General features: G+C 47.5%; 4 protein-coding genes across 10 annotated transcripts in view; 2 read left to right on the forward strand and 2 right to left on the reverse strand.

The window, feature by feature from the left end:
• Positions 1–1428: 1428 nt before the first annotated feature.
• On the forward strand, positions 1429–18641 carry PIGR (polymeric immunoglobulin receptor). Its single transcript, XM_067729158.1, has 11 exons — positions 1429–1502; positions 8792–8887; positions 9617–9961; positions 10702–11352; positions 12548–12880; positions 13445–13768; positions 14675–14849; positions 15242–15360; positions 15997–16128; positions 16252–16310; positions 17344–18641. The coding sequence occupies exons 2-11, from the start codon at positions 8845–8847 to the stop codon at positions 17437–17439; spliced, it is 2277 nt and encodes a 758-aa protein (XP_067585259.1). The 5' UTR covers positions 1429–1502; positions 8792–8844; the 3' UTR covers positions 17440–18641.
• A 5435-nt stretch (positions 18642–24076) lies between these two features.
• FCMR (Fc mu receptor) lies at positions 24077–38587 on the forward strand. Of its 4 annotated transcripts, XM_067729159.1 has the most exons (8): positions 24077–24177; positions 31151–31486; positions 32235–32366; positions 33326–33548; positions 33699–33835; positions 34159–34335; positions 34595–34653; positions 36962–38587. In XM_067729159.1, exons 1-8 carry the CDS (start codon positions 24141–24143, stop codon positions 37136–37138), a joined length of 1278 nt encoding a protein of 425 aa, XP_067585260.1. In that variant the 5' UTR covers positions 24077–24140; the 3' UTR covers positions 37139–38587. The 4 variants fall into 4 exon arrangements, 3 of the variants coding, with proteins under 3 accessions (XP_067585260.1, XP_067585261.1, XP_067585262.1); XM_067729160.1 differs by lacking the exon at positions 33699–33835 and having other exon boundaries at positions 34169–34335; XM_067729161.1 differs by lacking the exons at positions 32235–32366; positions 33326–33548; positions 33699–33835.
• Positions 38588–38720: 133 nt separating this feature from the next.
• IL24 (interleukin 24) lies at positions 38721–44502 on the reverse strand. 4 transcript variants are annotated; one of them, XM_067729163.1, is made up of 6 exons: positions 44310–44502; positions 42776–42977; positions 41662–41724; positions 40625–40783; positions 40092–40166; positions 38721–39191 (listed from the first exon to the last, which is right to left on the reverse strand). In XM_067729163.1, exons 2-6 carry the CDS (start codon positions 42944–42946, stop codon positions 39108–39110), a joined length of 552 nt encoding a protein of 183 aa, XP_067585264.1. In that variant the 5' UTR covers positions 42947–42977; positions 44310–44502; the 3' UTR covers positions 38721–39107. The 4 variants fall into 4 exon arrangements, with proteins under 4 accessions (XP_067585264.1, XP_067585265.1, XP_067585263.1 ...); XM_067729164.1 differs by having other exon boundaries at positions 40092–40163; positions 42776–42974; positions 44310–44501; XM_067729162.1 differs by having other exon boundaries at positions 42776–42974; positions 44310–44500.
• Positions 44503–68771: 24269 nt separating this feature from the next.
• Positions 68772–69939, reverse strand: part of IL20 (interleukin 20) — a 2631-nt gene continuing 1463 nt past the window's right edge. Inside the window, 2 exon segments of the mRNA XM_067714877.1 lie at positions 68772–68849; positions 69889–69939. The exon segment at positions 69889–69939 is cut by the window's right edge and continues 24 nt beyond it. Coding sequence (XP_067570978.1) covers positions 68772–68849; positions 69889–69939 — 129 coding nt within the window.

Genomic DNA, 69939 nt, shown 5'->3' on the forward strand with positions numbered 1-69939 from the left:
TAGAACCATGACAGAGCAAGGCCAGTGTGATGGGGCCCTCCTTCCCACTGCCTCGACAGTTACACTGGCACAAGCCATCCCCTCACCCAGGCCCACTTCCCCAGGGTTCACATCATCACCAGAGGAGAGAGGGGAGACAAAAAGGAAAGAAAATCCAGAATGAGACTGAGTTTTCAATCGGGAGTCAAGTGACTGAGATATCGTTGAATTGGACCGACTTTGCCCAGAAGTGACTAGGTAACTTTTTTCTTACATCAGTCAGATTGTGGGTTTAGGGTCTAAAATTAAGCTCCACAGTAGAGAACCTGGTTTCTTTTCTTGCCATCCAAACCTGTGATCGCGAGTTGATAGCCTGCTGTGACTGAGTGGTTAGCTAAAATAAGACCTGGGCTCTGACTGCCTTGTGTTTTTCCGGGACTCTATTTCCCCTTTCCTCCTTCCCCTTTTTGGGATTCAGTCCGTAGGATGCTGTAGGGAGAGCCTGGGCCAGACCTGCGCAGGTATGATGGGGCAGGATTCTGTTGGGGGAGCATGGTGAGGGGTGGAGGACGCACATGTGTGTTGGGGAGTGGGGTTCACTTGTGTGACTCAGGTCGTTTGGGGAACTCCTGGGAGTCCTAACTGGGTCAGGTCAGGGAGAGCACCAAGGACTAACTGAGTCAGGGAAGGAGGTTTCTACCCCAGCTCTGCCTGTCAGCGCCCTCTTTGCCGAGGCGCCAAGCCCAGGTTCCAACAGGACTCCGAGGTCTGCCATCCGCGGGGGAGCTCAGAGGCAGCCAGAATCTCCAATTCCTCTAGTGAGTGAGGAGGGAAGAGCACGGTCCCCAGGGTCCTGGGAGCTCTGGAGCTGGCAAAAGCGGCTCTGCAGGAGATGCGTAACAAGTGGACTTAATCCAGGCTGAATAGCCCAGGGAGTGGGGGACATGTTGCCAGGTGAGTGGAGATATGAGTCCAAGGATGTGAGGCTATTCCTGCCACCTATACCCCTTCCGATGCATATCGATTCCACGCCGTGCCCTGGGCTAGGTGTTTCACATCTAATATCTGGTTATATCCTCAACCTGTAGGTTTGGTATTACTCTCCCTATTTTCCAGCTGAAAAGAAATATGAAGGTGACTTGCCTAGAATCTTGCAGCTAGAAAGCAACAGAACGGGCTCTTCATGCTTGATACCCTATCTCACATCCTGCAGCTGTAAAGATGTAGGATATTCCCAAGGAACAGAGTCTCCCAAGGTCAAGGAGAAGCAAGTGGTGCCAGCCAGGAACGCCAAAAGGAAAGGAAAGCAAGGGATCTGGGGGAGTCACGTGCCACTGGCCAGCCGCCATGCCCATGGGAGAGTGTCCCTTTAAGAGCCCAGGTGTGGGTCAAGCGCCACACACGGTTTCAGTTTTGGCAGCAGCATCCAGTGTCCTGCCAGAGGCTTCTAGAAAGGCAAGGGTTGCGGACTGGTCAGCAGGCTGTGCCCAAGAAGCTGACAGGATAGAAGGAAGTGGTTAACAGTAAGTGTGGCTGCCCTGGGATCCCCGAAGGGATGCCATCTGGGAAGGGCCCGGGATGGTGTCTCAGGCAGTGCTCTCTGCGTGCATGACTCCCAGCTTACAGAGAGTGGGGTGAGGAGAGCGTGGTCGCTGCTTGTGTGCTCGAGCCTGTTGCGGGGGAGTAGGCAGGCGCATCTCGGAAAGCTGAGTAAGGACGCATGGGTGGAAGCTCAGCAGGTGGGAAGAAGGGATGTCTTGGGTCAGCACATGTGGTTCTGCTCTAAGTTTGGTCTCCGAGTTCCCTACTAACTCCTTTATAACTTAACTGTGACCTTAGGTAAGTCACCTAATCGCTCTCTCAGTCTCGGTTTCCTAATGTGTAAAATGGGGATACAAATAAGGCCAATCACTTAGGGTGGATGTGAGATTCAAATGAGAAAACGTGTGGAATTGCTTTGAAAACTCTAGAGCGAAATAACAGTTGTTTGGTGTTTTTCAGTTCGGTTCAGTTATTCCAGGACTATTGAGCAGCAGAAAGACCTGGATAGAATAAGGCATATGCAGTGCTTGGCGCGAGGCAGGTACTCTTCTAGTCCTTGAAGCTTTCCACCTCCACCTTTCTGGTGAGGGCACAGGCAGCCCCTTATTCCCGGCTTCGAAGAGCCTCTGAGATCCTTTCCAATTTCAATCCAGCTTTGCTCTCGCAGATTCCTGCCACTTTGAGGTGTAGTGTGTATCACTGTAACATCCTGCACCTGCTAAAGTGGGAAAAATGAGGTCCTTCCTAGGAAAGTGAGTGAGGCGGGCAGATACCCCTCCCAGGCATAGGCAGCATTCCCCAGTCCTGATGACCTGGCTCTGCAGCCCGGAGGCCTCAGACATAGGCTTTCCCCTGGCCCAGCCCGACAGCATCCCCAGGCCAGCCAGGGGACCCTCCGGCACAAGCACAGATGCTGCGCAAGCTCCGTCTCTCACCACCCCCACTTCCCTTTTTGCAACTGCCCCAGGCCACCTAAGCTGCTGGCGCTGTTTTGCACCACAGCCTTCGCCATCACTCTCCCCCTTCACTAGGGGAATTACAGGTCCCTGAACACCTGGAGACGAGATATGCCAATTCATGGGTTAGGGAAGAAGGCAAGTCTCTGGTCTGCCCAGAGCCAGCTCTGAAACTCTCCATCCATCTCTCTCCCTGGCCTTGGGTGTGGTGATGTAGCGGAAAGAGCAATGAACCAGGAGCCAGGAGAGCAGCTAGCTGTCTCTTAGCCTGTCTCTTAGCACCTCTAGACGCTGTGGCTTTATTTTACAAATAGTGTGATAGCAGCAGCTTCCAAGTAGTAAACACACTTACCCTTGGCTTTCACAGCTTCATTCCCTTCCCACCTGAAACAAACCTGGGAGGTAGGCAGGGTAGGTATCACAATCCCATTTTACAGTTGAAGAAACTAAGACTGTGAGTTAATGTGAGTGGTGTAAGTTCACCCGGCAAGTACAAATGACAACATTTTGGGGCAGTCATTTTGATATGGTCATGGGGACATTCTGACATCACCTAAAAAACACAATACCCAGCTTTATAAACAATAACATTATTCAGGCATGTGCTCAGCAGAGATCCCCTCATCTACGTCTTGCCCCTCTTTGGGTGGGCTGAAGCTGGGAGACCAAAGTCCCTGGCATTGACACAGTGTGATGGAGTAGAAAGAAGCTTTGAAGGCAACGTGTCTGGTTTTAGGAAACGAATGTAGCATGCTGTACACGTGGTAAGTGCTAAATAAATAGCAGTCAGTATTATTTTTTCAGGAAGAAATTTCTCTGTTGGCACCTACCTCCGGGTTCAAATAGAGTCTCTTCACAGGAACTACCTTTCCTGTGAAAAGCAGAGAGGCGAGAACTGGACTAACTTCTCCTCTGAGATTGGATTTCCTGCTCCCTCCCCTCCTGACTGCTTCCTCTCAACTCTAAGACCCTCTGCAGTACAGCACAGTGACTAAAATCTTGTACTCTTGACCCAGAATGCCTGTATTTGAATCCCATCCCTGGCACTTACCTACTGTATAACTTTGGACAAATGTCTTACTTCTCTGGGCCACAACTGTCTCATCTGTGAAATGCATTTGCCCATTTTATCCTACCTTCTAGGGTGGTTGTGAAGATTAAGTGAGTTAACACATGTAAAGCACTTGAAAATGACTCAGTACGTGCTAGCTATAATTATGATCCCTCACTTCTAACCTAGTTCTCTTTCAGGCCATGCTGGTCTAATCTGAGCAGCTCCCCCCAGTCTTCAAAGGACGCTCAGCAAATAGACTTCTGTTCTCTCACTCTAAGACAGGAAAAAGAGAAGACTGTGTTGATTTTAGAGAGGATATGGGCAAGGAACTATTTTTTTTTTAAGCCCAGCGCCCTGTTTAGAACTTTACATATGTTGCTTCATTTAATCCTTACAGCGACTCACTCTACTAGGTACAATTGTCTCCAGTTTACAGATGAGGACTTGGGGCTCAATGAGTTTAAATAGCCTGCCCCCAATCACACAAGCCCCAAATAAGAGAGACGAGAGCCAGGCTGAGGAGTCCGTGTTCTGTGCTATTCTCCAAGTGCACAGCAACCGTAAAAGTTAAGTGCACAGACCCTCACCCTTCTGTGCTAAGGAGTAATTGCAACCTCTTACGGTGGAAGAGCACTTTACACTCTTCAGAGTGCTTCCATATATATTAACCTGTTATTCCACTCCATAGTCCCCCATCCCACAGTAGCCCTTCAACTAGAAGAGTCAGGGACCATGATGCCCATTTTACAGATGGGCAAGTTGAGCCAGCATATTTTGCCCAAGTGGTAGAGCTCTTCTGGTAGCCTGTGACAGAGCAGGACTCTGGACCTCTGGGTTCTCTTCCATCCTCCATGCTCCTCTTCATGCTACTTTCCCTTGAGTGCCCAGAACCAAGAAGCTATTGGGCAAAGTGAGAGAAATCAGCCCTAACTTTGCCCTTCTCAGAGAGGGAATGAGATTGTAACCATTCCCAATCTAATCAGTCTTTGCTGAGCAGCTGGTCTTCGCCAGGCACTCTCTGGAGAGCAAGGCCTTCTGGAGGTGGAGAGATTGATTTCAGTTGACTCAACTTCCAGGAGCTTGCCATCTGGTAGAGTAGTGAGGTAAACACTTACACATCAGGGTAGAATGGGATGGAGTCAATAACAGGGGTTCTCAGTCTTTGTGGAAAGGCCATCTGAAAATCCACAAGTCTTATTCCCAGAGCTTCATGGAGCTTGTATCCCAAATGCTTAATTTCTGCTGAAGTCTTGCATTCCGACTTTTGACAGGAATGGAACCAGAAAGTCTTGGGTCTTTCTAGCTCATATATCTTTTGGACCCTGTGGCTGCTCTCTCTCCATCTCCCTGCCCACTGGAGTTCCGATTCCTTTTCCCCAACACTGCCTTTCCTTGGAGACTCTCCTACAATCCAGGGCTTACATAAACTTCATAACCTCTCCTATGCTCCTGCCTGCCACTACAAGTCTGAGGCCCTTCCAGACTACACAGACTGCCCTCCCTCCCCTAGCGATGCTGTGGTTTCCAGGCTCACTCTAGTCTGTGCTCGGCCTCTGCACCCATGGGAGAGGAGAGTGATAGTCCCACATGGACCCAGTCAGTGCCTCTCCTGGCCATTCAGTCCAGGCCAAGGAAAGCTCCTTCCCCAGCCAGACCAGCCACTCGCTGCTCCTCTGAGCCCCAAGCTTCCTGTTCCCCCAAGTTCACACTCACAGGAAGTCAGAAACTGCCCACTTGGCTTCAAGTCCCCATAGTGCCTGCTTCTGTTCCCTGTAAAGCCCCGGAGGCTGTGAGAACTTCAGCTGACCCTCTGCTGTGTGCCAAACAGGTGAAGAACCCAGAGTTGCTGAGGGCCTGTGCTTGCCAGCAGCCAAGCCAGGACCTGGTCCAGGAGAGCCTCCTCCCTCTGAAAAAGGAGAAAACCCTAAGATTAGATGGACAGAGATTTGACTCCAAGCCATGAGAGCTGAAGACCAACCACTCTAACTTCAGGGGAGCTATAGCTAGATTAATTCTACGAGGAGATAGACTCTATTATTCAGCAGGGCTAACACCCTGCCCCAACCCACAATGGTGTAGACATACGTTATGAATATATCAGGGTCGGTAACTTGGTAAAATGAGAATGATTTAGAATATCCCAGCCTGACTAGTGAAAATACGGCTCCTTTTTTTTTTTTTTCTTGGCGGTACGCGGGCCTCTCACTGTTGTGGCCTCTCCCGTTGTGGAGCACAGGCTCCGGACACGCAGGCACAGCGGCCATGGCTCACGGGCCCAGCCGCTCCGCGGCATGTGGGATCTTCCCGGACCGGGGCACGAACCCGTGTCCCCTGCATCGGCAGGCAGACTCTCAACCACTGCGCCACCAGGGAAGCCCATGGCTCCTTTTTAAGAGCCAGAAAATGTGCCTTCACGCATGCGATACTAGCCCATGTAGATCCCAAAAGAACGGGTCCCTCTGAGCATCCAAGTAGTGATAATAGGGTAGCGATTCGACCCCACTCTGCTGTGGAGTCTTGGGGCCAAGAATCTCTTAACCCTTAGATTTCCCATCTGCACATGAAGATATTATTTATCCCTTGGCTGGGTGAGATGATGGATGAAGTCATATAAGAAAAGAAGGTGGCAAAGCATCTGGTGCATACTAGATGTTATGCTCTTTCTTTCCTTCCTAAAGCAAATCCTTTGACTCCAGCCCCGGCTACCATGGAACTGGGGCCTCCCTGAGACCTGAATCTCCCAGGTTTGGGAGAAAGTCTGGTTTTGAGAGGAAGGGATTTCAAATGATTCGCAAAGCCCAGGGTCCTTTCAGCTGCGAACAGAGAAATTGTGTTTCAAGTTTAGCTTTGAGCAAAGATTTCCTGCTCTTGAGAGCATGGGGACACGGGAAGAGTCCAGTACCCCTGGGGACTGGACTGTGTGTTTCCTCACCAAGGTCAACTTCTACCAGATTTGCCCTCCCCCTGCGCATGCCTGGTGATCTCATCCCTGGTGTGAGGTTATGCAAAGGGTAATGGGTACGTGTGCGCATCCTCCCCCGATGTGGACCTTCACAGCCATCCAAGCATGTCACAGATGAGAGAAGCCTGGGCTGGCAGTCGGGACCCCCGCTTTGGAAAATCTGGCATCTGACTCTATGTAACCCAAGGCAAATTGCTTTTACCAATCCAGAGGAGGGGTTGCATCCCCCAGCTCAGCCTATGGGAAGACCGACCCCAGTCTCACAGAAATATTAGGAAGCTTGCTGATGTCAGGTGAGAACAGCGACCAGAACCAGAGAGCTGCTACTGGCTTGGGCTCCTCAAAGCACGTGGCTTTGTGTCCGCCCAGTGGCCACTGCATCCAAGGCCAGCGCAAATGGCGGGTGGTAGAGTCCTTGGGACTCTGCAGCGAGTCCATCCCAAGTGCTCCAGAGGAGAGAGACTTCCCAGGCCTCTGACCCCTGCCCCCACCTGGGAGTCAATCCCATGGCCACCACGGTGCCCACTCAGGTGGTCCTGCAGCCAGCGTTGCCTGAGCACATCCAGGCTGTGAGGGACGTTGGCATTTGGCTAAGGCCCCACCCCAGAAGTTAATCATTGGCCTGGTATGAAAAGTCCAGGGCAGTTAACCAGAATCAAGAGAGCCTCAAGCTGCCATCCGACACCCATATCTGCCCCCACCCGCTCCTCCTACTCTTCTGAAGAACCGGAGAAACAGAATACCTTTATCTCCACAAGGAAATAAAAAGGTGCCTTGCTGGGAAATTCCCTCACGGAAAAGAAATAACCGAGATAAACAGCTCTATTTCCTTTGGCTCAAGCTAGCGAAGGGCGTCTCTGAAAGTAGGAACAGGGCCAAGGCAGTAAGGGAGCCTGGGAGATGCGTCTCCACGCTCGCCGCTGCTTAGAGCTTCCTTATCTTTACGGGTGCTGGTTACTGCCCAGCACTTGTGAACACAGTTTTCTCCTTTCACACTTTCTTCATCAAGTCCATTCCAAAGTTGAAATCCTGTCACAGTCCGTGGGAAAGTGGGGACTCCCCTCTTCGCCTCTCTCCTCCTTTAGGCTGCAGTCTGGGTCCAGAGGACAGCTGTGGTCAGGCTGGGCCCTGGGGCCCTCCACCCTCCCCAGCCCTGGGCTATGTCCACAGATGTTACAAGGTCCACACGTGCTGCACCCTCTGAGTGGCCTTACTTTGGATTCTCCATCTTCGTCGGACCCACCTCAGCAACCAGGATAACAGAGGCCATCACACCCACATTTTGAACCCCAACCCTATAACTGAGCATCTGGGAAATCGTGGGCAGATCACTCAGCATCTCAAGATCTTGATTTAAAGGGAACTTATAGAGCTCCAGTGAAATAGTGTAAATGGCAATGCTTTGATAAGCAAAGGGGGCTCTACAAGTAACAGGAATAAGCATGAGGGATAAGCATCCCACTCTATTTGAGGTGCAATACAGTGCAGTAAGAGAGGCTCAGGGCTTAGATCCTGGGGGTCAGACAAAGCAGGATTCAGGTCTTGCCCACCTCCTCCACTCCCACCCTACGTATCCCCACACTTAATCCTCGTGTGAACGCGAGGAAAGCACTTAACCTTTAAGCTTTCATTTCCTCCTGTGTAAAGTGTGGATAAGAGTGCCCATCTCCTCAGCAACAACAACAACAACAAAAATAGAATACCCACCTCCTTGGGGCGATATCAAGTTTAAATGAGATAATACAGGTACATTATTTAACACAGTGCCTGGAACATGGGACAAAGACCATTCATGGTGGTTATGACCATCATCATCACTTTAATCCTTGCTAGGCTGCCTCTAGGCATCTCTACTTACTCATATGACACGCCATAAAATATGCCAGCCCCCCTCCACCTCCCAGGGGTGTAGGGAGGGCGGCTGGAACAGAGGGATGGAGCCATTTCTTGGTAGTAACCAATTATCCGGTGAGCTGTTCCTGAGCTGTAACGGATCTTGCCCAGGACCGTGACCCCCGGACAGGGATAGAGAGGAAATGACCCATGTGCGTGTCCCTACCCCAAAGGAACTTTGCAGCTTAGTTGAGAAGATGAAAATCTACTTATACCTATTAAGGAACAAAGAAGCATTGTGGATAATGGGACTTTGAACTGTAATGGGAAAGGCGGAGCCATTCATTCTTCCACAGGTTTTATGTCGGTTACTGGAGATACAAAATCAAACAGGTGTTGCAGGAACTCGGTCAGCTAGTCTTGGAAGACAAAGGCACTCCATCACCTCATGCTATTGTCTTTCAGCAACCACTCAAGAAGGCGGCCTGTGTGGCACAGCCCCACGAGATCCTCCAGTGATGTCGCGCCTCTTCTTCGCCTGCCTGCTGGCTGTCTTCCCAGGTGCGTCGGCCAGGTCCCAGCCCACCCCCATCCCAGACCCAGTTCCCTGGGGGCTCTGAAATCAGGCCCGTCCCCAAGGATGTCCTTTGCAAAGCCTGGACTCCCTTGAGGAGTAACCGCACAGACGATGCAGAGAGGCCACATCTGAAAATGGATTGGTGAGCCAGCGCTGGGGATGGGGAACAGAAATGGCGCTCCCACATTTGAAGGTCAGGGGTCTGGTGAAGGATCTTCACTGGGAATAAAGAAAATAAGACCTTGACCTTGAACGAAGCATCACTATGAGTTGCTTTGTTTGGGGGTTTTGGGGAAATGACTTATCCTTGTGGCTCTTAATATTTTTATCTGGAAAAAAAAAAAGAAAGTAATCTGTAAAGCATTTTCAGAAATATAAGGAAATAACAGATAACAAAGGAAATAACGTAGCACCCCATGAGGGTGGTTTAAAAAAATATATATATATACACACACACAAGGGATATCACTAAATAAGTTTGTGATTCCGTTTTCCTTAGAATGGTTATCATTAATGAATTACGATTAAAATTTAAGAATTGTTCAATAGTTTGGTAATTTAGCAATTGCCTAGCTGTAGCACATGGTAATTAATCCACAGAAGGCACATGTCTTGGGAGGAAACGTTCATGTCCTCGGCGTGGGCTGTCTGGATCCTCTCAGCGGGCTTTACCCTCCTGCAGCCTCGGAAAGTCTCTGTCTCTGTCCCCACAGTGGTCTCCATGAAGAGTCCCATATTCGGTCCTCAGGAGGTGAGCAGTGTGGAAGGCAGCTCAGTGTCTATCAAGTGCTACTACCCGGCCACCTCCGTCAACCGGCATACCCGTAAGTACTGGTGCCGGCAGGGAGCCAGGGGCCGCTGCACTACCCTCATCTCCTCAGAGGGCTACGTCTCCAAGGACTATGAGGGCAGAGCCAACCTCACCAACTTCCCAGAGAGCGGCACATTTGTGATGAACATCGGCCATCTCACTCGGAATGACTCGGGGCTCTACAAGTGTGGTCTGGGCATTAGCAGCCGAGGCCTGTCCTTTGATGTGAGCCTGGAAGTCAGTCAAGGTAAGGATCCAGGTGCCTTAGACTTCTGGGGAAAAGTGAGAGGGAATCATCCCAAGAGCAACAGGAAGGCCTGAGGAAGGATCTCCTGAGAGGGCATGGGGAAGGCTATGGGTCCATCTGGAGGAAAGGACTTTGCATAATAGAACATGGAAACGAGACAGACGGGACCTACTTGGTGGTGGGGTGCGGGGGCACTTTTCTAGGTCTTCAGGGCCTGAAACATTTCAGGTTTTACTAAGGCTCTAACTTAGAAGAGCATGAGGAGGACAGCTTCTCTCATTAGATTTGTTGCAGGAGGGACAAGAGGCCCATGAGCAGGGAGAGATTCATAGGGTTCCTTAAATTCTTGCTATTAGAGCACCCTTCAGATCAAGACCTTGGGTCACCAGAAGGCTTCTTTTAAAATATATTTTCTAACCTGAGATCCATTAGTCCATCAAAACTCTCAGCGTAAATAAAATGATCAGTTCTTGCCCAAAGTCCACAAGACTGGATGTAATAAGTGATACAGGTGTAAGTATCAAGACAGAATAGAGGAGGGAGAGATGAGTGCCAGCTTGGGAAGCCTTCATAGAGGAGGCAGCAGTAAAGTTGGGCCTTGGTAGATATTCCGACAGTGTCCCTCTGGAAAAGAGGGCACTCTAGGTGACAGGCACACCCAGCCCTCAAGGGGAACATTGAGTAGTCCTATGTTGCAAGAAAGCAAAATCACAACTTACCCCCCACCCCTCATTCTGCAGCTCCTGGGCAGATAAATGGTGTCCACGTCTACACAGCAGAACTGGGCAGAAAAGTGACCATCAACTGCCCTTTCAGTGCTGTGAATTCTGAGAAGAAGAAATCTATGTGCAAGAAGACAGGCCAGAGCTGCGTGCTAGTCACCGACTCTACTGGGTATGTGAGCCCCAGCTACAGCAACAGAGTACATCTCAATATTCAGGGTACCAACGAATTAGCGTTCAGCGTTGACATCAACCACATCCAGCTCAACGATGCTGGGATGTACGTCTGCCAGGCTGGGGATGATGCCAACGCCGACAAGAGCAATGCTGACCTCCAAGTGCTGAAGCCCAAGCGTGAGCTGATTTATGGAGACCTGAGGGGCTCAGTGACCTTTGACTGTGCCCTGGGCCCCGAGAAGGCAAATGTGGCCCAATTTCTGTGCCAGGTAAAAAATGCGGAAGCTTGCAGTGTGATCTTCAACACGCTGGGGAAGAAGGCTCAGGACTTTGAGGGCAGGATCCTGTTCACTATCAAGGATGACGGCTTCAGAGTGCTTGTCACCAGCCTGAGGAAAGAGGATGCGGGGCTCTACCTGTGCGGAGCCAACCCTGATGGTGAGCCTCAGGAAGGCTGGCCCACCCAGGCCTGGCAACTCTTCGTCAATGAAGGTGAGACCTGAGAGTGGGGAGAGGGAAGAGGTGGGCCGTCTGGCAGGGGAGAGCCTCACTCGCTCCCTGTGAGTCTATTTAATCTCCGTCAGTCAGCTGACAATAGCTGCTCACTGACGAGCCCTGGATCAGATGTTCTGTGGGCAGCTGTACACGAGAGCTATACGACATAGCCTTTGCCTTGTGTGATCTCCTAACTCTTCTTCTCTGTTATCAAAGGCCTTTGATGGCCGTCCCTGATCAATAGGAATGAGGGGAGTGAAGCTCCTGATTTGAGACCCGACCTGTAGATTGCCTGGGTTTCAGGGAGCCATGGTGAGGACATAACACGGAGGCTACCTGACCCTCGAGCACTATGGCATCTCATCCTTCACACTCAGATGGAAGAAGTCTTGACTTACGTTGGTCGCAAAGCTTTCCCAGGAAGGCAATGCCCCAGCTTCTAAAATCTCCCCTCCAACATCTCTTAGGGTTATTTGTTATTCAGCAGGTTAAATCTCTGCTTCTTCTCACCCTGGAGCACTCCACACAGAGTTACCCTCATGAGACACAGTGAACCAGTACTTGAAGTTCATGGTCACTGCCCTTGTGACTTTCCTGTAAGGGGCTCACATTCCCTGTACATCATTTCTCCATCTAGCTCGGTCCTCACCACATCCCTCAGCATCTTCAGTCATCTGGGGTTCTCATGGAACCTCAACTTTAGCTTCTTGGAGAGAAGCCATGCTTCTTCTCTTGGACATGGCCCTCAGTCGGGGTGCTCAACAATTAAACTTATCTGTGCTACATAGTGTATATTTTAAATCATACTGTTCTAATACATTTTCTTAATTTGGAGAAAAAACATCTGGCCATTTTGTGGGACAAGCTAATAAACAGACAAAAACTTACCTAGGGGGAGATTTTGTAAGAAGCCTAAGGAGAAAGGCTAATAGTCTCTCTTTACACCCCTTCCATTCTCTGCTCAGAATAAGGTGGGGAAGGAATCAAGGTCGCCAGACCAGTGGGGAAGTCTCCTGGAGGCTGGGTGAAGGCTCCAGTGCTGGGCTCTGTGACATTAGGAAAATCTTTTTCACTTTCTCAGGAGGGTGAGGTGATTGGTCTAAATGTCACTCTCCACCCTGGCTGAGCCCACGGGGAAGAGGCTGCCCAGACTACATTTCTTCTTCCTTCCCATCCCTGTCTGTGCTTCTAGAGACCATGATTCCCCCAAGTCAGCCTGTGGTGAAAGGAGTGGTGGGAGGCTCCGTGGCCGTGTCCTGTGCCTACAACCCGAAGGACACAGACAGCCTGAAGTACTGGTGTCGCTGGGAAGACACTCAGGGTGGCCATTGCCCGCAGCTGGTACAGAGCAAGGGGCTGGTCAAGGAGCAGTACAAGGGCAGGCTCGCACTGTACGAGGAGCCAGGCAATGGCACCTACACCGTCATCCTCAACCAGCTCACCACCCAGGACGCCGGCTTCTACTGGTGTGTGACAAGCGGCGATACTCGCTGGATGTCCACGGTGGAGCTCAAGGTTGTGGAAGGTAATTGCTGCACTGGGGCAAGAGGGAAGGCAGGCAGCCCCAGGTACCCCTCCAGTCAGCAGCAGCAACACCCCTCAACCACTCTGCCTCCCACCTTCCCCCACCTCCATGCTGATGGAGAGAGCCCACCTGCTCATACCTGTATCAAGCACCCATCCCCGTCCCGTTCACACCTGTAACAAACCCTTTCCTGCCCCACACTCTTCAAACTACCACACCTCCAGCGATCAAGAGTATCGGCTTCTTTTACAGTATATACGGCGTCAGCTGAGTAGAGTATGGCTGTCTTGAGTCTAGGAGAGCAGATAACAACGAGGAAAGCAAATTGAAGTCATTAGCAAGGTCTATGGTCTGTGATAGACTAGAGTGACTCACGGTGGTCACCAATAATCTATTATAGACACATAATTACAAGTGCTTTTGTGTTCAGTATAGTGTGTTTATTTACCATGCTGTCCAAAGAGGAAATAGGCTGTGGACAAAGCACCCCCCTAGTCCCCCCGTCACTTTTCTGCAGCATCACCAGCGCCGACTTCTGTGCCTATTTCTCCCTCCCTGCTCCAGGAGAACCAAGCCTCAAGGTACCCAAGAATGTCAAGGCTTCGCTGGGAGAGACCCTCAAGATCTCCTGCCACTTCCCCTGCAAATTCTACTCCTATGAGAAGTACTGGTGTAAGTGGAGCAACAAAGGCTGCAGGACCCTGCCCAGCCAGGACGAAGGCCCCAGCCAGGCCTTTGTGAACTGCGACCAGAAGAGCCAGGTCGTGTCCCTGAGCCTGACCTCCGTCACCAGCGAGGACGAAGGCTGGTACTGGTGCGGAGTGAAGGAGGGCCACAAATACGGAGAGACAGTGGCTGTCTATGTGGCGGTGGAGAAGAGGGTGAAGGGTGAGTCTCCGAGGGCCATGCCCACGTACCCTGGGACCCCACAGAAAGCTGCCTAAGAGCATCTCCATCAGGGGTGGCCCCTAGGGTTGGCTATAAGAGGCGGGGGTGGGGAGGGGGGGAGATTATGCCCCCACCTGGTCTAATTTAGCCTTCCAGAAAGGGCATCCCAATAAATATACAAACTAATTAAAAATAGTGGATTTGCCATTTAACCTCAGTTTCAAGACAAGTCCCATAGTTGCTCCTTCAGGCCACTTTGAAGCCCTTTCTATACAGAGAGATCTTCTTCTATATGTAGAAATGTCAAAGTCACTGTTATATGCGTCATACTCTGCCAAAGTCTGCTCAAAAGAGGGCCAGGTAACCTTCATGTACAAGGTCTGATAAAGAAAATCGGGGCAATATCTTCTAATAAGTTTGCATTTCAAGCCCCTTTTTAAAATATCACATGAAATGTTTTATCCCTAATGAAGGTATTTTTAGTCCCTCCAGAAATCCGATTATGTCAGCATCCAGTTGGTCAGGCTCACTGAGGGAGCCCTACCCAAGCTATCACCAGGGGGCAGCACTATGGCGCCCAGCCCTGTAGTCAAGAGGCCCTGGGCAGGGTTTCAAAGCTGTGAAAAATCTCCCTGTCCACAAATGATGGGTCAGCCCTTATGCATACCTGGATCTAATGACACGGAACCCTGCAAATGGAAGTGAATTTGCTATGAATGAGACCGAGGTCATCTGTGACAAGCTACTGAAGACCACCAGTCCTGTTTCTAGTGTCCTTCGAGACCCTATCCTAACAGTCTTGAAATCTCACCCTGACCCTGGGGTTCCTAATGAAGTCCCACTCCTCAGACTCCCTAAACTCAAGGACAGAAAGAACCATAATCCAGCCCCCTCTGCTCTCTCCAGGGTCCCAGGATACCAGTCGAGTGAATGCTGCTCCTGGTGAGGAGGCGATAGAGCCGAGGGCCAGGGAGACTGAGAACAAAGTCATTCAGGGTCCCAGCCTTTTTGCAGAGGAAAGAGCAGTGAAGGATGTTGGAGGTCCAGCTGGTGGGAGCGGAGCACCTGCAGATCCCGGCAGGTGAGGAGGGATTTGGGGATTCCCACCCGGAGAACATTCTGGAGACCGAGGACCTGAGGTTGGTCCACCAGGCCCAAGGAGGAGAGCCTGTCCACTTCTTGACAGCGGAGGCAGCCCTCACTGCCTCGGTCTGTGCTCTCTGCCCTTCTCCCGCGACCAGTGCAGTGTTCACCATTCAGTTCAATTTCCCAGTCCGGGGATGCAGGCAAGGCCCGGTCCTCAGCTTTGTCCTGTCTAGGAGGGCTTCTTAGAAGAACAGAGCTCGGGCGGCTGTATCAGGAGGACACAGTGGATTAACCAGGAAGGAAGAACTGGCTGGAGACAACCGGCCAGCACCTCCTGGGATCCCCAGTGTCCCTTGCAGGGACTAACTAAATTAATGCTCCCTCCAGCTCTGCAGGACAAGGTGGGAGCTCCAAAGCGCTGTTAACCCTGGTGCCCCTGGCCCTGGTGCTGGCTGCAGGGGCCGTAGCGATTGCAGTGGTCAGAGCCCGACACAGGAAGAATGTCGGTGAGTCCCGGGGTGCTCCCTGCCCCCCACCTCCAACACTGAGCCTCAGTCCTGGCTCAGAGGCGCTGAGGGGAGTTGCCATGATTTGTTCCCTTTTATCAGCTCAAAGGAAGGGTCCAGGAAAGTGAGGTGGGGAATAATAAACCCATACATGCTCAAAACTTACAGTAAGTGCTGTGGTCCAAATGCCGTCATCTCTGCTGGAAGTCCATCTTCAATTGCTGCGGGTCTAAGTTCAGAGGCATAGCTGCTGGGGAGAGGAGGGCAGGGTGCTGGGAAACCTGGGCTTCCAGCCTGGTGTGAGGACCAGTCAGCTGTGTGACTCGGGGTGTCCCAGTTTCATACCTCTGGTTTCCTCACGGCTCAAGACAGGGATAAGAATAAACATCTCTGAGGACAAAACAAGGTCCTGGGCATTGCAAGTTTGCAGAGTGATGAAGAGAGGTCAGCGACTGTTGAGTCTAGATTGTCTGTGAAAAGGGACTGGGGAGGAGACTCGGGTCACTTCTAATCTGCCTTGGGTCCTAGTCAGAGACGAGCAGCAAAGAACTTGCCCCCCTTCAGCTCTCCTGTGGGGCTCCCTCGGGGACGCCCCGGTCCCCATCTCTACACCAACTCCTCTTTGCCCCCTGACAGACCGGATTTCAATCAGAAGCTACAGGACGGACATTAGCATGTCAGACTTTGAGAACTCCAGGGATTTTGGAGCCCATGACAACATGGGAGCCTCTCCAGACACTCAGGAGACAACTCTCGGAGGAAAAGACGGTACATCCCTCACTCAAGGGAATGCCCAGTCCCTGGGGAACAAGAATTAGCCCTGACTCCGCATCTGGGACGGGAATAGGAGGCCGGGGAGGGCTGACCCACCCACCCCTGCTCTTCACACAGAGTTCGCCAACACTACCGAGGATGCCGTGGAGAAGGAAGAACCCAAGAAGGCGAAAAGGGTGAGAGCAAGGAGGGAGAAGGAGGCCTCATGTGGGTGACGAGGAAATGCAGCATGAGGGACTGCAGTTAGACATCAGGAAAAACCACCTCAGAGTGGGGCTGGTGCCAGAGTAGGGAAGGGGGTGTAAACAGTATTTGGAAAGTGCATCTTTCTGGTTGTGGTGTTGACCTGGCTGAGGCCCAGGCAGGAGGTAAGCTGCGTTTATAGGCTGTAAACTGGCAGGAGGGAGGGAGACGGCAGTGGGGGGGAGGGGGCAGGGGGAGTGGTTGGCAGGGGATGAGGAAGGCAAATGCATTAAAGATTCAGCCACAGGGTGGGCAGGTCAAATGTCAAACGCTGGCCATGGGACCCATAGACTCAGGTCACCACCCTTGCTTGAGGGTTTGCGGGGACCAGCATTTTCCCTGGGCCCGGAAGACATTTGCTCGTGGGAGGTACTGTTAGTCACTAGAGGCCCCTTCCCACCCCAACCAAGTGCCATGTTACTTGAAATCCTGCCTGCCTTTGGGTCACATGTTACCCTCTCCTCGTACTTCCCTGATCCCAAGGCACTAACGCTTGTTATCATATCTACTTTCCCTGGCGGCAGCAGAGATCCCAGCACTGGGAACAATTAGGGGAATGAGTCAGTCCTGGAGACAGCCTTCCCCTCCAGCCTGGTGTTGTGTCTCTGAACTGGTAGAGAAAGAAAAATGTAAACCTTGTAGCTGACGCCAACCTAGGCCACCTTGGCCGTGACCGGGGGCAGGGCTTCCGGGGACGGGCCCAGGCAACAGAGATGGTTCCACTCCATGTGTTGGAAGGAGGTAGTGAGACAGAGGGAGATATTTTTAGAAGCTGCAACTTTCCATTTCTCAAAATTAGTCCCTCTTGGTGAGCATGGTGGCTGGAATGAGAACAGTGGGTGAACACAGTCTTGGGTTGTTTAGGCCAAGATTATGAATTTAGGATACTTAGTGCATCCCCCCCCTCCGACCCCCACTCTCTGAGCCAACACCCCAAACACTGACCCCTCTCCTGTTGCCCCCTAGTCATCCAAGGAGGAAGCCGACATGGCCTTCACCACCTACCTGCTCCAGACCAACAACATGGCCGCTGCCACCCAGAACGGCCCCAGAGAAGCCTAGACAGAGCCCTGGTTGCACCCATCCCTCTGCACGTGGCAATCACGTTCTGAATCACGTTGATCCTCAGGGCCCTCAGCTCCGGGCCTCCAATCCCTGCACTCACACCCCACCTAGGCTTTTCCTACCTGTCCTCAGAGGGTATGTTGGTCCCTTCTCGGTGGCATCCAAGCCTGGCTTACTTGTTCCTGTTGGGGGTGAGGTGACGTGAGGCATTCCCACCTACAGTTTATTCCTAATGAAAGAACTAAGGTGTGGAAGGAGAATTAAGATCTAAGGGGACCTCTCAGAAAGAAAAGGGACCACAGTGGGTGGAAAGACAATTTCAGAAAGCCATTCAGGGCTTCTCTGCACCCTTGTTTTGGGATGTCAGTGGGATTCTCCCTTCCACTCCATCCCCGAGTCTCCCAATCCCCCACTCCCTTCCATCTTCTCTTCTTCTTTCCCTCATTAAAAATACGCATTTGGATATTCACTAGATTCCATGTGCTCTGCTAGACACCGGGACACGTAGGCCACAAACCCGGCTAGCAACCTTTCTAAAAACATCACTGAATCCCTGGAAGCCACAGCATCTCTGTGTATTTACACACACTAAAATCCTCATCAGGTATTCTCACCTCTGCCTATATTGGGAGAAACCATAAAAGGTCTGGAGTCCTGAGGCCTTGGGGATTATGTAACATGGGCATACATACAAGGAATCAAAAACACATTCTTACCATTTTCCAGGTGACAAAATTGAGGTCCTAAGAGGTGAAGAATTTTGTCCAAGGGCAAAAAATGAGATACACTAGTGTCAAAGCTAGATTTTGCATCTCCTGTCTCCATACGAGAGCCTCTGCTCTCCTGATGGAGATAGAATTCTACAGGAAGGAGGAAGAGGAGGAGAAAAATGTAAATAGCGACTTTCGCAAGCCCCACCTCAGGGAAGACACCCCTTTCCCTTTCGGTCACTCACAGAGACCTAATCGTGTAAGTGAATGGTCAAACATTCATAACCCCTGTATTTGAAGAGTTCTGAGTGAAAGGGGAGAAAAGAGGGGGTTTGATGGTGCCAGGGAGGGGCTGATCTCCAAAGAGCTAAGGTTTTAAGGTCTTTTTCCCTCTAAGCTCTGCACTTCAACTAGCACCTACAAGCTGGGACTTGCTAACAAATCAAAAATGTGAATTAATTAATAATTAAAGACAGTGATTGCCACCAAGGAGGCTCAGACTGCATTTGTCCCCCATACCACTTGTTTCCCAGGCAACCCTTTCAGAGCAGTTTGCTGTAGTCCCACTTTTAGACACCCCAGGACATGTATCTAAACCAGAGTTCCCCCACCTCCAGTGCTGGGCTGAGGGAGGCTAGGGGACAGCTTGCAAGTGGGACCAAGATTCTCTTCAATAAGAGAACACTTTGGGGTCTACACCAGTGGTCAAGATGCCAAAGCTCTGTAATGAAAGACTATGATGGAATAAACTGAAAGCAGATATAACCAGTGCTCCTCTTAGGCATTAAAAAAAATCTTGGTACAGAATCCATGGAACACCTGACCTTAAATCTCATACCTCCCTGGGGTATCCTCCAAGATCAAGAGGCTAGTAATCAAAACTCAAGTAACCAAATGAATAGACTCCTTCCATAGACTAGAGGCTAATTAGATGATGAGTTCGGTTTTAGAATAGTTGACCCAAAGCCTCTTGGGGGACAGTGATTAGGTAAAGGACCCCCTCGTCTCCTAAGGCCATTCCTAGGTTCTGCTAAACGTTGCCATATCTTATAAGCTTCCGTGCCACCCCTAGACTCTTCTTCAGGGTGTCAGTGTGTAGAGAGTTCTCTCTTGGAGAGAGTTCTTCCTGGCCGTCTAGCCCACCTGATGTGGGATAGAACCTATGTTTCTATCCGGGCCTTGAACATAATGCTTTCCATGCTATGTGCTTCCCCAGTCTGGATCGCAAAGCATTGCAGGAGAACCAAAACTACAAGGTATGCTAGAACCCATCACTCTTTTACCCTCAGGAAGCTGCTCCCTGACCCACCAAAGAGTCATGCCTGGGGCAGAAGAATTAAGATACAGCTTCTGTGTTAATGCAACAACCTACAAGCCAGTCCTGAACTTAGGCAGTCTATCCCAGTCCCTAGAATCAAAGGCCAAGAAATGTCACTAAAGCTGCAATCTTGTATTATTCTTAACTGACATTGTCAATAGGTGATAGCAAGTTTAGTAATATGACCTGCCCCAAATCCACCTGCTCTGCATGCAGCATGTTGGACAGAAAAACCTTCCTATGAATAAGGAAGCTGGTCTATAGCCTAAATGGGATCTCTAATAAGTTAAAAAGTCACCAATTTGCGGGAGTATATTAATTTCCTAGGGCTACTCTAGGAAGTACCACAAACTGGGTGGTTTAAAATGACTGTAATTTATTTTTTCACCATTCAGGAGTTTAGAAGTCTGAAATCAAGGTGTCAGCAGGGTCGGTTCATGTCAGCAGGGAATATCTGTTCATGTCTCTCTCCTGGCTTCTTGTAGTTGCCAGCAATCCTTGGCTTGTAGACGCATCACATGCATCAACAAGGACGCATCACATCCTGGGCTTGCATTCATCATCGCATGGCCTTCTCCCTGTGTGTTGCCCTGTGTCTTCACATGCTTTCTTATAAGGACACCAGTCATTGGGTGGAGGATCCACTCTAATCCAGTTTGACCCCATCTTAATGAATTACATCTGCAAAGTTACTGTTTTTAAACGAGGTCATGTTCTGAGGTTCCAGGTGGACATGAATTTTGGAGGGACACTATTCAGCCCAATATAGGGGAGTAACAATCAACTGTGAGGTTGATAATGATACATCAAATAACAAGGTTTAGTGTCCAGCAACCACGCAGAGAACTATTTCAATATTTCTGATGGCAAGAAAACCTTCCTCAAGTTCTTGAATTATCTTGATTTTTTTCTTTTTAAAAATCCATTATGTAACAATGATTACACATTACTAAGACCCAGTAGTGGTTGAGAATCTGTTTATAGCAGTTGATTTTTGTTTGCAAAGCTAAATATGTATATATATATATATATATATATATATATATATATATATATATATATATATATATATATATATATATATATATATAATTTGTCCAAGACTTTCCCAAGACTCAGGACGGGTCATCTCTCCTAAAAACAGCAGACAGCAGAGAGGACCTGACTATGATATGGTCTGTGAAGCTTGTCCCCAAGGCAGACAAACAAGTAGGGCTCCCCATCCCCAAGCTTCTCTGAAGTAACTCTACGATGGAGCCTGTACAATAAAAATTATGAGATCATCTCAGAAAGACTACACATCTAGACAGGGGCACACCGAGAGAGAAGATATAAAACTAAGATCAGCGGTCCCCAGCTGGACAGGAAGCTGAAGCAGGAAGGGAAGGAAGATAGTAGAGCTGTAAAATTCAAGGAGTTCTAGAAGCTTGTAAACCTCTCCTAAGGCTGATAAAGAAATGGGTGGCCAATCCACCCTCACTAGAGCCAAAAGTCTTTGTTTAAGTGTATGAAGCTGAATATTCTAAACTCTAGGTCTTTGCGGACAAATCACATTAAAATTCATCCAAAATTTCCACATATTTGGGTTCTAACCTTAGAACACCAACAGGAACATGACCATATTCAGGAAAGAAATTTTACCCAAACTCCACCATTTCTTGTAGCAGAAAGTCACGAGTCTGTTTACCGTAAAGGTTAACCTTCCCAAAGGCCCATTCCTGGGGAGCAGCTCCCTCTGGGGCGGGCAAGCCTGTGGTCGAAGTTCTCAGAAAGAGGAAACTGCAGGATGCCTGAGCCAGGTGCCTCTACCTGGGCGGGCTCCCCAGTGAGTCCAGGGGGCAGGGGACTCTCACGGTCTGTCTTTGGGGAGAGCAGTGCTGGGTCATAGTGAGGGCCACCCAAGGATCTCAGCCCTCTGTCTGGAAAGGTCAGGAGATGGCTCTTCAGAGCCTGGCCAAGGGGAAAGTCAAAGCAGGGTGATGCGATAACCAAGCAGAGCCGTAGGACAACGTCCCCCTTGATGACAGGGGCTAGTCTCCTCGGCGCTCACACTATATTCCAGCCCTAGGTAATGCCTGCCTTCTGCAGCCCTCACAAGAACTTTATGAGAAATGTTCTCACCCCGTCTGTAACAGAGGTGGGATAATAAAACCTCAGCTGTTATGGAGAGTGGGTGAATTTACCTGAAGGACTTTACCTGAAGTTCCTGATCTATCTGGTGTTATTTATTCCCTCCACCCGCCGGTCACTGGGCTCTGAATATTTTCCATTGGGTTATCCCTTCTGGCCAAGCCTTGGCACGACATGAGGCCACGGAGTCCCCTGCCTGTCGGGGCGCTGCAGCTCCTCAGAGCTTCTCCTGTGAGTGGGGGCACCAGAGCCTTCCAGCAGCCCTGTGGGTCAGAAAGAAGAAATAGTATAGATGGGCAGAAAAAAGGGAGGGAGAAGAGAGTGAGGATGGCTAACTTTTCCCACTTGGCAATTTAGCCAGGGATCAGCCTTCCCCTGGGGCCACACACCCAAGACCCGGGGGCAACATCTGAAAGTAGAGACTAGACGGCCCAGGTCTGCGGGCTTTAGTCCCTCAGACTCCAAACATTCACTTCCTCCCTGACCATCCTCAGATCCCTAATATTCTCTCTTAAGAGCCCAATGTGATGTTGTTAAGAGTTTTATTTGGGCCACACATGATGTGAAACTCCCTCCTACACACTCTTATCCCACACATCCCTGCACTACCTGGCAGACGCAGCCACAGCTCAGCCGACCCCTCGTCTTCATAGACACATTCACACACACAGCACGTTCACACTCACAGCCACGCACCCACACGCTCACAAGCACACACCACACACACACACTCACAACCTCACATACATTCACACATCACACACACACATCATTACTCCACACACACGCTCACACGCTAACATCACACATAACACACTCCCACACCGCTCCTCCCACTGTCACACACTCACACATTCTGGTCACATACCACTCATGCTCACACATCACACACCTCACACTGTCACACCCACAGTCTCACACACACACACACACACACACACACATACATTGCATTCATTCATTTATTCTATCTCCCTCCAAGGCATCCCAGGCCTCGGGCCTGGCAATGCCAGAGCCCAGCTGTGCACCAGCTGCAGGGCTGGGAAGAGGCCTGAGAATAGGGAAGGGTGGAGGCTGACGGAAGACCCCTAGAGTCACCCACTTGAACCAGAGCCTGGAGGCTGCTCTCGACACCTCGGCGGGGGCGGGAAAGAAATCACAGCTGCAGCTGCTCTGGACTGGTGGGGACCCAGCGCCCCGCCACCCACACTTCCTCTGCACCTGCTCCGAGCCTCACGCCCCACTTCCACTGCGGATGTTGTCTTCTGTGTTTTGGAGAGCGTGTGACAGACCTGTGTTGTGGGGGCTGGTGGGGCCTCCTGGAAAGGTATGGGGACAGCCAGAGTCCCCTGTGGGCACAGGAGGCTGCAGCGCCTGGAGGTGGGGGCCCTGGGAACCAACCTGTGGACAGGGATGAATCGTCCAGGGATGAATGCTGAATCCTCCCATCAGTAGCATCTTCCACGCCTCCGCATGAGGGGCTCTAGAGACACCTGCATGACCATGGCTTCTGCGGGGCCTCAGGCACACTGTGGGAGGGAGGCAGGGCAGGCACCATCCCATTTTATCCGTGGGAGAACTGAGGCCCACGCTAGAAAGTGCCAAGCCAGCAAGAGAATCCAGGGTTCTGACTGGAGCCCAAAGCTCCTTCCATGATGACTCTCAGTGTCCCGGCCACTGGCCCTCACCCTCGACCGTCAGGGTCCTGAAGGGTAGCTCTGCCAGGCTGCTGTGACTCTAGGCAGAGTTGCCGTGTGACCTGTCACACCCTTTCCGGGCATTGCCCTTGTGGTCACTGGACCGCGCCTGAGCCGCTGTGAGAGGGCAGCACCTTAGGGAAAGAGTCGGGGAAGATGAGGGGTGGCTGATCTGAGGGGGGATGAGCTGCAGTTAAGACCCCAGGAATGATGTTCTGTGGGAGAGAAGGCCAGTGATCATCTAGTCCCACCTTCATTTCCTAGATAGAGAAATGCAGGCTCAGAGAAAGGTAGTGAATTGCTCAAAATCCACAGCTGGTATTTCCACATAGTAGGTCTCCCAAAGCATTTGTCAAATGAGTTCAAGGGCTACAACCAGCACCTTCTGACTTCAAGCCCAAGCTTCTGTCCATACAGCTGTCCTCAGATGCAGAAAATTGGTAAGGAGGCTCTTTTATCCTGAAGACAGGCACAAGGGGAATGACTGTGGCGCACATAAAGCATGGAAGGACCCCCCAAGGCAGAGAAATAGCAGAACTGGTAGTTTCTAATAGTCTTCAGAAGCTGCCTCGAGGCACTTTGAACCCTGGTGACCCATTCTCACTGAACACAACATGTTTTCTCAGTTCCTGACTTCCTCTTTGGTTTGCTGGTATATTCTTTTTCATCTAAAACTAGTAAGCAAATAAAATAGGTTGTCATTTCCTCATTTTCAAGCCATACCCCTTGTGGGCACCAGAAATCTCTTTCAAGCATCAAACAGTGAAGGGCTCCTGGGTGAGCAGTGCGTCTCTGTCCCCCTCTCCAGGGGCTCTTGGATGGGACCTTGGTCTGGAAGGAGCCATGGACCTCTGGCTTTGGTCACTTTACTTCCTGCCAGGTAAGTGTTGTGGGGAAACACACTGGACGTTGTATGAGGGCTTAATTGGCCACAGGAAGGGGAGTTGCTGTGCATCTCCAGCTCTGAAGTTTCTGGATGGCTTTAGTTGTAAACTGGTACCTAGGGCAGGACATGGATGGAGGCCCTCCCCACTCCCAGTTAGTGCGCCTCCCTCTACTCCAGACACACCTCCTGCTCGCTCAGGAGTTGACTTGTAAGGGCTGAAGATGCCACCTCTCCAGACATATCGGCCTGTTAATATGGAATCTCAAAGCAAGTACCTCCTAAGTTCTTTCTTCTTACTTCTACATTCTCTTTCTTTGGATCTCTTTAACGCCTGAATTTTCAAAGTTCCAATGTAAATGAAGTCTCCCTAACCCATTTGGTAGCCCTAATCCATTTCCTGAGCTCCATATCTCAATTTACAGCTGTCTCCTGGGCACTCCCACTTCCATATCCCATCAAGATCAGAAATGCAGCAGGCCTAACACCTAACCTCAAATTCCTCACTGGTCACCACCCAAATCAGCTACTCTCTCTGTCTTAACTATCCCTGATATCAGCTGTAAAATGCCCAAATAGCTTTTTACCACCTCTTCCTATTTATCCCCAACCAGACTTTGACCTAATCAATGGCCAATTCACGTAGTTTCTAGATTCACATTTCCAAGGATGAGAAGCCATGGCAGCCCCTACTAGAGACATAACAGAGGGAATGGAAAGGAAGACCACAGGATCACCTCTTAACTATCTCTCCCACTTCCTCCAACCTGATCAGCCTGTAGCTCCAGATCAACCTTCCTTCATCTTGACTGTGATCATAGGATCATCCTTTCCAACAACCTTCCATGGCTCCCACTGCCTACTGAATCGAACTCCTTAAATACAAACTCCTCTCTTGGCCTCCCTTTTTTTTTTTTTTTTGTGGTACGTGGGCCTCTCACTGCTGTGGTCTCTCCCGTTGCGGAGCACAGGCTCCAGATGCGCAGGCTCAGCGGCCATGGCTCACGGGCCCAGCCGCTCCGCGGCATGTGGGACCCTCCCGCACCGGGGCACGAACCCGTGTCCCCTGCATCGGCAGGCGGACTCTCAACCACTGCGCCACCAGGGAAGCCCTTGGCCTCCCCTTTTATACTCTGAGCTTATCATACTCCCCTGTACTTTCCTAACCTCCAGCCAATGGGACGCCTCTTTGAACATGTGCTAGACTTTCCTGACACCATGCCCTTGCTCATGCCATTCCTGCTGCCGGGAATAGCCTTCCACTCACCTCCACCATTTATGGGTCCTTCAAATCCCATCTCAACCTCCACTTTCTCGTACATGTTCCACAGGCCCCTCTTCTGAACCCCAATAGCTGACCCCGTTCTACCTTGTATTGTAGCTCAGGGTGTGTCCACTTTATTTTATTGATTCAATGGTAAGCTTCTTGGGGGTCAAAGTTGTTTTTTATTCATACTTGCTTTCTTTGTAATGGCTGGAGTTCGGAAGAAAGTCAAATCTTTGAATCAAATATTGGAAATCCCTAAAAACCCAAGGGAATGAAGTTTTAATGAAACAGACTCTGTGAGAGGTGGTAGGACATAGGTGATCACAGTGGATGGTTAACTAAACTTAGACCTGAGAGGGAAGAGGGATTGGGTAGACGTGGAAAATGTCTAGGAGTGAAGAGTACCTAAATTGTACCCCTGCAGTCTGTCCTGAGCAATACGACCCTTCTAGCCAGAGGTGTCCTTGCTCTGGGCCTGGTCCTTCTCCACTTGTGCCCATCTCCACAGGGTGAGGCGTTCAAGGCCCCGAAGGATGTGCCTACTTCAAGCCCACACCCACACCCCCTCTTCTAGACCTCAAATTCCCTGTCCCAATGTCTCTGGAACCACCTTCAATGACTGTGTGAGATTCTATCCTGGGTCTTCTGTCCTAGGGTGACCCCTTGGCCTATAAAAGGGTGGCTACAGGTGGCTGTTTGGGAAGGAGATGGATGGAGCTTGTACACGCAAGCTGGGTCATCCCCCATGTATATACCAGGACCATTGTGGAGTGGGCAGGAGCCAGGGATGAGAACAGAAAGGAGAGAGGCCAGAGGATAGAGGCAGGAAACTTGGAGCCATTTTTCCCTGCACAGCCATGTATTAGAGTGGACATCCAAGGAGTGTGTAAATTTGTCAAGATAGGGGGATCATTTATTCAACAGTTTTTTAGCCTGATAATTAACTTTAAAATATTTAGACGTATGATATTTGGGTCTTATTTGTATTCCTGCCCCAGGTCCTGCAAATGTGGGGGTGGTCCTGGTCCCAGAGCCCAGTGCATGAGGCACAGACTATAGGCCACATCGCCTGGGGCCCTAAGTGGAGTTCCGTAATAAAGCAAGGCAGTAGCATAGGGTATACACTTTCAAACTTTTTTCGCCTTGACCCATAATAATACATACACTTGATGCTGTGGCCCAGTACACATACGCATACCTAAAATTTATTCTTGATTCTTTAATATGGGGATGACTCTGGGGCTTCAGCACTTGGACAGATGTTGGTACTATTTTTGGAGATGGGAACAGCTTGTGACGGAACAGCCTTTGGAAGAAAAATCAAGAGGGTTTTGTTTGTTTGTTCTTGCCATTTAAGTCTGGAAAATATCTTATATGTTTGAGTGAAGTGCAAGAGCAGGTGTCAAAAAGGCAAGTCTGGAGCCCTAGAGGTAAAGACAAGACTGGAGATCCATATTATGGTGAGATCTATATAGAGCTGGTATTAAAAGCCATGGAAGTAAATGAGCTAGTGTGGGGGGAAGCAAGGAGGACAGAGAAGAGAACAGGCCCAGCGTCAGGTCCAATGCTGATAGAGAAGGGGAAGGAAGGAAGGAAGGAGGAGGAGAACTAAAGTGAACAGATAAGGAGAGATAAGTCAGGAGATTGCAAAGGAACAGTCATTGAGAGTGTAATGTCGGGGAAGCCAGGAGAGGAAAGCATTTCAAGGCAGGAAGGCTCAATTCCACCAAATGCTGCCAGGAGAGCAAGAAAAAAAAGGATAAAGAAGTGACCATCCAACATGGCAACAAGGAAAGTTTTGGTGACCTTGACCGGAGCAGTTTCAGCGGAATACTGGAGCCATAATTCTGACAGATATAGGTGGAAGAGGAATCGGGAGATGGAGGAGTGGATTCAGTGATTTTGAGAAAGTGAACAGAAAAGGGGTGGCAGCTGAAGGGGAGGGGAGAAGTCGACCAAGGGTTTTTCCAGTATGGGCCATATCAGGGCATGTGTGTAAGCCATGCAATGCTGGAGGAGAAGAACCAGTGAGACAGACAGAGAAAGGGGGTGATTGCAGAAGACATGCTCTAAAGAAGGTGATGGCATGGATTCAGGATAAAGGTGAAAGGACTGGCTTTTGAGAGGAGGGGGACACTCCATCCACAGCGACAGGGCCGAGGGCAGACAGCGGGCCCAGACACACACAGGTTAGTGTGGGCGGAAGTGGGAAGGAGCATAGGATGCTTCCCATCCTTTTAAAAAAATCCACGCTCCATTGGATAAACATAAAACTCTCAGGTCAGCTCCCTTCTTCCAGAGATTCTGCTGTGTCTTGAGTTGATAGGGTCCTCATCGATTTTCCCACCTAGAAAATCACTGCTACACGGAATCCAAAGTCTGTTCCCAGAGCACTGCCACCAGCCAAGGCCTTGGGGGCCTTTACCTTATTTTGCATTATGAAAAAAAGATTTTTTCCATGTTCCAAATTAGATATTTATATCCAACTATATGTTGAGAGTGACTTTTTAAGCTACATATATCCCTTTCCCCTACCATCACCACTGAAAATCAAATCACCAACTTAAAGATTGATGACACTTAGTTAGCAGCCTCTCTAAAATGTCAATATTAAACAGCTTGGTTCCTTTAGATACCTTCTCCCACCCCTTTCTTTTTTCCCCTGAATCATTTGGAAATGTAGTTAAGGGGTCCAGAATTGCAAAAATTCAAGGGCATCTGGGATGCTTATCTAAGAATGCAGATCCACAGGCCCCATCCTAAGCAGATATAATCACATTGCTTAAGGGCAGGACCAGGTTATCTGTATCCTAGCAAGTTCCCCCAAAGGAGTCTTATGCACACTGTGCCTAAGTTCTAAACCTGGAGGTTATAGCTATCTTTTTTTCTACTTGGGAAATCTGCTTTTGGTTAGAAGCTACTATGAACTCCAAGGAGAATGGGATCTGGTCATTTTCATCTCACCCATTAGTGCTTCCTTGGGACCAGAGTTCAGTGTACGCAGCAGCTTTCCTTGTGCTTCATCCATCCAAAGTTTGCACGATAAGGATGTCAGCTCCACCTGCTGTAACACCTTAGTCAGCTCCAGCTGCTGTAACAAAATACGATAGATTGCGTAGCTTAAATAACAGACATTTATTTCTCACAGTTCAGGAAACTAGAAGTCCTAGATCAAGGTGCTGGCAGACATGATTCTCTGTGACGGCCCTCTTCCTGGTTTGCAGCCATCTCCCTGTGTGCTCACATGGTCTCTTCTTGTGCACATGGAGAGAACAAGGACACTAATCCCATTATGAGGGCTGCATCCTCATGACCTCATCTAACCCTACTTACCTTCCAAAGGCCCCACCTCGTAATATCATCACTTTGGGGGTTGGAGTTTCAACACATGAATTTTGGGGAGATACAAACATACAGTCCATAACAGAGGACCTGGGCAAGCCAGGGGGTTACCAGCAGCTCATCACTGAGCAGAGAGAGGCCACTGGAGGCATCTGCACAGTGATGACCCCTCTCTGCTCTGTCCTGCGCCTGCCCATTTTACAGCATCTCACCCTTGAGAAAGCAGCAGGCATGCCCTTTTCTGGCTGGGTTGGTCCAAAAATGTTTGCATGCTCATTCTCAGGTGCTGGGCTTTACACACAAGTATGGTCCTTCTGGACATACAGGGGATTCACCTATCCCCTTGGTTGGGTGTTTGTCCTTTGATGGGTCACCCTTCCACTGGCACGTTCCAGTCACAGGGCTACCTCACACATCTGTTTCCAGGGGATTTAAAGCAGTGTTGGGTTATTCATGAAGGGTTTCCATGTCAGGTCATACGTGTCTGGTGGGCCCCTCTTCTCCCCACCACACTTACCAGCTACACTTTCAGATCTTAACATACTCCTGTAAATGTCCCCAGCTAGCCCCTCTCTAGCCTCCTCTACCCCCATCTCATGTTCCCATGGTTGTTTCTGTTGTCCATGTTCTTCCCTCTCCCCAGAACATCCTCCTCGACTCTCTCTGCTCATCTAGGAGGCTCCAGCCCCACTTCTTTCCTTGACTCCTTGGAGCTATTCTTTTTTTTTTTTTTTTTTTTTAAGAGAGAATCTTTTTTTTTTTTTAATTTACTTTTGGCTGCATTGGGTCTTCGTTGCTGTGCGTGGGCTTTCTCTAGTTGCGGTGAGTTGGGAGTTACTCTTTGTTGCAGTGCATGGGCTTCTCACTGTGGTGGCTTCTCTTGTTGCGGAGCATGCCTTCTAGGTGCATGGGCTTCAGTAGTTGTGGCACACAGTCTCAGTAGTTGTGGTGTACGGGCTTAGTTGCTTGCAGCATGTGGGGTCCTCCCTGATCAGGGCTCGAACCAGTGTCCCCTGCATTGGCAGGTGGATTCTTAACCACTGTACTACCAGGGAAGTCCTAGAGCTATTCTTAATGTTTGCTCTATGGATGAGTTTCAGGAAGTTTGTGAACATCCCTCCCCGCCTCACGAATGTGCCATGTTCTCTCTCCTGTCCCAGCCTTTTTGGGGGTGGTTCTCACTGTCTAGAAGGGTCTCTCCTCCACCCTAGTCCACAGCCCCCTCCCCCCCACACATTTCATCCTCTGAATTGTCTTCCCAGAAATATACAGACACTTACTGGGACCCACTTAGCTGACAATTAATCATACTTGGACTTACTTTCTTCTCCAGCTTAGACCTGCCTTCTCTCAGCCAAAGCATAAGCTTTTTGATGTCAGGGACTCAGAAACCACACCTTTTATTCCACCCTGCTCCACACCACCCCCAATGCACATACAATGTGCACACACACTCAAATATACCCTTGTTTCCTTCTGTGTTCCCTTCCTCAGTGAAGACAACACCATCATTCTCTGAGTTGCCGTCCACACCCAGTCCTTCAGGTCACAACTTACACATCACGTCTTCCAGAAAGCCTTCCCCAAATTATATCATCCTCTGCAGCAGACTGGATCAGGCGCCCCTGCTTGGTGCTTCCAAGGGGCTCTGTGTATCTACGCCATGGGATTTACTATACTCTGTTGTCACATAGTGGCCGTCCATTTGTATCATTCAATAAATGATTTGTTCTGTGAGGGAGGGATGCCAGGCACCTTATCACATGAAAGGCATTCAACTGATACTTGTTGAATGATTGAATAAAAAAACTGGAGGTGAATGGTTGTTTTGGTTGGTTGGATGGATCTGAGCAAAACAAAACTAGACAGAAAACCTGTTGGAGCAAATTGTACCATGCCTCCCGACACCACCCTGAAGTCACTCAGGGATCATGGGCTGGTTGGGGGGATCACTGTGGCACATTCTCTCCCCCTGGAGTGGGGTAGTGGCTTTGACTGTATTTTCAGGGGTTTGATGTCTGGGTCCATATGGGTTCAGGTTTGGTAACAAGGCTGAGGATTACATTAAGGCTTGGGCTGGGGAGAGACTCAGCCTTGGGCATAGGGCTAGGGATGGACATAGAGCTGGACCAAGAATATAAATAGGGTTGGGGATGGGAAGAGGCTGAGGATGCAGCCAGGGCTAGAGATCATGAGACGGCTGAGGCTCAGGGCTGGCTGAGGCTTGGGCTGCTAATGGGGATGGAGTTGGAAGTAGGGATGAGTGTGAGGCTGGGCTGGGGCCTGGGTTGGAAACAGGGCTGGAGTTGGGGATGTGGCTGGGGATGGGGCTTCCTCTACATTAACTCCCTCTCCCTGCAGTAGCTGGAGCCCTGAGGGTCGTTCCAGAAGTAAAGGTGGAGGGAATGCTGGGAGGATCCGTTGTTATCGAGTGCCCGCTTCCTGAAATGCATGTGAGGATATATCTGTGCCGGACAATTGTTGAGTCTGGAGGATGTGCCACCGTGGTGTCCAACAGGAACTTCGTCAAGAAGGAATTCAAGAATCGAGTCACACTGGAGCTGTGTCCAGACAGGAATCTGTTCCTGGTGGAGATGACAGAGCTGGTCGAGAGTGACAGCGGGGTCTATGCCTGTGGGGCAGGCATGGACACAGACCGGGGCAAGACCCAGCAGGTCACCCTGTCTGTTCACAGTGGTAGGTGCCCCACACGATGGAGGCTCTGGCCACCCAGAAAACGTTTCCACTCAGGAAGGCTGGGACAACAATGGGACTGCAGCCGTCCCCACACTCTTACACTATTCCCATATTAGCAAGTCCAGTAGGAATTGGGATCTGTAGAGTCGAAACCTCATAGAGTCAATGAACTTCACGGTCCACCAAATTTTCTATCCAAACTGTATGAAAGGGACAGGATAGGTGCTCTCCTTGTGTGGTATTTTACTCATCCTACCCAGGGCACGAGGCGAGTGTGGGGTGAGATTGAGGAGGGGCTCTGAGACTGAAGGAAATTGGAAGCAAAAGGACATAATTATTACCATAATTGTCCCATGAGAGATATCAGGGATAAACATAAAGGAAAGACAATCATTTTTCACAGTTGATGGCCAAATTTGTTACTTTATGATCTGATCCTTTCTTTATTTCTCCCGAATCCTTCCTTTTTTCTTTTCTCCACTGACTTCCTCAGACATACACAGCACTAATTCACCAACCTAGATTCCCAATGGTCTCCGATGGTTTTGCAGGGAATGCCGACGGGGTTAGGGTGAAAGAGGATTTCTGTCAGGGAAGCCCCCAGCCTGGTTATTTTTCTTCTCCCTGCCCTCATCCCCTCACTGCCATCTGCCCTAGCTGAGTCAGCCTCAGCTCATAGCAGCAGTCCCTTCCCCAGGCCTCAGTCTTGTCCTAGAGACCACCAATGGACTCCTCTTGCCTCCGGTAGATTACGGGCCTTTCTGGGAAGAAGAGCCAGTGCCTGAGCCTCCAGCATGGTTTAACAGATTTCTCCAAATGCGTATGCCCCTTTGGTTCCAGATGCCTGAACATGCCAGTTCTTTGGAATTCATATCCAAAGGTCAGTTCCCCAAAGGTAGGGTAGGGGAGGTGGGGGAGATTCTATGGCATTGTGAAAATGGAGGAGGGGGTACATGTTCAGCTCATAGGATGGTTGGCAGAGCAGAGCTGCGTCTCAGATGTGTATTTCCCTGCCTTAGGAGGGGGTACCTCCCTGAGATCTGCATTCCAAGTCTTTCAAGCCCATCCTTCAGCACGTACACTTGGCACTAGTTGCAGAAATGACCCATCACCACCAGGTGGCACCACATGTAATGAAGTTTGTGCTCCATTCACAAAATCTAGCTCTTTTATGAATGACTGCGGGAAACCAAGACTGGGCAGACGTTTCCCAGCCAGAGGTCCTCCTGCTTCCTGCTCCCCATAGGGCTGTCTACCATTCGCTGGCATACTGATTTAACAGCTCTATTTTACAATAACAAGATCAATCACGATTATACTAATGATACTTTTACATTTCTATACCATTTTCCTGTCTTAAATGCATTTTGACATGCAATAGTTACATCACATCCTCACATCTGCCCTGTGAGGTAGATACATTAATTGAATATTGTTACACTAAAAGACCGCTGGCCATTGAGAGAGGGATCGTGTAACTGAGCTCATTGTATACTCAAGGTTGTGACTGACAGGTGTGGGATGGGGGAGAATAGACAAGCACATAGATACAACACAAGGCAGAGTGGGAATTGAACTACAAACAAGGTTTTGTCCATGCTTAGAGGAGCGCAAGCTCTTCTGTCTGGGAAGTCACAGAAGACTTTCTGTAGGAAATGGAGTTTGAAGCAAATATAGACAGAACGTACTAGATGCAGATGGCATGCTCACGAGGCATTTCAGGTGACAAGGACTGTGAGAACAAAGGTAGTCTAGGTAAAAGGGAAGCATGTGTTCTGGAAAGAAATGGTTGGCCCAAGGCTGCTGGAGACTAGAGTTTCTTCCTGCTGTGTTCTGTAGTAACCACACCAGCTCAAAGGACCGAGGCCCCTCCAGCACACCATGCCTCCCCCACCACCTCAATCACCCACCGCCCTCGAGTTTACAGGGCATCTTCAGCAGCAACTGCCCAGCCCACCACCCTCCTGCCATCTGCCACAGCCTCAAAAACCTCAGCACAGGAGGAACTGCTCAGGCTCCAGACGGCCAGCTACAACCACCAAACCAGGCTTCACAGGCAGAGGTAAGAGGCCTGCACCGTCCAGGGTGAGAATTCTGTTAACAAAGGGACAAACTTGTGAGCTACCTCCAAAAAAGTTGGCCACTTGCGTGCTGCCTTAACCCCCTCCCTTCCTGACCTCTCCCTTCTCTCTCCCCCTCCTTCCCTCCTCAGTTCACTCAACCAGGGCCCAGGCCCCGTGTCTGGGATGGAAGACCAAGGCTTCTACATCCTGACCCCCACCATCCTGGGTCTCATCCTGCTGGCACTTCTGGGGCTGGTGGCGAAGAGGGTCATTCAGAGGAGGAAAGGTGAGGGCGCCAGGCTAAGTTTCCGAGAGCCGAGCTTCCCCAAATCCCAGCGCATTCAGATCCCTCTGACCTCCCGGGGACACTCAGGCCCTTTAGATGAGCAGCCTGGGGTGTGGGGAACGTGGCACGGGGCTCAGTGGTCTGGAAATGGGGGCGGGGAGGAGCGCGGCCTGGGCCCTTTGGTCTTCAGTAAGCACCCACACGTCAGACATTGCCAAATACCAGGCAAACAGACAGCCTTTAGTTTTCTAAGACTGGGAGGGGGTGCCCATGGGCCTCTGACGCCCTCTTCCTCTCTCCTTCCCTGTGGCTTTACCGAGAAGCTCTCTCCAGACGGGTCCGCCGACTGGCCGTGAGGATGCGCGCCCTGGAGGCCTCACAGCGGCCCCTGTCACAGCGGCCACGCGTGTCACAGCGGCCACGCGTGTCGCAGCGGCCACGCACCCAAAACAACGTCTACAGCGCCTGCCCTCGGCGCCCTCGGGGGGTGGACGCTGCTGGTGAGCAGGCGGGCAGGTGGGGGAGAGCGGGACAGGTCGCGGGGAGAGGGAGGCGGGCTGGGGGAGAGCGGGACGGGCCGGGCGTGCGAGCTGGAGCAGCCAGACACTGCGCGGCGCGGAGGTTGAGCCAGAAAAACCCGCCTTCAGAACAGCCGCGTGCAGCGCGGCCGCCTCCTCCTCCCCCGGGTTTCCGGCAGAGCTGCGGGTGGGGTTGGATCCTCGGCCCCGCCCTCATGTCGGCCCTCCCGGTTCCTATTAGGTGAAGTGGCGGCACCTCTCCCATGCCCCGGAGCATTGGCGCCCCCAGCCCCGCCGCAGGTAAGCTCCGCCCCGCCCCCTGATTGGCAGCTGCGGCCCTAATGGGCGGCCCCAGACCTGAGCTTGGACCCGAGCGCAGTCGGTGGAGCTTCGGCTTAGCTGGAGGGCGGGGGCTTTCGCAGCGGCTCCCCGGGCCCTGAGTCTGGGAACTGGTATCAGTTTCCTCCTTTGATGGTGTCAGTAGGCGACTACGCAACAATTGTGGTAGACTTAGTTACACGGCTTTTAGCCAAGCATTTCTCATGGGATAAATGGGAGCTTAGTAGAGCATGATAGATGGTACCTCTACAAATACGTGAAGGGCTTTCACGTGGAAAAGATTCGATTTCTAGGAGATCTTAAGGGGGTGGAAGTTACCCAGTTTCACCTTAATATGAGGAAGTACTTTCTAGTAAGCCCTCGAAGATGAGAGGAGGTTGTTTACCCATCACTGAAGGCAGTTAAGCCTGGCCTAGAGACGTAGATAAGATTCAACACTTCGGATGAAGAAGATTCCTCTTGAAATCTAGGTTTGGACATAGGGAACTCATCTTTCTTTCTTTTTTTTTCTTCTCATCTTTCTATTGAAGAAAAAATCTGCCATTTGGCAGATGTGTGAAATCTGCCATTTGGCAGATGTGTGAAAAACCTTTAAACTATTCATTCGTGTTTGTTTTCCCAAATTTCCCATTTTGTTCTCTAAAGCAGCCTACCATAGCCGAAACATTATTACTTCAGGAACCAGTAAAAACTAAGTGTGGCAAGTGTCCCTGATTTAATTAGGGGGTAGGCTAAGCTAATGCAGTAAACCCTAAACCACGGCCCACAACATGGAAGCCTCCTGGCAGGTAGCCAGGAGGAGGTGGCCTGAGCCATGGGGTCATCCAGGGACTCAAATGCCTTCTGCCTGTTGCTGCACCACCCCCTGGAGTCTTGCCGCTTCCATCCTTCCGTGGTCAATGCTCAATCACCAGCACCATGTCTGCATCCCAGCGCATGGGAGGAAGAAAGAGAAAGTCGCTTTATTAAGACCATGACCCTGAAATTTCACACATCACTTCTCCCTGCATCCCACTGGGCACAGTTTAGTCACGTGGTCACACCTGCCTTCAAGGGAGGCTGAATAATGTATCCCCGGCTCGGTAACCGTGCCTTGCTACAAGGGGGAGAGTGATGCCTGGCAACAAGCAACAGCTCTGCCCCCATCATGCCCAGCTTCTTGAGCTTGCCCTCAGCCCTGCTGGAGAAGGTTCACAGTAGCTTAGGTATGTCCAGCGGTGCCCATCTATTCTACACTTACCTCAGCCCTTTTCTCTGGAACTGCTCTGTGACCACACATGCCCTCACCTGGCCCAGTACCTTGCTCAAATTTTACCCTTCCTCCCTGCTTGAAACTCACATTCCCACTATCAGGGATAAAAATCTTGATGGAGCAAGTTGACAACAAGGTGCCTATGATTAATGACTATTTTAAGTCTTCACAGGGAGTGACGTTTTAAAATTTTTTAAGCCAAATGAATCTCAAATGATGAACTGTAACAGGCAATGGGAGATATATTTTTGAAGCAAGCTGCTGCTCAGCTTGTACTTGGTAAAGTACAGAAAGTAACAGCTCCTTTCAGTGAGCACCTACTCAGTGCCTACTGTGTTCAGGGGGCTGAACTTCTGGTTCTCAGCGCTTGTGTCAAAAATGTGTGACTTTCCCTACTGCAGCCTTCCTGGGTGGATGTTACAATAGTTGTGCCGTGTTAGAGTCATGGCATAGCCCTGCCCTCCGAGAACTGATCCGTCCTGAAGGCAGATGGTCCTGAACTTTCTTTCTGGGGAAGCGGAGTTCCACATGGCCTGCCACCTTCCTCTGCTTCACCAGCCGGCTCCTTCCTGGAATGCACTGTCATGTCACGTCACAAGCTCTCCATGGAATAAAAGCCCTATGGAGGTGCGGAGGATGACTCATGCTACTTCTGATAACTCCCTGAGAAGATGCATATTTATTCCACAAGTCACATCATCTAATCCCAGAGGGGAAACTCCTCCAGCAGCTGGTTCTCCTTCAGACCCGTGCTTAGTCACATGATTTTAGTCTGAGCCCCGTTTAAGGCATTTCCTGTCACATTAGATCTAAGTGTTTTCCAGTTATTTGGGGTTGAGACGCCACCCTGAAAATCCCCAGGGCTGAGCCACCTGATGGAGCTCAACCACCTCTGTGTTTTGCCTTCTAGAAGACAGCAACCACATGCATGCTTCCCCCCCACCCCACCCCATTGCCTGCTGTCGATGCTACAATCACCCTACCCAGATCCAGTGATGCTTCTCCGGTTGTTCCCAGGTGTCGGAAACTCCCTGGCTCCATGCCCCATCTGTGAAGATCAGCTGTGAATATGTGAGCTTCTACCACCAGCCTGCTGCCAAGATGGAGGACACGCATTCCGATGACTACGTCAATATTCCCTGCCTGACTCAGCTCTCCAGCTGTCCCCCTGGGCCCAGACCTTGGTGCCAATGAGTCTTGTCTCTATGCTGGTTTCCAACACCCGCTCCATCCATTTTCAGAACCCTCATTACTCCCACGTCCCACCTCGAGTCTCATCCCTGTCTGTTTGCCCTGAGCAGTGCTCAGTCTCCCCTCCCCCAGCTCTTCCTGGACACTTTTGCAGCCCCCTGTGGTTTTCAGGTGGGCTCCGGGAATGCAGAGCATTTGTCCTGATGCCACTTGCTTCCTTTCCAAGCCATGCAACAGGCTGTGGGATTTGCAGAGTGTCTTTGATCACGCGGTCTTTGCTGCCCTGGATCTAGACCACATGGCCTTGGACTGGAGCCTAGGCATAGCTGTTGCTTTGAAAGCCCTTCTCGGTCTTGGGTTTCCCACCAGTAGAAGGTGCCTGAACTTCTTTGTGAGGACATGCTTCAGCCCTGAGCTAGGAAGGGACCTTGTTATGAAACACCCCTTACAACCTCTTTGCCCAGATCTTAGGGCCGGCATTTACCAGTGATCTTCTATTTGTCTGGAGTTCTATGAGGGCAATTTATTTTGATGTGATGAAGGGTTGTAAATTTTCAGAACCATGCTTGTTAGTGCTAGTGATATATGTGGATACCCTCTTTACTCTAAGTCTTCCTCCCTTGATGCACCTAAGTACCCTGACTCCAGCATTCGCCCTCTTTCAGAAACAGAATAGTTTTTGTCATCTATTTATCCTTCTTCCATGCACTGAAATGTGTGCACTTATCTTAGCCTTGGTCTATTTGAGCTATCCAAAGGCATTACATCTCTCTGCTTTCAGAAATGCACCTCCTCTCTTTGCCAGTCCAGGTGGCTTATAGCCAGGTGGGGGAGAACAAGGATATGGGATTCCTGGAAGGCCAGTTGTTCTGCAAGAGAACTCACGTCATGGAAGAAGAGACATCCCACCTCCTACGTACATTCATCCTCTTGAGTGTTCTGAACAAGGGCAGAGTTAGGCAGACATTATATGTTTGGATTGCAATCAACTACAAAGTTCAGTCAAAGCTTGAGACTAGAGAATGTCCCGTCTTGCTTTTAGGAAGAAGGCCTTTCCCAGACACACAACTCAGCTTCTCTGGGCACTGGTCCAGTGATAGAAAGGAAAGGTTCCCGAGGTGCCTGCTTTTTATGAGCAGGGAATGTCATCACAGATGGGATAACACATAACCCTAACCCTAACCTAACCCTAAATTATATTCGCAACACCATCATACCTGTCATCCAGGTATGATGACACCATCCACGAGGTCAGCTTGACACTGGCACCCTCCCAAGTGGCAGATAAGGGATGAGTGAGTAGGATAAGAAAGAGAGTACCCAAGGGGCAGGGATGGTGGGAGTGAGGTGGGGAGTGTGGGCAAGAAATGCAGTGTTTAGGGAGAGTCTGCTTTGTTCTGGGCACCCCCCTGCATTATATCTTTTATCATTTATATTTCAAACCAGTGCCCTCCCCCTCATCCCAGTGCTCTGTGTACGACCCCTGCAGGTGTCATTACAATGTGATTTCCATGCCCTAAAGTTCAACTTCACATCCCAACATCCCTCATTGTTCCTCAACAATTCAAAGACAGGTTAAAAAAAATCCAAATAAGCATTTACTGAGCACCCATCCTCTACCCCACGTGGTGGCAAAGATTGTGGAGGATCAGAGAGAAGCGTGGGGCACTGTCCTTGCTGCCTTCACAGAACTTTCATTCTGACAAATAAATAAGGTGTCGGTTAAAACACTGATAGGAATTAAATAGCGTTGTAATAAATATAGGAATCTGCTTTGTAGGTTATTCGCAGCACCCGAGGGAACCTTCCACGACTGTTGTTGGGGTCCCTTAAAGAATGAAGTCTTTGAGGATAAGCCTGTGCCAAGGATGGGGCCCATGGTCAAGGATGTGAAGCACCCAGAGAACATCATGGGGACGAACGCTTGTTTGAAATGACACAGAGAACGAGGAGGGTATCCTGGCCTAGGCCTTCAGATCTGGTAGAATTTCTCCATCCAGGTCAAGAGAATGTCCACTTCTCCAAAGGCTTTAGTCACAGCTGCTTCTCTGTCCAACTAAAGAGAAAGGAGAGTTGAAGATCTGTCATGTTAGCCACAAGAATAGGTTTCCTTCCGACACCTGAACCCGGTCTGACTCCAAATCATGAGCTGAGTCCCCTTTGGGATGGCCTCTGACAAAGTCACCTACCCATCAATTATTCCCCGTCTATGAGTGTTGTCTGCTTCGGAGGTTAGGACGGGTGGGTTGGTGAGTGGCAACGGATAAGGAGTAAGGGAAAAGCATCTGGAGTCCCTGACACTAAGAATCAGAATCCCAGCGCAGGGTGGATTCTGTCCATCCCCTGAGCCCACTGTGCAGATGAGGAAACTGAGGCCCGGGTGGCCCCTTTCCCTTGTATATTATTGCTCTTCACCACTTATTTATAAACTGGGGTATCTGTTCCTCAAAAAATGATCAAAATTGTATTTGCTTTGCGGGGGAGCTGGGTATGAAATTCGGATTTTCTTTGTTGTCTTAATTTAGGAAAAGGCAACATAATTCCCGTAATTCTTTTTCACAGACTAGACCCTTTGAACATCATGGAAAACACGCAATGTGTGTTGTGCTCGGGGGTTCTCCCTTCCTTCCCCCTCATTTCTGACTCCAATCGCCCACCTCAAGTACCCATAAAACTCTCACTTGGGAATGTCCTTGGTAGTGAAATCGTCTTGTAGGGAAATATAATAGCACTTTAACTTGAAAACTGGCAGAAAAATAGGCTGCCATTTGTGGTATTTATGCAGAGGATATGGCAACTGACGCAGCGACAGCTGTGCTAAGTCAGGTGGCTTTGGGGCCAGCCAGGTGGAGTCAGCTGCACTGGATTCTGCACTCGGTCCCTGAGGAGCAATTGTGTGACACTTCAGGCTAGTCTACTTCCAGCGGGGCAGCTCTCCGTTCCTGGCTTTGATTACCTGTTTAAATGCTCGCTGGAACAGTAGAAACCGCCTGCGTGCACTCTCACTGATGGAAAACATCTCCTTTTCCTGCTGGATAACAGAAAAAAAGTGTGCCAAGTGTCGGGTAGGAGCAGAGGCGAGCTGCCTCCCACTGCTTCCTAATGACGCCAGAGGGGTGCCCGAGGCCTAAGAGGACAACTCCAAATCCCGTGTCCCCAAGGTAGCCAATGCTGACCTCCCACCATGCAGCAGGGACTGTGTCCTTTAATTCTCACAGTAGTCTTGCCACATAGGGGTGATTATCAGCATTTTATAGATAAGAAAACCAAAGCTCAGAGAGGTGAACCACCTTGCAAATGGACACCCAGTTGGTTAGAAGCAGGCCTTGATTTGAGCCCAGAACTGCTGGTGCCCAGAGCCTGTGCTCTTTTCCATGACACCTGCAGCTCCCTGTCGTGGAATAAAAGCCAGGGCCAAATAAGGGAAGATGAGTCTTCTGAAAACATAGCATTTCCTGTGGGCCTCAGTCCCAGCTTTGTTCTACTCACACTGGGTTGCAGTTTGGACACGATGACAATAAAGTTGTTGGCCAGAGTAGAGAATGACTTCAGGATCCTGAATTCAACTGCCTTATCGCGGTAGTTTTTGAAGACAGTGTTCAAGTAGAACTCCAGCAGGGCATGGATGAGGTAGCAGCTTTCAGCCTCCTGGGGAGGGGCGGGGTCACTGCGGAGCCAAGGCCTCTGCCCACCCCAGCCCTGGATGAACCACTCACGTGCCATGCAAGGCAAGATAAGCACAGTAGAGGCAGCGATCCTCTAGGAGATGCTGATAAACGTTAGATCTTAAGGAGCCTCCAGGCCCCTTTGTTTGACAAGGAGGAACCGCAGACCCAGAAAGGGGGGGACTCACCCAGGGTCCCATGGCCGGTCAGTAGCAGACACAGCCTAGCCCCCAGGACTCCTGACTCCCATCTGGTTAGTATTCTTTCTTCTATACCACATGGCCTCTCTAATAGCTCTGGGCGGTGATGGACCTTGAAAAGCACCAGGTCTTGATTGGTTGAGAGTTGGCAGGGAAGAGGCTTGGAAGGAGAAGAAAGGAGGAGAAAAGAAAACTAAGTATCCCTGAGCACAGGGATTGCACACTGGCCCTCTGAAGTGCCACAGAGGGAAGCTCAGCCTCTCTCAGGGATCAGGGCTCAGTCGTCTCTGCTCACTGCCTAGATGGGTGATGAGTAACAGGTGAGAAAAAAGCAGGGCATGGAAGTGGCCTAAGCACATGCTCACTGGGCCGACAAAAGCGAGAAATCTAGACTGATGGCAACTCTGGCTAAATGGAGACAGAGGTTTACAAGCCGCAATCCCCGCCCCTCTCCTCATGCCACATGTTCACATGCCCCAGATACTGAGATGACAACCCCAGATATTACTTCTCTGGCTCACTACCAAGCCCTGTCCTGGGCAGGCTCAGCCCAGGGCAGAAGTGAAGTCCTCTGTCAGCCTCCCCTAGACAACCCCTCAGCGTCACCCATAGAAGACCAGCCACCCAGAGGAGGCACCATCCTTCCCCAGCATCTAATTACCGAGACATTCTGCAGAACCTCCTTCCGCAGCAGCTGGACGCTCGTGATATTATCCTGAGCTTGCTTTGGGGAAAGAAAGAACAGATGTCTCCAGGTTGGGGGTCAGCATAGAAACCGACCTTGCAAATACACGCTGTTTCCCCAAACCCCTATCCAGTCTGTGAGATCTCAGAGGCCAGAGGGAGGACCCAGGAAAGGCCATGCTGAGCTGGCCCCTGGGGTAGGGGTACAAGGTTCCAGGCCCAGAAAATCACCAATCTTGGCCCCCAGGGGCAGATGGAATCCCAGGAGCTCTTAGAGCTTTGATGAGGGACCTGTTTGATCCCTTTGGTCACTTGAGGCAGGAAGAAATAAGCCCATGTGGTTTAAGATCCACTAGGAATGGGATGTTACCCCCATATTCTGGGGCGGGGTGGGGGGCTGCCCCTTGGAGCTTCCCCTGCAGCCCACCCCTCATCCCAGTTCTTGAATCTTGAGCCAAAGAATGCTTGAGAGGAAGGAGTTTTAGAGCTCCTTTGTCCCAACTCCTCATTGTGCAAATAAGGAAACTGATGGGGACGAAGGTAGGGGTTGCTGTACGGCTTGGTTTCAAGGTCAAGATCATACATAGGTGCCCTGTCTCCAATGCAGCACCCTACCCTCTTCCCTAGCTGCCTCATCAACTCCTTTCTGCCTCGCATGTGGATTGGCCTTTAAGTACTACATGTCGCAAGCTCTATTAACCATTCTTTCCCAGCTCAGCATTAAACATTCTTCGACCTTTACTCAAGGCCTAAGCAAGTGGGAACAGGATAGTAGGAGCTGGCAAAGCAGTAGGTGAAAACTCTGGTGGGTCTCGAAGGATTTCCCATGACTTCCCATTGGTGGAGTCTCGTGTGACCCTGGGACATAGATGAAGCTCAAATGAATCGGGCTCCCTTCTTTCTTCCTCGTGGGCTGTGTTTCTTTTCCTACAGACTGGCCACATCTTTCTGAGCCTCCGTTTCCCCAAGGGCAAGAGGAAATGTAGACTCATGATACGTCTGAATTCACTAAGTTCCTAGATAGGGAAATGATGATCATGCTGCAAAAGGAATCACCCCCACGGCTGGCTTCAGAGCAGCGCTTCACTCACCACAGTGTCCTTCATGGCCTGGAAGGCTTCCCACAGCTCCTGAAGAACTACCCCTTCTACTTGGCAGGGCCCAAATTGGAACTCTTGGCCCTGGACCCCTGGCCCCTGGCTCCAGAGAAGCAGGATCAGACTCAGGCAGGGAAGGGCAGCCATGCGCACAGGAGAGCCCATCTGCAGCAGAGGAAGGACCGGCGCGATCCTGCTGGAAGAAAGGGAGGCATCCCTCTGAGGCAGGCCCTCTGCCCCAGCAGGGGTACACCCCAGAGTAATGCTCCTTGGCTCTGCCTCGACCAGCCTCGGGGACACACAGATGGGAAACCTGAAACTAGAGTGGGTGCCCGGTGTTAGAATAATTCAAACATGTGGCCTTGCTGAGGTGCCCTGGGGTGGGGCAAGGTTCTTTCTGCCACTCGGTCTCATACCCATTGATCTGGCTTTCCCACTATCTGCGCACCCCCCAATCCATGTCGCACACACACCCCCTGCACCTCCTTCCTTGCTCTGTTACAGTCAACTCTAGCCAACAACCTGCTAGTCAGAATTTGACCAAAAAGAGTGAAGAAATGAGGAGTGCCATTTCTTCACTCTTTTACAATGTGCCGAAGAACTCATATAGGGAGCCTAAGCTCAGCAGGATAGAGAGCTTAACTAGGCGTTTGCCTGCCTGAGTTCTGCCCTTAAGTCACCGGGCACACGTGGACAGGTCTTTCTCCCCTCCCCCAGGAGAAGGCCACCTCCGACTCATGAGGAGCCGTGGGTTTAATCCTGACCCACAGGGAGGGACTAGCTGATTGATAGGTTATGGTCACATACTCACTATGCCACCTCAACTGACGGACTGGCTCTCGACTCTAAGAATTAAATTTTCAGGTAACTGAACAAGAGGAGGAATCAGATTTCCAGCGGAATCACCTATAAAACCTTCCACTGAAAGACTCTGTGAAGAGCCCCAAGCCAGAGGAAGGGAACCCCATTGTCTGTCTATCATAATCGTATGCAGAGATTTCTTCTCCCTAATTTCTTTGTCCTTTGCTTTTCTTCCTTCCTTCTTTCCTCAGAACTCAGTCCCTCCCTCCCTTTCTTTCTCCTGGCCCTGGTCTCACACCTGAGGACACTCAGTCTTCCACCCCTAAACTGAGCAGGAAGCGGGGAGAAGGCCAGTCTCTGGAGTGCCTGCCAACACATGGGCCAGAGAAGTGGGCCCAGAGCCAGCACCCATTGTCCTGTCATGCAGCTCTGTCCTTCAGCCTCTCACTCAGACTCTTTCCATACCCTTCTTTCAAATTCCACAGGATCTGCAGCCTGTCTTGCAAATTCATCTCTAGGCCTCATAATCCTCCTGGCCTTCCTCTCCTCCAGCCTAAATTCTTCTGGGTGTTAAACCCGAGAAAGCAGCTCAGCCTCACGGTGTATCTCACCCTTACATAAACACTGGAAAAGTTGGCTTCTGCCATCCCCCAGCCCCCATTCCCAGTAAGGCAGCGGTCAGTGTAAGGCTTCAAAGCCAAGTACTCAAGACTCTCCCATCACTCACCTCAGGTCCTAGAAGTGATGCTTGAGGGTTTGCTGTTTAGAGGTGGCTGGTTCCTGTTGTAGAGGAAGAGAGTTGGGTAGGCACCCCTACCATTCAGCGATCAGGGTGCAAATGTGAATGGAAGACTCCTGTTCCAGCTATGGAAGCAGCTTCAAAAGTAAAGGTGCACAGGCAAGCCAGGCTTTGTGGAGCTTCCTATATATGGGGGCTGCGGGGGAGGGGCAGAGGAAGAAGAGGGAGGTGGAGAAAGGGAAATTGGTCATGCTGTCCTACAGAATTGCTTCACTGCCTAGTCACCCTTCACTCTGAGACAATGGGGCAATGGAGAAAGCAGCCTCTGAGGTGAGGTGATACCTGGGTCTGAGTTCTAGCTCTGCCACTGTCGGTGTGCCAGGGGCAGGGTGTCTAGCTACCTCAAGCCTCAGTTTCTGCATCCATAAAATTAAAACAAGCAAATAAACAAAAACCCATCCCGCCACCCTCAGAGGGCAGGCGTAAGGAGTAAATGCAAAAGTGCCACAGAGGTGCTTTGTAACCCCTATACACAGGTAAACCAATTATTACTGTACAGAGTACACTAGTCTCCTTACTGCTAAAATCACTCAATAATTAAGCCCTATTTAATGATGCAACCGTAACCCAGAGGCCAAGGATGGCCAAGATATGCTTCTCCTTTAATCGGTCAGGGACAAGAATTTTAGGAGTGTTTCCTGACATAGAGCCACCCAGGTGTATAATCACTCAACCAAAATGTGCCCCTTCTCAGGTTCAAGTAGAATAAGGAAGCGGCTGTGCATGGCCAGGTCTGGAAGGCTGGGAGCCCAGGTGTGCTAGTGGTCTAGGCTCAGCGGTGCTGCTCTGCCTGGGGTTACCCAGGGGATGCGTCAGTGCAGCATCAGGAACACCAGTGCCATCAAGAGACCTGGCCTCGGGCTTCCCTGGTGGCGCAGTGGTTGAGAGTCCGCCTGCCGATGCAGGGGACGCGGGTTCGTGCCCTGGTCCGGGAAGATCCCACATGCCGCGGAGCGGCTGGGCCCGTGAGCCATGGCCGCTGAGCCTGCGCGTCCGGAGCCTGTGCTCCACCACGGGAGAGGCCACAACAGTGAGAGGCCTGCGTACTACAAAAAAAAAAAAAGAGAGACCTGGCCATGTGTCCAACTAGCAAGGCACTCCGCCTTCAGTTCTCTGGTTGTAGAATGAGGGGCAGACTGGAGCAGTGTTCCCAAAGCATGTTCCACAGAATCTAGTCCTGAAGGATGCTTGTCTGCAAGACTCTCCATGAAACTAGGGATTTCACTGTCAGTAAATTAGAGAAGGCTGGCATGTGCTAGCCCCTCTTGGAAACCTATAGTACCCTGTAGAGGCAGGGGGCCAGGCATGGGTTTAACTTTCTTTAACCCAGCCTGACCCTGGGAAACACAGTTTGAGAAATATTGGACGCTGAATGAGGAATTGGCAAACTACCGGCCAAGAATAAGCTAAGAATGGCTTAGCCCGGTGACAGAAGAATAGTTTTTATATTTTTTAATGATTGAAAACAAATCAAAAGAAGGACATGTGTTTTGTGACACATAAACGTGTGTGAATTAAAATTTCAGTGTCCATAAATAAATTTTTATTGGGACACAGCCAAACCCATTTGTTTACATGTGGTCTAGGGTTGCTTTCGTGCTACAGTGACAAGGATGAGTAGGTCTGAGGCCATATGGCCCACAAAGTTGAAAATATTTACTCTCTGGCCCTTTGCAGAGAGAGGTTGCCAAGCCCTGCTCTGAATTACCTTCTTTCACAAACATTCTAAGAGTTTCCTTAAACATGGGTCCAGGCAAAGCCATGGGAGTAGAAATGTGATGTGAGGGGCAGGATAACTTGCTCCGGCTCCGGGGAGGAGGAAGAACAGGGGACCCTGGGAGGAACAGCCCTTCCAACCTCTCCAGGTGGCCGACCCTTAATCTCTCTGGCACCAGCACCCCTTTCCTCCATCACACTCAGTGTTGTTTGTTTTCTTTAGTAAATCAAATACATGATGCAATCCCCAGCCAGCAGGCTGGCCAGCTGCCACTGCTGCTACAGGTACCACGCGTGAGTCCTTTGCTCCTGGAAGACCTGAGTCTCGTCCTCTAGTCCTAGGCAGGGGCCCACATCACCCACACTTTTTCCATTCAGGGTCTAGCTCATTACTAAAAATCCCTAACTATGATGGGAAGAAGATGCCAAGAGGCATTTATGAGACAAAGTAAGAGTATTGTGGTAATAGATGACAGGGAGGCAGGAGAGGGCTGGAGAGACTAGACAGGTGAGCTGAGAGGAAAAGTGAGCCCCTAGAGCAGCCGCAATCCTAGACAACTGTCTACCGATCGGCAGGAGGGTGGGAGGGATGAGCTGCTAGCAGAGCAGGCTAGGACGGAAGCATGAGGTCATGCTTCAGAATACCCACCTGGGGTCATGAGCTGCTCATACTGTCTAAGGAAGGAGTAATATAATACGGACGTTCCAGGCAAACACGTGTCTGCCTCTCAGGCTTGGCTGAGCTTATCGTAGCAAGACTCCCCAGGGAAGGGAGAGCATGGGGAGAACTCAAAGACCTTGGTCCCATGACACCTGAGATCACTGGTTATGAGTTCGCGTTTTGCATGCATGCAGACCTGGGCCCCAAACATGATGAGCCCCTAGGAGCTCTCTGAGTCTTCTCTTCCTCATCTGTAAAACCGAGTCCTCATAGGGCCACAAGGACCCAATGACGTAGAGCCTTGCTACTCAAAGTGTAGTCTGTGCTCCAGCAAAACAGCAAGATCTGCAAGCTCATTAGAAATGCAAAATCTCAGACCCTTCCCCCAAAGCTACTGAACCAGAAGGTGCACTTTAAAAACTCTCGAGATGATGCTTATGTATATTAAAATTTGAGAAGCATTTACATAAAACACACGAAGGACCATCCGGTATCTTCCACATGGTAAATGCTTAACAAACAGGGGCTTCAAGTGAAGGAGAAGGAACTAGAGCAGTGATTCTCAGTGGAGCAATTTTGCCCCCAGGGGACATTTGACAATGTCTGGAGACATTTTACAGTGCACAGGACCGTGCACAGGACAGCCCTCACCACAGAGAATTATGTGATTCCCAAAGCCAACAGAGCTGAGGCTAAAAAATCCTGGACTAGAGGAGAGTAGTGGCTGTGGGGAAAGAGCTGACGTAGGCGTAGAGAAGGATTAGAAGGGTACCCTTCTTGGGGGACAGGGGGAAGCAGTGGACTGATGAAATGATCAGGAGAGGGGACAAATCAAGATGGCAACTTGGAAGGCAGTGACCAAAGGCTCCTGGGTGGGAGCAGATGGGCGAGGCCTGGCTCCCTGGCTCACCACCATTCCCCCCATGCCCCTTTCCCAGAGAAGCTCGATGTCTCAGACTTTGAGAGGCTGGAGAAAGGGGGGCTGATCCCTTAGTCCAGATCCATGTCTTTTCATCCAAACTCCATCCTGGACCAGACTAAGACCAGGGGCTCTTCTAATCTCTCTGGAAACTTGGAGACTTTTCTTCACAATAATATTGGACAGGAGAAAATGTCCTCTGAGGATAAACTTTGATTTACAAGGCCACTTTCTTCCCTGAATACACTTTATTGGATTGAGGAGGTCTATTCTGTTACTCTCAGGCCACGCCTGTCACATATGTATGTGTATATGTATATATGCCTTTCACGTGTGTCATATCCTGTCTGCAGTCTGAATTTTACCTTTGAGAAGTAACTCTGTTCCCACCCCACATCCTCTACAAATTCTCCTAAACCTATATATAGAGGAAAGGACTGAACCAGGATGGAGAAGGTTCCCTTCTCCACTCCTGGGTGAGGCAGTGAAGAGCTCACTCCTAAACCTGAATACCCCCTCCTTCTCTGATTAATGGAAATGCCCTGCGGGAGAGAAGTGATGAGAATGTGAATCAGTATTTCCTGAGTGCCAAGACATAAAAGAAAGTTACATCACCATTTTTCTTCCCTGATTTAATCTTCACTCTAAAATGGATTGGTATCTCCTTATTTGGCTGGGAAACTCACACACTGATAGATGTGGGATTTCTGGGCTTTTGTTAGTCCTTTTCCCTGTTTCAGCTGCCGTCATTACAGGAGCATAGATGAGGGGTGGGTGTCCACTGGTTGGCCCCCTTAGACTGGCACTCTGCCGTTCCACCTCATCCTCTGTCACTAGTGTAATAAATGATTTATTATTACAGGCATTTCAAAGGATGAGAGTGAAAACAAACATAGATCATTCTTACATCTGTACAGCATGCTCAGATGAACAAAGTACCCCCAAGTGAAATTTCTCATTTGATATTCACTGTCACAAGTATGTTATGAGAAAGAGGATAGATATTATTAACTGTCCTTTGCAGATTAGAAAGCTAAGTATCAGAAAAGTCAAATAATCTTCCCTAGGTCACATAAATAAATGACAGAATCAGAACTAGAGTGCAGGTCTTCTGGCTCTCAGTCCAGTATTCTTTCCTCTGTTCCACCCTCCGTCAACTTCTCAATCTTGCGTGTATTCACACATTTAATGAACAAACATTTCCTCGGCACCAACTGAGTGTCAGAAAAGTCTATACAAAAGATGAATGACTATGATAACAATTTATAAAATGTCCAGAAAAGACACAGCTATAGAGACAGAAAATATAGTACTGGCTGCCTAGGGCTTGGAGTTGGGGACTGGGTGGATAGAAGGAATTGAGGGTGACTGCTAATGAGTACAAGTTTTCTTTGGGGGGTAAGGAAAAATGTTCTAAAATTAGATTATAGTGATGCACTCTGTGAATATACTAAAACCCACTGAATTGTACACTTTAAACAGTGAACTCTGTGGTATGCAAATTATATCTCAATAAAGCTGTTAAAAAAAAGAATTAAGACCCAGTACTTGTGCTCTAATGAGTCAGTAAAGTGGATACACTTGCAAACAGATCGATTGCAACACGAGTCACGGGAATGCGTTAACACCACTAACAGAAGGATGGAGCCAATGGAAACATACATGTGAGGCAGAATCTCCGTGAGGTGTGTATTGGATGGTGCTGGAAGGGGTTGAGAAGCTTTGTAGTGGAGGTGACATTTGACCTAAGGCTTGAAGCCTGAGTAGGAGTTTGCCAGCAAAAATAAAGGGAGGGCACCTGCTGGAGACCACTGTGACCTCCACTAATTCTATGGCCACACAGCTGCTATAGGGGACCAAGGAGAAGAAGGTTCTGGAAGTTGCTGGAAGAAGGAGGATAACTGTTCTTTTGCTTGAAAGTTAAGGGAAATCAATGGACGACAGCAATTTAAATACAGCTGCAGGGTATATAAGGTAACCTAGTGTTACTGAGCCTTGGGAGCTACAGACAGGAATGGAGAAGTGGGGTGAAGGACTTGGGTCTCAGCTTTCTAAGCAAAGACTTTGGCCAGTCACAAGAAAGAGAAGCACAAGAGACATGCAGTTCTGAAAGCTGCAACTGCCTCCCAGGAGTCAGGCTCTTGTACCCTCCCACAGCCTGCAGAGCATCAACTTTTGGGTCCCAAGGGCAAGAGTATTTTAAATAAATACACGGCAGTGCACAGGGTTGGGGAAAATGATAGTGACAGAGTCTCCTGAGTAGATCCAGGTGATGAATCATGGTCCATGTCCCCTGTGCCAATCTGTGTCTCACATATTCAAGGTTGCTTTTTTTTTTTTAAGGTTGCTTTTTCTAACAGATTTTTTTTGAAAGGAAGAAAGGAAAGGAAGAAAAGAAAAAAATAAAGAAAAGAAAGAAAGAAAGAAAAAGAAAGAAAGAAAGAGAAAGAGAGAAAGAGAATGAGAGAGAGAGAGAGAGAGAGGGAGAGGGAGGGAGGGAGGGAGGGAGAAAAGGAGGAAGAGAGGGCAAAGGCTTCAGTGGGAATGTGATGTATCCCATCCCAAGTCATTCAACAGCATCAATGCTCCCAAAATAGCGCCTCCGCCTACCTCCTAGCCAAATTCATTCTCTAGACCTACAAGGACATTTTTAGAGTCCTAGACAGCAGCAGTCGCTCTACTCCTGTGCTCTTTTCTGATGGCACCGTCGTCATCGCTCCCTGTGCCCTGGTTGTCTTGTCCACCAGGCCATGAACTCCCTAGGCACCAGCTCTGAGTTTTCTCCATCTCAGAATGGCCCTCAGAACCTGGCACATGGCAGGTGCTCAGTGAGCATTTGTTGAATAAGTGCATTTCATATGACTGATCCCCAAATCTAATTATGTACAGGCCCCAATAGCCTCCTGGGCTGTTTATAAACATGTCTTTGCCAAGTGTTGACCAGTTTGCTCAGGCAACAACCATTGGGTTGGGAGACACGGCCTTGAATCCCATGGCCTTATTAAACACCTGGACCAGCTTTGCGTGTGTCCATAGTATGAGAGTAAAAACTCATGAAATTATGCTATAACCATCCATCTGATTGTAGAATCCCAGGGAAACAGAGTCTGTGATTAGGCCAGCACAAGAGAGAGTCCTGGGTCTGTGAATAAGAAAGTCTTATCCTATCCTAGAGCTTCCATACTGCTGCCTTCATGCTTTCTCTGTGCCACCCACACCATTCTGCCAAAGGGAGGATGTCCCTATTTCATCTGTCTTATAGACTCTCTCCCAGTCTCATCCCTCTTTACAACAGAATGCACACTACTCCAGAAGATCCTTCTAAATGCACAACTCTGATCATATTACTCCTGAACCCCTAAAATTACCTTTGGTTTCAGGTAAGGAAAGCTCCTCCCAGCCCATTGCTCTTTTTTCCATTTCTGTATCCATCAGTGCCTAGCACAGAGGCTTCAACATTTTAGCTTGTTTTTTAATCAATTCTTTTTTTTTTTTTTTTTTTTTTTGCGGTACGCGGGCCTCTCACTGTTGCTGCCTCTTCCGTTGCGGAGCACAGACTCCGGACGCGCAGGCTCAGCGGCCATGGCTCACGGGCCCAGCCGCTCCGCGGCATGTGGGATCCACCCGGACCAGGACACGAAACCGTGTCCCCTGCATCGGCAGGCAGACTCTCAACCACTATTCCACCAGGGAAGCCCAAATTCTTAATTTCAAAACCAGGTAAATGGAATGCATTTAAGGGAGAGGATAAATTAAATTTATTTTTACTTTGATGTGATCTTCAACTGGTTATTTGTATGGGTAAGAGTCCGTGTAATAGGATGCTATTCAACCACTAAATATAGTTTGTCTTTACATTCTTCAAAAAAACCTTTTATAACATTTTAGGCTTAAAAACCAACTTACAGAATGACATATGCAGTATGGTCCCGTTTTTGTAAACAGTACAATGGGCATATGTACATGTTGAAAATGATCTAGAAATATAAATACCAAGATGTTAACAGGAATTTTTGAGTGGTGAGATCATGAGTGTTTTCCTTTTCTAGAGCTTATCTGTATTTTCCAAGTTTCTACAAGTTTAATACAAGGGTAAGATTTTTTAAAAGTTACTTAAAATTTAAATAAATCATTAGTCTCACCATTGCCCACAGAAAATTATTGAAATTCCTGTTGTGGAAGTACACATTCTCTGAGACCTGGCCTACTCACACCTCTGCCCATGATGCTCCCAGCCAAACTGGGCTGCTCACCTCCAGCTCCTGCCTCTGCGCTGCTGTTCACAGAATCTGGGACACCCTTACCACGTGCCAAACACTAACCACCATCTGTTGCCTCGACATAGAAAGATGAAGTGATATGTTGTTGACTGTCAAAAACAGATTGCATGTATATATGTGTTCACATGCATGCATATACACATGTATAATATGTGTGTGTATACACACACACACATATATCCTGCTAATGATACTTATTTTGAAGGAGTAAGATTACAGGCTGGATAGATTTTCTTTTCATCTTCAGACTATTTTGTATAACTGGTGTAAAAAGAATGCAACAAACACCATTTGAGAGTGAAAGAGACATTTGCATTAAAATTTTACCTGTTTTTAAAGGTTTCTTCCTTGAAGCTCTTGTAAAAGCTTCAAGGAATTTTTATCACCCTTGAACACCACAGGGATTTGAATTTCTTTTGTGGCACTGAATCTCATCTTTCCCCTTCCCTTGTCCCTCTCCCTCTCTGCCTCTCTCTCCCCCTCCACCCCCTTTCCCCTGGTCTAGGACCTTGGGAGGGCAAAGGAACAGATATGATCTTCTCTTTTCCTCACATTGCTCAGCACAGCAGAATAGGTTATTAAAGAAATAAACAAATAGTAAGATACTCGATATGAAAAGTATTCAGAATGATTCAGAGTCTGCATTTTGGTGGGTCATCTCATCACATGAATAAGGAAGTGAAATCTCTGGAAGTATTCTAGGTGGGATACCCACTGAGAAGTATGGTAGACGTTGCAGTTACCCCTCACATTTACAGTTTCCTTCTTCTTAGGAGACAGGAAAATTGCACTTCCCTGGCCCATGGAAGCTCAGCATGGCCACGGGACTATTTTGACCAGTGAAATATAAGTGGACGAATCAGGTGTCCTTTCAGGTGGAAGCATTTAAAACCCAGTGCACAGTTCTCCATGCTTTCTCCTATCCTGCCTGTGTTGGGATGGCAGCATTAAGGGATGGAAGTGTTTCCTTCGCCTGTGTCCCTGAGTACCCATGATGAGCAGATTGCCCATGCTAACACATATCAGACATGTAATATAAGTGAGAAATAATTTTTGTCGTAATAAGCCACTAAGAAAGGTTAAGGTATTGTCTGCTACTGCAGTATAACATAGCCTAACCTAATACGGAAGGAATGTTAGAGGAGAGAGGGATTTAAACACTTTTCAAGTCCCTTTCAACCCTCAGAAAATGAATGTAGACTCTGCTGTAGACAAAACTGTTATTCCACATGTTATTTAGACAACTCATTATAAGTCACAGAGTCTCAAAATTCTTCTTTGATGCAAAGTACTGCTTTCTCCTTGAATACAATGAAAACTATGCATTCGGCAGGATGAGGTCAGGTTACGGCATGATGCTGACCACTTTGGGATCCAGGAATTGGCTGCTCAGTCACTCAGGAGTCACATAAAGGGGAAAGAGCTCTGGAATGAAGCATGGATGGAAGTCTGAAATCCTTGACTTCAGAGAGAGAGCCCTGTGCTCTTGGCAGGAGTGATGGAGAGGACCCTTTTACTCACAGGTGCCAGTAAAAAGTTTGGGACAAGCCAACAGACACACACACACACACTCACACACACCACACACACACTCATTTACTACATGAGTTTTAAAACTTTCAAAGCAAGGCAGGCTAAGGCCCAGCAAGTCTGAACATGTCCCAGAATGTGAGAAATTAGAGATGTGTGTCCCTGAAAACGCTTACATATAGTACTGGAAATGAGAAACGATTTGGGTTCTTAACCCAAAATAGATTTTTTTGGTTCCTCATCTTCAGCCCTAGCCCACAGGTAAATGATCAAATCCAGGGAATTATCAAAAGTCAAAGAGCTGGTGAAGAGTAGAAGCTGCTTCCAGCAATAGCGAGTGGGGCTCTCTCCACTCAAACTCTGACTTTAACTTCCAAAACGTATCCTCTTGGAAAATGTTATTACTCATGAAAATGAAGAGAGGGTGTTTCCCTCTGTGGACTAGTTCCTGCCTTGAAGTCACCACTTCTCTTCCCAGGCCAGAGACATGGCCCCACCAGAAAGCTGATCTAATGGATCTAATTGCTTGATCCTGGTTGAGTGAATTCTGCTTTTCCACAATAAGATGAGAATAAAAATAACCTGGAATAACAGAATCTGAAAGTCCACATTTCATTAACCTGGGATGAAAAGTTAGAAATTAAAAATTTCAAAGTGCTGTGGTCCCCAGTGCTGATATAAAGCTAGCAGGCTCTTGCAGGGCTCCACTCTCTAGAGTGTTTTGAGAATTCCCAGAGGGGTGTTTCTCACAGCTTTGTCCATGAACCATCCATGCCATCAGAGCTGGCTGAGCCAATGATGGCAAGCTCCAAGGGCTGCCCCAGGGACGGTGAGAATGGGACTCTCCTCACCAGGTTCTCAGCGCCAATTTGCGCCAGCCAAAAAATGTTGCAAGGTCATATTCACCCCTAATAGGATGTTTGGGCCCAAAGTATTACAGAGTTCAGTGAAGCAACTTTTCCAGTTTACACTCAGAGACTTTCTTGGTCCCAGGATGCCCACATATCCTCCAGAGTGATGGGTTTGGGCAGCTTCTGGTGGCATGGGACTGGAATTCATCATTTCTTAGCAGTGTGTGGGGGAATGGTTAGGGGTAGGTCTCCGCACTAGTCCAGTAAGCCAGCCAGCGTGTTGTGTAGTACGTTACTAAACACTTCCACAATTTGATATTCACAAAAACCCTGTGAAACAGAGCATACATCATTATCTCCATTTTAACAATGAGGAAGCCAAGGCAAAGAGGAAAACTTCACTAAACAGTGATTTGCCTAAGCTCGTAGAGCTAGAAAATGGGACTACCTAGACTTGACCCCAGGTCTCTGACTCCAAGCCTGGGTGTACGGGAGGCAGTACGGTGCACCGGAAAGCATGCAGCCGTGGAGCCACACTTTGTGTGTGGACCCCTGGCTCTGAGACTTAGAGCTGTGTGACCATAGGTAAGTCACTTGATTCCTCTATGCTTCAGTTTCCTCATTTGTAAAGTGAGAATAACACTACCCACCTCAGAGGTATTTGTGAGGATTAAATGAGAAAATACATGCAGGGTACATAGAAGACAGGCTGACACATTAGGAAGCATGAAAAAGAGTTAGCTATTCTTAGAATACTATTAATAGTATTTTTATATATTACCATGGCACATTTAATGCCTTTTATTAATGAAAAGAGCTTGATACAGCTACAAAAAAACACTTAGCCTCTAACTATATGAGCTTCTGTTTAGGAAAAAATTTTAAAGTGTCATAATAGTATTCCATATGGAAACAGTAGAATATGTCAGAATATACTATGGCCCATTCCAGTTTTAATCAATCTGTTTAGAGAACTTGTGAAGTTGCTTTGAAATGATAAATAGAAGGGTGGGAGAAATAGATGAAGGGGATTATGAGGTACAAACTTCCAGTTATAAAATAAGTAAGTCATGGGGATGTAATGTACAGAATAGGGGATATAATCAACAATATTGTAATAATATTGTATGGTGACAGAAGGTAACTAGGCTTATTGTGGCCATCATTTCATGATATATATAAATATTGAATCCCTGAGTTGTACACCTAAATCTAATATAATAGTGTATGTCAATTATACGTCAATAAAAAAGGAAAAAAAATTAGAAAACTTAACAAAAATAATAGTCCAGCCCCAAGAGAAGTCACATGAGACTATATGAAAACGTCAAGACCAGAATTCATTGAGTGGGCTCTTTTTTGATTAACAATTGTAATGAAAGTAAATGAGAACTAAATCGTTTCCTAAGAAGCCAAATCATTTTGTCCTAAAATCATTATACCTTAACTATTTCTACTTTCCTCTAAAGTTTGTTGATCTGAAATGTCTTTATTTCATCTTCATTTTTATTTTTTATAAATTTATTTATTTATTTTGTTTTTGGCTGTGTTGGGTCTTCGTTGCTGCGCACAGGCTTTCTCTAGTTGCGGCAAGAGGGGGCTATACTCTTCGTTGCAGTGCACGGGCTTCTCATTGCAGTGTCTTCTCTTGTTGCGGAGCATGGGCTCTAGGCGCACGGGCTTCAGTAGTTGTGGCACACAGACTCAGTAGTTGTGGTGCACGGCCTTAGTTGCTCTGCGACACGTGGGATCTTCCCGGAACAGGGCTTGAACCTGTGTCCCCTGCATTGGCAGGCGGATTCTTAACCATTGCGCCACCAGGGAAGCCCTTCATTTTTAAAATAATAGCTTTATTGAAATAGAATTCACCCTTTTATAATTCACTGAAAAGTGTACAATTCAGTGGGTTTTGGTATATTCACAGAATTGTGCAATCAGCATCATTATCTAATTTCAGAACATTTTCATTACCCCGGAAAGAAACCTCATAACCATTAGGATCACACCACACTCTCTCTCCCCTTAGTCCCTGGAAAAAACTGGTTTTCTTTCTGTCCCTATGGTTTTGCTATTCTAAACGTTCCCCGACATTGTATTTGAAAAGTTATAAAGATAATTTCAAGGTTAGGATATTATCGTCCTCTGAGGTGGATTTATATTTGCTTCTGGAAGGAGGGTAGGGGATTGGTAATTCCACGTTAGTTTAATCCAATCACAGAATGAGATAATTCGAAGCTGATTTTCTGTCCCTGTTAGGGGATCACCATGGGTGACCATGACACCTAGTGGGTAGCACTTTGGGATCTCAACGGGAAGCTTGACAGGGAGGTTACTAGGACCCCTCATCAGCAGGCTCAAGCACCTATTGCTGTTACCCTGATCCTGTAAATTTGTGGCAAATTGGGCACATCTTCTGTTTCCCAACCTTTCATCAACTTTTCTGAATTTGGATGACCTTCCTCAGGGAAAAGCAGTACCCAGTGCTGGGCTCACGTCTCTGGATTTCCCTCTCCCAAATCTTGGCCCTGGAATTATGTCTGTTTTGTTATCTCTTCAAAACCTTCAAACAGTATTTTTTTCATGTTTCCTGATTTTTCCAGCTGTTCTTGAATTCTTCTCAGTGAGAAGACTCATCTAAAAGCCAACAGCTGTTTCTTCTTTCAGGCAAAACAGACAAAAAGGAAGATTCTTCCACATATTCCCCAGCTCCCCAACAGCTCAGAAAAACCAATGTCTTCTGCCACCGACAGGAAAGACACACCTGCTGGGTACATCTGTGAGGATGCAATGAGATAACACAGACAAAGTGCTTAGTGAGTTTTGTAACAACCATGTTTCTCCCTTTGTTCCAGCCTCGATAAATCTCAGAGCCAAATCTTGATCCTTCTAACAAGTTATGATTCAGAACCTTATGACATGTCCTTTGTGGAACAATCTTAGCTCAACTTCATTGTATTATCTGTGTTCTAAGTGTTTCATCTGTTTTCCTTAAATCCTGCAGTATTGCATGTAACCTTATAAGCCACCCTCGATCACTTTGAAAGGAGGTGGGACATACATAAATAAGTTAAATAAAGGTATTTTGAACTGCCATACGCTATACGTGTGAGAATGTTGATATTAGCACAGGACAGAACCACTTCCCTGGGGTAGCAGGACTTCAGGTCCTTTGTCTTTTTATGCCACTCACTAACATCCTTGCTCATCCTTCATGGTCTAATTCAAGGATCCCTCCTTCAGAAAGCCTTCCCTCATCTCCCCACATAGAGGTCTTTCCTTAATTACATTGAGTCTTATATTGCTGGCAGTGACTTGTCCTACCAACCTCACTCTCTTTATATGCCTCTAACCTCCACAAAGCCTAGAAAGAGAAATTACCTCAAATTGAATTATTTTTAAAGAACTTTACTGATATACAAGTGTCATGCGATAAACTGCACATTTAAAATGTACAATATGACAAGTTTTGGCATATGTGTACCACTGGAAACCATCACCATCATCAAGATAATGAACACATTCATCACAGTTTAACCCTTCGTTTGTTGGTAGACATTTAGGTTGTTTTAAATTTGGGGCTATTAAACATAAACCTTCCATGAACATTTATGTACAAGTCTTTTCATGAACATATGCTTTCTCTTCTCTTGGATAAATACCTAGGAATGGAATGACTGGGTCATATGGCAGCTGTTTCTTCAACTTTTTCAAAAACTGCCGAACTATTTTCAAAGTGGTTGTATCATTGTATATTCCCAACAGCCCATATGAGTTTCATTTCCTCCACACCTTCCCCTAGCATACGATATGGTCAGTCTTTTTTTTTTTTTTTTTTTTTTGCGGTACACGGGCCTCACTGTTGTGGTCTCTCCCGTTGCGGAGCACAGGCTCTAGACCCACAGGCTCAGCGGCCATGGCTCACGGGCCCAGCCGCTCCGCGGCATGTGGGATCTTCCAGGACCGGGACATGAACCTGTGTCCCCTGCATCGGCAGGCGGACTCTCAACCACTGCGCCACCAGGGAAGCCCGCTCAGTCTTTTTAATTTTAGCCGTTCTAACAGGTATAGTGTGGTATCTCACTGTGGGTTTTTTGTTTGTTTGTTTGTTTTGAATTTTATTTTATTTATTTTTTTATACAGCACGTTCTTATGAGTTATCCATTTTTATACATATTAGTGTATATATGTCAATCCCAATCTCCCAAATCATCACACCACCACCCCTCCACCCTGCCGCTTTCCCCCCTTGGTGTCCATATGTTTGTTCTGTACATCTGTGTCTCAATTTCTACCCTGCAAAACAATTCATCTGTACCATTTTTCTAGGTTCCACATATGTGAGTTAATATATGATATTTGTTTTTCTCACTTACTTCACTCTGTATTACAGTCTGTAGGTCCATCCACATCTCTATAAATGACCCAATTTTGTTCCTATTTATGGCTAATACTCCATTGTATATATATACCACATCTCCTTTATCCATTCATCTGTCAATGGGCAATGAGGTTGATTCTATGACCTGGCTATTGTAAATAGTGCTGCAATGAATATTGGGGTGCATGTGTCTTTTTGAATTATGGTTTTCTCTGGGTATATGCCCAGTAGTGTGATTGCTGGATCATATAGTAATTCTATTTTTAGTTTTTTAAGGAACCTCCATACTGTTCTCCATAGTGGCTGTATCAATTTACATTCCCACCAACAGTGCAAGAGGGTTCCCTTTTCTCCACATCCTCTCCAGCATTTGTTGTTTGTAGATTTTCTGATGACGCTCATTCTAACTGGTGTGATGTGATACCTCATTGTAGTTTTGATTTGCTTTTCTCTAATAATTAGTGATGTTGAGCAACTTTTCATGTGCCTCTTGGCCATCTGTATGTCTTCTTTGGAGAAATGTCTATTTAGGTCTTCTGCCCATTTTTGGATTGGGTTGTTTGTTTTTTAATATTGAGCTGCACGAGCTGTTTATATATATTGGAAATTAATCCTTTGTCCATTGATTTGTTTGCAAATATTTTCTCCCGTTCTGAGGGTTGTCTTTTCGTCTTGTTTGTAGTTTCCTTTGCTTTGCAAAAGCTTTTAAGTTTCATTAGGTCCCATTAGTTTATTTTTGTTTTTATTTCCATGACTCTAGGAGGTGGATCAAAAAAGATCTTGCTGTGATTTATGTCGAAGAGTTTTCTTCCTATGTTTTCCTCTAAGAGTTTTATAGTGTCTGGTCTTACATTTAGGTCTCTAATTCATTTTGAGTTTATTTTTGTGTATGGTGTTAGGGAGTGTTCTAATTTCATTCTTTTACATGTAGATGTCCAGTTTTCTCAGCACCACTTTTTGAAGAAACTGTCTTTTCTCCATTGTATATCCTTGCCTCCTTTCTCATGGATTAGTTGACCATAGGTACGTGGGTTTATCTCTGGGCTTTCTATCTTGTTTCATTGATATATATTTCTGCTTTTGTACCAGTACCATATTGTCTTGATTACTGTAGCTTTGTAGTATAGTCTGAAGTCAGGGAGTCTGATTCCTCCAGCTCCATTTTTTTCCCTCAAGACTGCTTTGGCTATTTGGGGTCTTTTGTGTCTCCATACAAATTTTAAGACTTTTTGTTCTAGTTCTGTAAAAAATGCCATTGGTAATTTGATAGTGATTGCATTGAATATGTAGATTGCTTTGGGTAGTATAGTCATTTTCACAATATTGATTCTTCCAATCCAAGAACATGGTATATCTCTCCATCTGTTGGTATCATCTTTAATTTCTTTCATCAGTGTCTTATAGTTTTCTGCATACAGGTCTTTTGTCTCCCTAGGTAGATTTATTCCTCTGTATTTTATTCTCTTTGTTGCATTGGTAAATGGGAGCATTTCCTTAATTTCTCTCTCAGAATTTTCATCATTAGTGTATAGGAATGCAAGAGATTTCTGTGCATTAATTTTGTATCCTGCAACTTTACCAAATTCATTCATTAGCTCCAGTAGTTTTCTGGTGGCATCTTTAGGGTTCTCTATGTAGAGTATCATGTCATCTGCAAACAGTGACAGTTTTACTTCTTCTTTTCTGATTTGTATTCCTTTTATTTCTTTTTCTTCTCTGATTGCCATGGCTAGGACTTCCAAAACTATGTTGAATAATAGTGGTGAGACTGGACATCCTTGTCTCATTCCTGATCTTAGAGGAAATGCTTTCAGTTTTTCACCATTGAGAATGATGTTTGCTGTGAGTTTGTCATATATGGCCTTTATTATGTTGAGGTAGGTTCCATCTATGCCCACTTTCTGGAGAGTTCTTATCATAAATGGGTGTTGAATTTTGTCAAAAGCTTTTTCTGCATCTATTGAGATGATCATATGGTTTTTATTTTTCAACTTGCTAATATGGTGTATCACATTGATTGATTTGCATACATTGTAGAATCCTTGCATCCCTGGGATAAATCCCACTTGATCATGTGTATGATCCTTTTAATGTGTTGTTGGATTCTGTTTGCTAGTATTTTGTTGAGGATTTTTGCATCTATATTTATCAGTGATATTGGTCTGTAATTTTCTTTTTTTGTAGTATCTTTGTCTGGTTTTGGTATCAGGGTGATGGTGGCCTCATAGAATGAGTTTGCGAGTATGCCTCCCTCTGCAATTTTTTGGAAGAGTTTGAGAAGGATGGGTGTTACCTCTTCTCCGAATGTTTGATAGAATTCACCTGTGAAGCCATCTGGTCCTGCACTTTTTGTTTGTTAAACATTTCTTGCATCGTGTCGACCTTTGCCTCCCTTGTTTTTCCGAGGTCCTGGATCATCTTCACTATCATTATTCTGAATTCTTTTTCTGGAAGGTTGCCTATCTCCACTTCATTAATTTGTTTTTCTGGGTTTTTACCTTGTTTCTTCATCTGGTACATAGCCCTCTGCCTTTTCATTTTGTCTATCTTTCTGTGAATGTGGTTTTTGTTTCACAGGCTGCAGGATTGTAGTTCTTCGTGCTTCTGCTGTCTGCCCTCTGGGGATTGAGGCTATCTAAGAGGCTTGTGCAAGCTTTCTGATGGGAGGGACTGGTGGTGGATAGTGCTGGCTGTTGCTCTGGTGGGCAGAGCTCAGTAAAACTTTATTCCACTTGTCTGCTAATGGCTGGGGCTGGGTTCCCTCCCTGTTGGTTGTTTGGCCTGAGGCGACCCAACACTGGAGCCTCCAAGGTCTCTTTGATGAGGCTAATGGCAGACACTGGGAGGGCTCACACCAAGGAGTACTTCCCAGAACTTCTGCTGCCTGTGTCCTTGTCCTCACTGTGAGACATAGCCACCCCCTGCCTCTGCAAGAGACCCTCCAACACTAGCAGGTAGGTCTGGTTCAGTCTCCTGTGGGGTCACCGCTCCTTCCCCTAGGTCCCGACGCACACACTACTTTGTGTGTGCCCTCCAAGTGTGCAGTGTCTGTTTCCCCAAGTCCTGTCAAAGTCCTACAATCAAACCCCGCTAGCCTTCAAAGTCTGATTCTCTAGGAATTCCTCCTCCTGTTGCCAGACGCCCAGGTTGGGAAGCCTGACGTGGGGCTCAGAACCTTCACTCCAGTGGGTGGACTTCTGTGGTGTTAGTGTTCTCCACTAACACCTGGGTGTCACCCACGCAGCAGTTATGGGATTCGATTTTATTGTGATGGCACCCCTCCTACCATCTCATTGCAGCTTCTCCTTTGTCTTTGGGTGCGGAGTATCTTTTTTGGTGAGTTCCAGTGTCTTCCTGTCGATGACTGTTCAGCAGTTAGTTGTGATTCCGGTGCTCTTGCAAGAGAGAATGAGAGCACGTCTTTCTACTCTGCCATCTTCAACTCTCTCTCACTGTGGTTTTAATTTGCATATACTTAATGACAAACAATATTGAGCATCTTTTCATGTGTTTCTCTTATTTTTGCATATATTTATCTTCTTTGGTGTCCGTTCAAATCTCTTGCCCAATTTTTAATTGGGTTGTTTTCTTATATTTGAGTTTTGAGTATTCTTTATATTTTCTGGACCCACATCCCTTATTATATATAGGGATTTGCAAATATTTACTCCCAGACTATGGGTTGTCTTTTCATTTTCTTAGGTGTCTTTTTAAGCGCAGAAGTGTTTAACTTTAGTGAAGTCCGATTTATCAATTCGGTTTTTTATGGATTCTCCTTTTGGTGTTGTATCTAAGACATCTTTGGCTAACTCAAAGTCAGAAGGATTTTTTCCTCAGATTTTCTTTGAGAAATTTTATAGTTATAGATTTTACATTTAGATTGATGGTCCATTTTGAGTTAACATGTATATATGAAGTAAAGTATAGATCCAAGTTTATTTTTGTCTATACAATATCCAATTATTTTAGCACCATTTCTTGAAAGATTATTCTATCTCTACTAAATTACCTCTGTACGATTGTAGAAAATCAATTGACCCTAGTTGTGTGGGTCTTTTTCTGGACTTTCCATTCTGTTCTATTGATCTATTTGTTTTTACACCAATACCACACTGCCTTCATTGCCATTGCTTTATATAAGTCTTGAAATCTAATAATATTAATCCTCCAACTTTGTTCTTTTTCAAAGTTATTTTGGCTATTTTAGGTCTGCTGCTTTTTAATATGAATTTTAAAGTGGATTTGTCCATTTCTACCCTTAAAAAAAGGCTACTGAAATTTATATTGTGATTGCATTGAACTTATAGATCAATTTGGGGGAAATTGACATAATAATATTGAGACCTATGAATATAGTACATCATTCCATTATTAAATAATCTTTCATTTCTCCCAGCAATGGTTTACAGTTTTCAGTGTAGAGCTGTTTTACATTTCTTGTTCTTGATTTATCTCCAAGGATTTCAAACTTTTTGATGTTATTTTAAATAGTATTTTTTTAAATTTCAAGTTCCAATTGTGTGTTGATGGTGCATGGAAATACAATTGATCTTTGTATATTGATCTTATATCCTGCTACCAAACGAAACTTTCTTATTAGTTCTACTAGCTTTTCGTAAATCCATTGGATATTTCTCCCTGGATAGGCATGTCATCTATGAATAAAGACTGTTGTACTTCTTCATTTCCAATCTGGGTGATTTTTACTTCTTCTTTAACTGAATTGAGATTTAGTGATCTTGGAAGTACAGGGACCTGAGTTTTAATGCCAACTCTGCCATAACTCACTGTGTAACCTTGGACAACTCACTTTCCCTCTCTGAACCTCAGTTACCCTGTAAAGTGATCTGTAAATTCTTGCCCACCTCTAATGTTCAGTGAGACAAAGAATGTACTCTGAAAGGTATTAGCACTCTGGTTTTAATCCACAGCTTCCTGCCTCCTTCCTGCCTCAGAGGGTAGGTCTCTGAGTCCTACCCTCTTCCCGTTAAGTGACTGATTCATTGTGCTCCTGACAGTTGGGTTGAACGGGAGAGTGTTCAACCTGCCAACCTTCCAGTGAATTAGGGGTGCGGCCCTATTAGTTCATTCTTTCACCAACTGTTGTTCTGCTGCCTCCTGTTGGCAAGGCCCAGTCTGCAGAGTGTGTTATCTATTTTCTAGCAAAAGCCAAAGCCATTAATTCATGAAAAAATTAACTAAGAACCACACACGTAGAGAAGCCAATTTCATTTAGATTTTTTTTGTTTTTAATTTTTAAAAATGCATTCCATTCTCCTGCTTTTGAATTCAGTCCTTATCAATAAAGTAATTTTTCCTGAGATAGGGTAGGCTAAAAAGCTGAAAAGACACAGTCCTGTCCTGTAGGAACTTAAGAGTCCAGCAGGGGAATGGTCCGTTTGCTCTCCATCTGTATGGAAGAAGAACGGGCAGACAAAATTATACTGGACCATGTTGGAGAAGGTCTGAATCCTTGAAAACAGGGAATTGGGTCAATCCCAAGGCACGGTGGAAGTGAGAGATACAGCAGACTTTTTTTACCCTTTTTAGTCACCCTGCAACTGGATCTCATTCCTAAGTTTAGGGGATGCTCTTCCTTCTGAGCCCACCTCCCATCAGAGGGAAGGCTTGTCCAGTCTCCCTGGCATCTAGGGCATCACCTAGGTCTTTCCAATCAAATAAGCTCGCCTAAAATTCTAAATCCAAAACTGATGTTACAGGAACCATGCAAACCCCACTGGTAATTAAGGCAGCAGTAGCTACATCTGATCTCCTGAAATAGTGATAGCACATCCAGTTTCTAGAATTCAGAATCATCTGTCCCAACTCTTTCATTCTACAAATGCAGTGTGGAGTAAATGAAGACCAACCAAATGAGAACAGGCAAAGGCTATTTTTTCAGAGCTTGTTATAGAAAGGGAGTCAGCCACCATCACATGTTTTGGCAGAGACTCAAAGGCCTGCAGAAGTGGGAAAGCTTTACAGGAGAAAACAAAGAAGCCATCAGGTATGCCTTGCTTGGAGGCTGCTGGTGTGGGGAAGCCATCAGTAGGCTAACTAGAAGCAGAGCATCCTATACGATCGGTTAGGGGTGCATTATTTGGTCTGGTTCATGCTAGGTTGGAAGTGGGGACAAAAATTAGGGAAGCTGTCGGTTTTTAATCAATTCCTGACCATTTGGATCCAGTGGCTACAGGAGTTATTGTTCGGCTTCATGAGCTGGTTGCTAGAGACTGTGGTCTGATTTCATACAAGTCTGACTTACAGATAGCAGACTGGCTTCCTGGGCTGTTTACTGCAGATAATGGATTGGTTTCCTGGGCTGGTTGCTACAGACTGTGGATCAGAGTTCTACTTTTATACATGGTCTAGCCATTGTCTATTACTATATGCAATCTCTCATCAGAAACTGAGGCCCAGAGAAGTAGAGTGGTCTAAGATGCTTAATCCAAGGTTTAAGAGCTAAGAGTAATCAGAACTGATAGGTCAACCTGAGGTTTAGCATATTTATCTTATCATCTCCAAAGGAACTTGTTCTGCTTGTTGAGGAAACAAGGTTCAGATCCATGGAAAAATGAAGTTCAGTACAGATGTTACAGAGATAAGTTGCACCAGGAAGTTAATAGTTAGTGCTACAGCTTGGCAGGAAGGCTCATCACTTTCCCCTTCAGGCAGAAGCACTGCTATATCCAGAGCCTCTGTTGATCAAGTGCTCTCTACGTACTGGGCATTCCAGCCAGGCAGCAAAGTGAAGTAGTTAAACGCACGGTTCTCCAGGCTGCCTATTCTATCATATTTTACCCTCACCATTATTAGCTGTAAACTTGAACAAGATACTTTACCTTTCTGGTCTTCAGTTTCCTCATCTGTAAAATGGGGATAACAAGGACACCTAGTTCATCATGCTCTTGTGTAAATTAAATGAGCAGGCACTTGCAACACACTTAAAACAGTACCTGATACTTAATATGTGCTTGTACAAGTTAGATATGACAATCTTGTTTAGTCTTCACATCAATTCAGCGTGGTAAGTAGTATAATCCTACTTTGCAGGTGAAGAAACTAAGGATAGTACTAAGGATAGTTATGTCACTGGTCCAAGATAGTGAGTGTCCGAATCAGGATTTTCACTCATGTCTCTATGAAGCCCAAACTTATTATTCCTTCCCACAGAGCTTCTGAACACTAGATGCCACTGTTGGGAAAGGAGACAGTAGAGTGGGAAAGCATAGAGGGCTGTGGTAGCAGGATGTCTCAACTCAAAGCTTGGTTCTGCCCTTGCACAAATTACCATCTCTGAGCACATTTTCCCTTGCAAACTGGTAATAATAACCTACCTCACAGGATTGTTTTAAGGATCAAATAAGATAATGTATGTGAAGCTTCCAGAACAGTGCCTGGCACATGAGAAGTACTTAATAAATGACAACGATCATTTTCACTGTTAGAATTGAAAGTGACAATTGTAAACTATTCTTTAGAGTCTGTCCCTTAATGGCCCACCTTCATGAAGTTTTGTCTTAGTCTCCAAACTGGTTTGACTCTCCACTGCTGAATTCCCCATTGTTGGTACTGTGGTAGCTCAAGCAGAGACCAGAAAAATGACTTGGAGGAGGAGAAGGGTCCTGCAGGGGAGAGGAATAAACAGGCAAGGAGTGGTTACATGGTAATGTGGAGTTCCAAAAGACCAAGGCTTCCCATGGCCCAGAGTCTCAGAAGAATCAGAAATGCTTCCCAGAAAACAAAGGGAGGAGCTTCATCCTCAGTTCTGTGGGTCAACCTGAGATACGCCCTCAGCATATCTCATGTTGGTTCTAATTTTAACACTGAGATCAGTGAAGTTGACTTTGCAACTGTGCCTTGAGAGTTAAAGCTGAGTCGTTTGTCAGACTGGTCAGGGAAACCAGAAGACAGGCAACTGGAAAATCTGATAGAAGAAGGATGATCATAATGGAGAGTATAAAAGCAAAAATGCCCTGTTTCAAAGGAACATAAAAGACCATCTCTTCCATCACCCTGAAAAGTAGATATTATCATCTTGTTTTCCAGATGTTCCTAGGTTAAATTTTACAGCCCAAATCAATCAGGTAACCAGAATTGAATCATGATTTGAATCCAAGATAAAAGATCTGGAGAAAAACACACCTAGGGATTTCCTTGGTGGTGCAGTGGTTAAGACTCTGCCTGCCAATGTAGGGGACACAGGTTCGATCCCTAGTCTGGGAAGATCCCACATGCCATGGAGCAACTAAGCCTGTGAGCCACAACTACTGAGGCTGTGCTCTACAGCCTGCGCTCTAGAGCCCGCGAGCCTCAACTACTGAGCCCGTGTGCCACAACTACTAAAGCCCACGCGCCTAGACCCCGTGCTCAGCAACAAGAGAAGCCACCTCAGTGAGAAATGAGAAGCCTGCGCACCGCAACAAAGAGTAGCCCCTGCTCGCCACAACTAGAGAAAGCCTGTGTGCAGCAACGAAGACCCAACGCTGCCAAAAATAAATAAATAAATTTTAAAAAAAACCCTAAACATTTCAGAATGGTTATCTATGGGTGATAGGATTATGAGTGATTTTCATTTTCTTCTTTATATTTTTTGTATTTTCCAAAATTTCTCTACTGGGTAGTTGTTACTTAATAATGAGAAAAAAATCAATAAAATTATTTAAACTTCATCAGGGCCGAGGATGAGGGCTGGGAGCAGAAACCAGAAGCAGTGGGAAAGCTCACTATAGGAGCATCAGTCTGCTGTTTCTGAAACTGTGGAAACTAAACTGCTAAGCTGAGGTGCTATTCGGAGTGAGCTGGGGAGGAAGGAGGCAAGCAATCCAGACCAGAATTGTGGCTCCTTCAAGCCCAGGGAAGCTCAGCATGAAAGGGGCCTGGAACGAGAACACTGACTTAATCATTGTTTCCAAACTCAAAGACTTAATCCAGGAGCAACCTATACCATGAGGCTGGCCAGAATCCAAAATGGAAGGACCTCAAAAGAGGGCTCATGCACCTCCCTGGGCAGGGCTCGGGAAGTACACTTTGCCCCTGTGCATTCTTAGCCCTTATAATAGAGCTTCCTGCCCATTATAATTTGTGTTGCAATGAAGACCTCTGACATAGAAGTATGAGAGCCTGAAATGAGAAGGAAAACAGTGGTACAGAGGGGAGAGTGCTCAACACCAGCAAGGAGGAAGCAGGGAGGGCTGATGCCCCTCACCCAGTCACAGTCCCTTTATGTGGAGGGCAGAGTCATGGGATCAGAGCCGTGGGTGATTTAGGAGATAGAGCTGGGGATGCATTTGGCAGGGGAGAGAAGGCCCAGGTTCTCACTGGCATCTTCCTTCCCCGGAGAAGCAAGAGGTCCCTAGGTAATATGAGATTCAAGCTCATTCCCACCATTGTTTCTACTCCTGAAGCATTTTCAAACTCCAAGCAGATATCATACGGAGAAAACTTTATTTGTAAAAATACATTCTGGCCCCAGAGGATTCCATAAATGGAAGATACACAAGTCTGGGGTTTGGGAGTTGAGTAGGCGTGGTCAGTAATTGTAAGACAAGCCTGTAATTTCACATCAGAAGTTCTTCTTCCACAACCCACACTTAGTAGCCATTGGTTCAGTTTTAAGTATCTCTTAAAACACTGGTGGTCAGTAAACATGTCCTTAATTTAATAAAATTCTAGCCACTCCTCTAGAATTTAGAAGGTTTGTTTACTCTACGAAAAACCTGCTCTAGTTGGGCTATAAATATAATCTGTGAATTGTTTTTAAAAGTCTCATCTTCAAATATAAAAATAAATAAGTTAAATAGCAAAAATAAATATATTAACTAATAAATACACTCAACAGTAAAAAAGATCTTATTAAAATCTGATAAAACTCTAGATTAAGAATAGGAACACATGAAGATAATCACAATAAGGAAACAAATAATAAATAAATAATATACACAGTGACCAGCACTAAATTATACAAAAAGAGATGGTGGTTTGGGGTCATGCCTCCTGGGTACTGAGGGCTGGGAGTCTGGGCCCAGAATACTCTCAGAAGCATCACTTTCTTCCTAGTCCATCTCCTCCATCCAGCTCAGGAGAATGTCTAGCTCCCCCAAAGCCTTCACCACTGCTGCTTGAGGCTGAAGCTGGAAGATACCAAGTGAAGTGGTGAGCAACTCATAAAGAGACAATGTGGGCTCCAAGGTTAATCCTCTCCTTTCACTGGTAGGTCTACTGGAGATTGTAAACAGAGCATCTTTTTCAAAATGAAGAGCTCGAGAGACATTATGGAACCTCAAGATCTCACAAGAGGGAGGAAAAATCATTGAGTCCAATCACCCGAGTCTTACATAGAGAAACTGAGGCCCGGGGGGTAGCAGAATTGGGACTACAACTCAAGCCTCTTGAATCACAGAGATCAAAGTAATTAGGCTGTTTTTTAAAGAAAGATGTGTGTGTGTGTGTGTGTATGTGTGTGTGTGTACGGGTTGCCTGCTGTGCATCCTTCAATGGAACAAATATTTATTGTGCTAAGTAAGCATTGGGCTGGCTAGGGACTCAGAAATGAATGACACCGTCACTACCCACAGGGAATTCACAGTTGAGTGAGGGAGACAGGCAGAAGCAGGCAATTAAAATGTAGTGTGGGAAATAGATGATGGGGTCCCCACAGGATGACAGGAGCACTTAACTCTGAGAGAAGTAGCCAGTGCCTTCCTGGAGGTGATGCCTAGGCTGAGTCTTAAAGGATGAGTAGGAATTAGTGAGTGTGGAGCAGACTCCGGCCTTCCTGGCAGATGTGCAAAGGCATTGAGGTGAGAAACAGCATGGCACGGGCATGCATGAAATTGTGAGTGACTATTTTGAGGGTATGTACAAGCGTATGAATGATGGAAAACTATCACCTCTAGTTTGTGTAGTTGAAAAGTTCAGATGCCTCTGGAGTGACTTGATGGAATCATGGCTATTCCTTCTTGACTCCCAGAGCATCTTGCAGAGACAGCACCTTTCTAGAGCCTGAATGGGTATCCCCTGGGTTAAAGAAGAGGGACAGTCCACATGACCTCAGACGGCCATTAACCTGAGGGCTGTAACATTTCTTTGAGTATGAACATCTATCACACCCATCTATGATCTCAGTTCTAAAAACACACTCATCCCAACCAAGGCCAAAACTGCATATACCTCTTCGTAGTGGCTCATAAGCTGGCTGTATTTCTCCATTGCTTCCTCCCC

Source organism: Pseudorca crassidens, chromosome 2, assembly GCF_039906515.1.
Source record: "Pseudorca crassidens isolate mPseCra1 chromosome 2, mPseCra1.hap1, whole genome shotgun sequence".
NCBI classification, from domain to species: Eukaryota; Metazoa; Chordata; class Mammalia; order Artiodactyla; family Delphinidae; genus Pseudorca; species Pseudorca crassidens.

Bases quoted from the DNA above. Each gene is read 5' to 3' on its own strand.
- IL24 (XM_067729163.1), bottom strand. From the start codon at position 42,946: ATGGGCTCTCCTGTGCGCATGGCTGCCCTTCCCTGCCTGAGTCTGATC. The intron at 40,784-41,661 runs GTAATTAGATGC...GCCCCTCCCCAG, and splicing joins AGGTTCTGCAGAATGTCTCG to GAGGCTGAAAGCTGCTACCT. The intron at 39,192-40,091 runs GTAATCAAAGCC...CTTTCTCTTTAG, and splicing joins TCCAGCGAGCATTTAAACAG to TTGGACAGAGAAGCAGCTGT.
- PIGR (XM_067729158.1), top strand. From the start codon at position 8,845: ATGTCGCGCCTCTTCTTCGCCTGCCTGCTGGCTGTCTTCCCAG. The intron at 8,888-9,616 runs GTGCGTCGGCCA...CTGTCCCCACAG, and splicing joins CCTGCTGGCTGTCTTCCCAG to TGGTCTCCATGAAGAGTCCC. The intron at 11,353-12,547 runs GTGAGACCTGAG...CTGTGCTTCTAG, and splicing joins GCAACTCTTCGTCAATGAAG to AGACCATGATTCCCCCAAGT.
- FCMR (XM_067729159.1), top strand. From the start codon at position 24,141: ATGGACCTCTGGCTTTGGTCACTTTACTTCCTGCCAG. The intron at 33,549-33,698 runs GTAAGAGGCCTG...TTCCCTCCTCAG, and splicing joins ACCAGGCTTCACAGGCAGAG to TTCACTCAACCAGGGCCCAG. The intron at 34,336-34,594 runs GTGAGCAGGCGG...GGTTCCTATTAG, and splicing joins TCGGGGGGTGGACGCTGCTG to GTGAAGTGGCGGCACCTCTC.